The 70,829-nt window shown below is 49.3% G+C and overlaps 1 protein-coding gene and 1 pseudogene across 1 annotated transcript; one reads left to right on the top strand and one right to left on the bottom strand.

Annotated features, from left to right (window-relative positions):
- LOC142093085 (uncharacterized) overlaps nucleotides 1-1,065 on the bottom strand; it is a 2,822-nt pseudogene extending 1,757 nt beyond the window's left edge.
- Nucleotides 1,066-43,560: 42,495 nt separating this feature from the next.
- LOC142093084 (membrane-anchored junction protein-like) lies at nucleotides 43,561-61,531 on the top strand. Its single transcript, XM_075173960.1, has 10 exons — nucleotides 43,561-43,756; nucleotides 47,910-47,955; nucleotides 48,268-48,286; nucleotides 48,634-48,708; nucleotides 50,785-50,910; nucleotides 52,245-52,285; nucleotides 53,111-53,220; nucleotides 57,152-57,206; nucleotides 60,963-61,035; nucleotides 61,419-61,531. The coding sequence occupies exons 1-10, from the start codon at nucleotides 43,656-43,658 to the stop codon at nucleotides 61,529-61,531; spliced, it is 759 nt and encodes a 252-aa protein (XP_075030061.1). The 5' UTR covers nucleotides 43,561-43,655.
- Nucleotides 61,532-70,829: the final 9,298 nt, after the last annotated feature.

Below are 70,829 nucleotides of genomic sequence, written 5' to 3'. Positions count from 1 at the left end.
TAGATCAGAACAAAGATAGAAATCAAGCAAGCTTTCAGGATATAGTTGCAAGAGTAGTTATTGGCCCATTGATGCTTTGGTTCTTGCTGGGTGGTGCTTGCACGGGGCGGGGGGGGGCCACAGCTGGGGTGATGAACCCAGCTGGCCAATGGGGTATTCTATAGCATGTGACATCATGCTCAGTATAAAAACCAGGTGGGGGTTCGTGACACACGGTCGGAGGTCAGTGAGCAGTTGCATTGTGCATCGCCTGCTTTGTATATTCTGTTATTGTTGTTGTTCTCATTATTATTACTGTTATTATTACTGTTCTACTTCATTTTATTTCAATTATTAAACTGTTTTTATCTCAACCCGGGAGTTTTCCTGCTTGTGCCCTCCCAATTCTCTCCCCCATCCCACCGGAGGCAGGGGGTGAGCAAGTGGCTGCGTGAAGTTTATTTGCTGGCTGGGGTTAAACCACAACAGTCCTTTTTGGTGCCCAACGTGGGGCTTGAAAGGGTTGAGATAACAACAGATTAATTAGAGCATATTAAGGAATTTATATCTGTTAATATATTAATTTGTTCTGCACTATGCTCTTGTTTTTACTGTTAAAGATTGGAGTTGGGTTTTGTAGTCTGCTGTGCTCTGCAGTGATTAATGATGTTTTGCCTGGGAGATTTGTTACTAAAACGCTGGCATTGGGGGTTATTTGGTATTTCGGATTTGTAATGAAGCCGTTACTGTATTTCAGGTACCACCTCATGGAGACCATTATACCTTCTCCTCTGAGAGATTTTTTATGGTGGAAATAGAGAATGGCACCCTCACTACTTTCCTCAATAATGTCATCTCCTTCGTTAAAATAACTTGTCAGTACCTTGAACATCCCTGGGTAGTTAAGATACACCTATTGGTGCTCCCTGGGATTATTGTTTTGGTTTTATCCAAGGTTAGTAAGCAATTTAAGAATGTCATCCAGAGATCTGCCCCAAGGCTGGATAGTTATGAGTGACAGGGTGAGTGGGATAGCATGGGCAGATGCCTAGGATGGTGGGTACCACCAGTGATCTGGAACTTCATCCCTGAACAAGTGCAGAATCCTGAAAAATTAGTAGAATATTTGGAAAAAGTCTTCTGTCACCCTGGCCGTTTTAGGGAGACACAAATCACTGCAATGTGCCTACCGAGGCACACTACCAATGTGCCCACGCCTACCGAGCCCTGTTTAACACCACTCAGAACCCCCAAGGGGAAGGGAAACGTCTCTGCAACTGATGACAAAGCAACAGGCCCTGTGGCTACCCCAACCCCCACGGCAAGCACAGCGGCTATCCCACCCCCCAGGGCAGGCACGGCAGCTACTCCGCCCCCTGCGACAGAGAACCAACCCATGCCGGTATCAGTCGCCCCTATACAAAAAAGAAAATGCACAAGAAAATCAGCCCGTCTAGTAAGGGATGAAGATGAACCAGGGCCATCACAAGAACAGGAGGAGGAGGAGGCAGAACCCGTAAATGAGATGGTGACCACCCGATCCCTATCCCTGGGTGAGCTGCGAGATATGCGAAAAGACTTCAGCTGTCGTCCAGGGGAGCACATCGTCACCTGGCTGCTCCGATGCTGGGATAACGGGGCCAGTAGCCTGGAATTAGAGGGTAGGGAAGCCGAGCAGCTGGGATCCCTTGCTAGGGAAGGGGGCATTGACAAAGCGATTGGACAAGGGGCACAAGTCCTCAGCCTCTGGAGGAGAGTCCTGTCGGGTGTGAAGGAAAGGTATCCCTTCAAGGAAGATGTTCTATGCCACCCAGGCAAGTGGACCACCATGGAGAGAGGTATCCAGTACCTGAGGGATTTAGCCGTGCTGGAGGTGATTTATGATGACCTGAACAACGAGCAGTTATCCAAAGACCCAGATGAAGTCAAGTGCACCCGACCCATGTGGCGGAAGTTTGTACGGAGCGCACCAGCGTCACATGCAAACTCATTGGCAATAATGACCTGGAGAGATGGAGAAGAACAAACAGTGGATGAACTGGCTGGCCTACTCCGGCAATATGAAGAAAGTCTCTCTTCCTCCCTACGGGCCTGTGTCTCTGCTGTGGAGAAACTGTCTCAGGAGGTCCAGCAACTCAAAGAGGATATGTCCTGCTCCCCCCCTGCACGGGCCAGCGTCTCAGCCATTAGGAGCAAGCGTCCCTCTGCTCAAGAGAGGAGATATCGTGGGTACGCACCCCGGGGCACCCTGTGGTTTTACCTGCGTGACCACGGAGAGGACATGAGGAAGTGGGATGGAAAACCTACCTCAGCCCTCCAGGCACGGGTACGTGAGTTGCAAGGAAAAACAACCACAAAAGGGAGTTCTTCCAGGAAAACTGGTGCTCCAGTCTCCAGTGAGTTCCCCAGACAGAGCAGAAGGGCTGATTCCACTTCCGACCTTAATAAAGGGACTTCTGATTCATACTTACAAGAAATGGATAGCGAATATGATGACCAGGACTAGAGGGGCCCTGCCTCCAGCCAGGTGGAGGAAAGGGACAACTGGGTTTACTGGACTGTGTGGATTCGATGGCCTGGCACATCAGAGCCACAGGAGTATAAGGCTCTCGTAGACACCGGTGCGCAGTGTACCCTGATGCCATCAGGCTATAAAGGGGCAGAACCCATCTGTATTTCTGGAGTGACAGGGGGATCCCAAGAGTTAACTGTATTGGAGGCCGAAGTGAGCCTGACCGGGAATGAGTGGCAGAAGCACCCCATTGTGACTGGCCCAGAGGCTCCATGCATCCTTGGCATAGACTACCTCAGGAGAGGGTATTTCAAGGACCCAAAAGGGTACCGGTGCGCTTTTGTTATAGCTGCCCTGGAGACGGAGGAAATTAAACAGCTGTCCATCTTGCCTGGTCTCTCGGAGGACCCTTCTGTTGTGGGGGTGCTGAGGGTTGAAGAACAGCAGCTACCAATCACTACCACAACAGTGCACTGGTGGCAATATCGCACCAACCGAGACTCCCTGATCCCCATCCATGAGCTGATTTGTCGACTGGAGAGCCAAGGAGTGATCAGCAAGACTCGCTCACCCTTTAACAGTCCCATATGACCAGTGCAAAAGTCCAATGGAGAGTGGAGACTAACAGTAGACTACCGTGGCCTGAACGAAGTGACGCCACCACTGAGTGCTGCCGTGCCGGACATGCTAGAACTCCAATACGAACTGGAGTCAAAGGCAGCCAAGTGGTACACCACCATTGATATCGCTAATGCGTTCTTCTCCATCCCTTTGGCGGCAGAGTGCAGGCCACAGTTTGCTTTCACTTGGAGGGGCGTCCAGTACAGCTGGAACCGACTGCCCCAGGGGTGGAAACACAGCCCTACCATTTGCCATGGACTGATCCACACCGCACTGGAACAGGGTGAGGCTCCGGAACACCTGCAATACATTGATGACATCATTGTGTGGGGCAACACAGCAGAAGAGGTTTTTGAGAAAGGGGAGAGAATAGTCCAAATCCTTCTGAAGGCCGGCTTTGCAATAAAACGAAGTAAGGTCAAGGGACCTGCACAGGAGATCCAATTTTTAGGAATAAAATGGCAAGATGGACGTCGTCAGACCCCTATGGATGTGATCAACAAAATAACAGCCATGTCCCCACCAACTAGCAAAAAGGAAACACAAGCTTTCTTAGGCGTTGTGGGCTTTTGGAGAATGCATATTCCAGATTACAGCCTGATTGTAAGCCCCCTCTATCAAGTGACCAGGAAGAAGAACGACTTCAAATGGGGCCCTGAGCAACAACAAGCCTTTGAACAAATTAAACGGGAGATAGTTCATGCAGTAGCCCTTGGGCCAGTCCGAGCAGGACAAGATGTGAAGAATGTGCTCTACACCGCAGCCGGGGAGAATGGTCCTACCTGGAGCCTCTGGCAGAAAGCACCAGGGGAGACTCGAGGTCGACCCTGAGGGTTCTGGAGTCGGGGATACAGAGGATCCGAGGCCCGCTACACTCCAACTGAGAAGGAGATGTTGGCAGCATATGAAAGGGTTCGAGCTGCTTCGGAAGTGGTTGGTACTGAAGCACAGCTCCTCCTGGCACCCCGACTGCCGGTGCTGGGCTGGATGTTCAAGGGGAGGGTCCCCTCTACACATCATGCAACCGATGCTACGTGGAGTCAGTGGGTCGCACTGATCACACAACGGGCCCGAATAGGAAACCCCAGTCGCCCAGGAATCTTGGAGGTGATCACGAACTGGCCAGAAGGCAAAGATTTTGGAATATCCCCAGAGGAGGAGGTGACACGTGCTGAAGAGGCCCCACTGTATAACAAACTACCAGAAAACGAGAAGCAATATGCCCTGTTCACGGATGGGTCCTGTTGCCTTGTGGGAAAGCATCGGAGATGGAAGGCTGCTGTATGGAGTCCTATACGCCAAGTTGCAGAAACTGCTGAAGGAGAAGGTGAATCGAGTCAGTTTGCAGAGGTGAAAGCCATCCAGCTGGCTTTGGACATTACTGAACACGAAAAATGGCCAGTACTTTATCTCTATACTGACTCATGGATGGTGGCAAATGCCCTCTGGCGGTGGCTGCAGCAGTGGAAGCAGAACAACTGGCAGCGCAGAGTTAAACCCATCTGGGCCGCCGCGTTGTGGCAAGATATTGCTGCCCGAGTAGAGAACCTGGTTGTAAAAGTACGCCACGTAGATGCTCACGTACCCAAGAGTCGGGCCACTGAAGAACACCAAAACAACCAGCAGGTGGACCAGGCTGCTAAGATCGAAGTAGCTCAGGTGGATCTGGACTGGCAACAGAAGGGTGAATTATTTATAGCTTGGTGGGCCCATGACACCTCAGGCCATCAAGGAAGCGATGCAACATATAGATGGGCTCGTGATCGAGGGGTGGACTTAACCATGGACGCTATTGCACAGGTTATCCATGAATGTGAAACGTGCGCTGCAATCAAACAAGCCAAGTGAGTAAAGCCTCTTTGGTATGGAGGACGATGGTTGAAATATAAATATGGGGAGGTTTGGCAGATTGATTATATCACACTCCCACAAACCCGCCACAGCAAGCGCTATGTGCTCACCATGGTGGAAGCAACCACCGGATGGCTAGAAACATATCTGGTGCCCCATGCCACTGCTCGGAACACCATCCTGGGCCTTGAAAAGCAAGTCCTATGGCGACATGGCACCCCAGAAAGAATTGAGTCAGACAACGGGACTCATTTCCGAAACACCCTCATAGACACCTGGGCCAAAGAGCATGGCATTGAGTGGGTCTATCACATTCCCTGCCATGCACCAGCCTCTGGGAAAATCGAACAATACAACACTGAGGGCAATGGGTGGTGGGACATTCAAGCGTTGGGATACACGTTTGGCAAAGGCCACCTGGATAGTCAACACTAGGGGATCTGTTAATTGAGCTGGCCCTGCCCAATCCAAACCCGTACATACTGTAGAGGGGGATAAAGTCCCTGTCGTGCACATAAGAAATATGCTGGGGAAGGCAGTCTGGGTTACTCCTGCCTCTGGCAAGGGAAAACCCATCCGTGGGATTGCTTTTGCTCAAGGACCTGGGTGCACTTGGTGGGTAATGCGAAAGGATGGGGAAGTCCAGTGTGTACCTCAAGGGAATTTGATTTTGGGTGAAAGTAGCCAATGAACTGAATTTTATTATGTCAGTTGTTATATGATATTGTATATCATCATTATTTCTATGGTTGCTATCAATGCTACAGCAGTAAAAAATCACCCAGATTAATGAAGAATGAACTAACTCCAATGAAACTGAGCAAAGTGCAACGATGATAGAACCGGGCGAGCGCAGCAATACTGAAATGAGAACTGGCTTCAGGATGCAACAGCCCAACACCACACACCATCTCTCCGGCCCTGAAAGACTGTTATGACAGATGGAGCCCAAAGTTGTGGACTAAATGAACTCAATGGACATTTTAGAGGGATGGCCCATAGACTAAGGGAATGATATCTGTTTGTGCATATATATATATGTATATATAAAAAGAAAGATAGTGGTGGTTAATTGAAATGTATCGAAAAATGTGAGACCTAAGCATGACGTAAATGGTATAGAATAAGGGGTGGATACTGTCCTGGTTTCGGCTGGGATAGGGTTGAATTTCTTCCTAGTGCTGTGGTTTGGGTTTAGTGTGAGGAGAATGTTGATAACACACTGATGTTTTCAGTTGTTGCTAAGTGCCCTCCTAGTCCAAGGACACCTCCCATGCCTGCTGCCTGAGCTAGGTGCACAAGATGGGAGGGAACATAATCAGGACAGCCAGCCCAGCTGGCCAATGGGGTATTCCATACCATGTGACGTCATGCTCAGTATATGAATGGTAGGCGTGATCCAGGAAGTGCCGATCGCTACTTGGTTATCGGTCAGCGCGGGTGGTGAGCAATTGCATTGTGCATCACTCATTTTGTATATTCTATCATTATTATTATTATTTTCCCTTTTCTGTTCTATTAAACTGTCTTTACCTCAACCCACGAGTTTTTCTCACTCTTACCCTTCTGATTCTCTCCCTGTGCCACTGTGGGGGGCGAGGGGAGTGAGCGAGCGGCTGGGTGGTATTTGGCTGCCTGCCAGGTTAAACCACGACAATGTGCGGAAAGCTAACACATAGCTGTGAGTATCTGTTTGCAGGACTGCACAGTAGCTGCAGAACCTCCTTTCATTTCTCGATAGCATTCTCCTGAAAATTAGCTGAGCTTTACATGGGACAGCTCTTGAACACAGGAGTGTGAGGAAACAGAAAGGATATGAAATTAATTAAAGATATTATTAAAGAAAAATACAGGGAATTAAACTAGTTTAGCCCTGTCCAGGCAGAGCCAGCCGCTGTCAGTGGCTGTCCTTGTGAGCCCCGCACAGGGCAGGGCAGGACAGCACCTCCTCTGTCTTTTAAAAGAAGAAAACATGCAGAAAAAGCAAGAAGGAGAAGTGGGAGGGCTTTGCAGGAAGGGAGTTGGTTTTCCTGGGGCACCCAAAGCAGAAGGGCCCTGCACCCCCGGAGCCGAAGATGCCTGCAGAGTCTTGGGGTGGGGATGTGGGGCAGCCCGCTGTCAGCCTGCTGGCAGGTTGTCCTTTTTGCGTCAAATATTAATTACGTCAGAACATGCCGCCTGAGCGCAAAGGTGACGTTGCCGTGTTCGCTGGGCTAGAGAATCGCAGCGTGTCCTGCCAGGGGACCACGGCGCTGGCAGTGCCGGCGGCTGCGCCCGACATCCCAGAGGGCTGCAGCCTGATGCGGGGCTCCCGCGGGGTTGGGGGGCTTGCCAGAACAGGGGGAGGGCATGGAAGAGGAGGGGGAGGAGGGAGTAGCTTGGTGGGTGGGAGGGGAAAGCGAAGGGAGGCTCTGCGCTCCTGGGATGCGTGCAGCCATCAAGGTGGCCAAAACTGTACCAAGATCTGCCTTGCCGCCGGACGTGCCTAGTGCCTGTGGCTGAGGCTCCTTGCTGACATGCTGAGCATCCTCCAGCCAAACCCAACGGGATTGGTTAAGGAGCAGGGTCGCAGAGGGCAGCAAGGCTCAGACAGTGCTTCTGCCTGCTCTGCTGAGAGCTAAAAGGAGCATAAAAGCATTCGGGCAAAAACCAGCCTCACAGACGTTACCCCGCGTTCTTTTCGATGTTGTATTACTGCGTTTTGCTGTGTGGTTTTACGTGTTACGTAGGATTGAAGGCACTCTACTTCGGACTCCCTATTAACTGATGTAGTAGAGAAATCTCATTTTTTGAAGGTCGGGGAAAGGCTTTTTTCTGTGATAAATGTGAATATGAAATTGTTATCATTTTCTGAGCTGAGGGTTCTCAGTCGTCATTGGCACTTCAGTTTTCAGTTTTTGTCGCTGCTGCTGCTGCTGCTGATTTTAATTAACCAAAGCTGGCTTTGTTTGCTCTAGGCAAAAGAACAAAATATTATTTGGGATCTGATGGTCCTTTGTCAACCACACGTCTGCAGTTTAATGAAGTAACTACGGTTTTACTCATGTCTCTTCAGAATTAGCATCCTGCTAGTGTGATTATAATTTGCTTTGATTAAACTGCAGCCAAAGCTGAATGGAATTGCTTCCAGTGGAAAGGGGGAAGGTAGCCTGAGGAGCCTGGATACCCACAGTGCGTTAAGCACTCTTACTGCTTATGCCACTACAGCAGAGGGAAGAATCTGATGAATGCTATGCAAAATGTTGAGTGTTTTCTTTCCTCTATGAGCTGCTGGTGACAGCAAGCCCCACAGATATTAAAATGAAGGGCTGTGCACAGCAGCAGCAGGTACTTTGCACTGTTAGCATGGTTTATTTATCCTTAAAAGCAAATGAAACCATGTGTTAAAAATATGCTTTCCTGAATTCATTGAATTGACCTGAAACTCAATTGCATCAACATCTTTTGCTGGGTTTTTTTGCAACCTTGTACTTTAAATCTTAGCACAGTAAGAAAACATTGCTCTCCTCTCCTTTAATGCACATATGTATGCACCACACACATATGCATGGACGCTTATGAATGTATAACTCCAGTTACACGTACCTCTTAACAGACTAATAGGTGTATATTGAAGGCTTCCTTTTTTATGTTTGATTGTTCAGCTTCAAACCGTTAGATACTCTGAGGGGCAGGTATGCCTCTTGACAGGAGATAATCTGGCAACCCTAGAGAGGCAAAGAATAGAGCAGAGAGGCTTCCAGCCCGCAGGCTTCCAGAGCATCTCATCGGTCCGTTTTCACCCCCTCGTTCTGCGGGGTAGGATTTCTGATGGGTGGTCGCTTTTATGGTCATAATTTAAAAAGAATGTAACACTGGTACAGCCTTAATCCTTTCTTTACTACCAGCATGCACAGCTATGAGCTTCTTTCAGAAAGTACAAAAAATGTAGGCCCAGCTACGCTGGCTGAGCACGCGTGCTGGCTTGACTCTGATACATTTTTCAGGACTGAAAAATGTCAGTATTTCCTTGCTTTATACCGGTTCTAGACCTTTTGGGGTTTGGAGGGCAAGGATGATATAATGAACTGAAATGATGATGTGATCATAATATCAGCCGGACAGATAAAGGGTATCACATAAAAACCTGTGCCCAGCCCAGAGAAGCCTGTAGGGATCTCGAGACATCTGTGCGTCCTGACAGTTGCACAGCCTAAAGAAAGGGCACCATTTAGTACTTTTTATAACGGAAATGCACATCATTTTGCAATGCGGACACCCCCACCCTCCGATTCAAACCTATGTATAGTTTATACATGGTCTTGCAGGCCTGACGCCGCACTAGTGGACTAGTACTGTGCGCATCCTGTGACCCGAGCAACTGTTATATTTCTTGGCACAAAGAGCAGGACTCATTCCTTATAGCATAGGCAAGCCAGTGGGGTACATTGATTTAATGCTGAAGTAGCCTCCAAATCCAATTATGAGTCCTGGATTCTAGTCATCGTCTTACTCTGCGTTCTCATTGTACTCCTGCACAGACCACTAACAAATCTAGCAAACGTCATGACTAGGAGAATGGCAGAAGAGACAGCTGTGGAACCTAAGGAAAAGGTGGAGGCAAGTGCTGAGTCATATCATGTCTTGGAAGGGAGGTCGTGTAATTTGGAGAGAAGTGGGTGAAGGAATCTGGACATGCAGATGGACTCACTGAAGTAAGGAGTTGATGTGGATGCAGCATTTTGAGAAGGTAAAAAGGAAGTGAGAAGCTCACAGAGGAGCAGGAGGTTACAGTAATGCAGGTCGAAGTGGGAGATGCTTTAGATGCTTTCAGACTGGACTGAAAGGAATGGATGTGTTTAATGCTAAATTATTTGGTAAGTAGAAAACGGGGGTGGGGGGGAGGATGTGGGGGGGTGGTGTGTGTATAAAAGCACCAATACTGAGAGTTTGGGTGACAGAATAATGGAAATGGTGTTGGAGATGAAGAAGCAGCAGTCAAACTGTATGTGAGGGAAGAATAAAGCGTGTCGTTTCATCCTGTGAAGTGTGAGTGGCCACAGGACATCCAGGACAGGATACCAGGGAGGCAATCAGATACGGTAGACTGAACCGAGAGGGAGAGGTCAAGTGTAGAAAGACACGAGTCACCACCAGGAATAAAAGAGCAATCTGGACTGAGCTCTGAGTGCTGCCGGAGGAGGGTGGAGAGGGAACTCCAGCGTGGGAAAATGACTGATAAGCTTGTAGAGCAGAAGGCGCTAGAACTGCAAAAGTTCCAGATCTGGGACTGTGCGATGCTAAACATCTCCTGGTATGTACAGAGCGCTCCTCAACGTACTGATTTCAGTGGCCTCCGGGAGGGTTGCTGCGGTGCTGGGTCATAGCAGATGGCATGATGAGCAAGGGAACAGCAGTTCGAGGAACAAATACAGGGAGAAGGGATTTGGCTGTGTTTTATTTAAGGTGCTGAAAACGGACTGCAAATCTGTCTCCTGCAGAAGCCGAGCCTGGATCTGGAACCTGCTTTAGGTGCATGTCTACTTTAGTGTGGCTAGCAAGAACTGTAGAGGTTTTGTCGTAGTTTAACCCCAGCCAGCAACTAAACAGCACGCAGCTGCTCGCTCACCGCCCCCCTCTGCTGGGATGGGGGAGAGAATCGGGAGGGCACAAGTAGGAAAACTCACGGGTTGAGATAAAAACAGTTTAATAATTGAAATAAAATGAAATACAACAGTAATAATAACAATGACAACAACAACAATAGCAGAATATACAAAGCAGGCAATGCACAATGCAGCCACCCCTGGTTCTTATACTGAGCATGACATCACATGGTATAGAATACCCCATTGGCCATCTGGGTCAACTGTCCTGGCTATGGTCCCCCTGCCCCCAGCTTCCCCTGCACTTGGCAGGGCATGGGAGGCCGAAAAGAAAAGTCCCTGGTGCAATCACCGCCCAGCAACAGCCAAAGCATCGACGGGCCATCAACGCCCCTCTCACACCAAACCCAAAAGCCAGCACACCCCCAAGCTACTGGGACGAAAGTTAACTCTGTCCCAGCCGGAACCAGGACAGGATTCAAAGGTACCCAGAAATGACCTAAGAGAAAGAGTGAGTGGAGCAATTGAAGTGAGATCCTTTTGATTTTTATGCAGAGGATCTGATGAGCAAACTTAAGTGGAAAGCAGTTACTTCACAGTGCATTGGAAGAGAGGGACTGCAGAGAGAAAATGGTTTTTAGCGCTGTGACAGATGCTCGGGGGTTCTCAGCTCAGTTCCCACCTCTGCAGAGGCTCTCTGGGTGGCTTCGGACATGTCCGTCCATGTGTCGCTCCATATCTAAGTTCCCTGTCTGTAAAACGGAGATAACGGGATTTCCTTCCAGCTGCCTGCTGGTCTGTAAATAGACTATCAGTCTTCTACGGGGGGAAAAGGGCTGTCTCTTGCACTGGGGCCTTGCCGTGCCTCCCACTGCCCATGGGGATCCCCTTGCCACTCCCCCGCCATGGCATGACCACCTCCAGCACCAGCTGGGGCTGGCGCAGGGAGCATCCCAGGGCAGCCCTGACTGTGCCACCACAGCCGGCTTTGGCCCCCGGTGTCCCACCACGCTGGAACCCCCATGGCACTTGCCCGGGGACACAGTGCGGGGGTAGCAGGGGAAAAGGGGGACACTGGGGGGAGCAGGGGGCACTGGGTGGGGGGAACCCGGGGGGGCACAGGAGTTTACAGGGGTGTGGGCGGGGGGCAGAAGGGGGGCACTGGGGGACAAGTGGGGAATGTCGGGGGGGATCTTAAAGGGCCAGCAATGGCACAGGGGCTGAGCAGGGGGATGGAGTGTAGCAGAGGGGTCTGGCTGGCCCATCGGACCCCTGCCCGTTAACGCAGGCCCCTTGGTGCTGCTCCCCTGCCCCGGCGGGCCTGGGTACATCTGCACGGGGCAGGGGCAGCTCCACACAGGGAGCCCACCAGCAGAGATGTGGTTTTGCCCCTCGGGCTGCTGTGCACGCCGGCCCCGCTGCGAGCGCACGTGAGCCTCTGGTCCCCTGCCCCAGGGGCCCCACCATATGTGCGATCCAAACTGAAGACTGCAAAGTTTGCTCAAACACAACCCGTGCTCCCGCCTTGCACAGTCATGTTCCTTGACAGAGGTGAGGATGGAGGTGCAAGAGGGAGTCGAGCCCCTTTCTGGGTTGAACACCACGCTGAGAGGGGCTCCTGCTGTGGAAGGGGCACCAGCAAGGGCTGAGGTGCCGGGGCCAGGGGTTTCCCCGGGCACCTGCAGTGCCGAGGGCTCCAGCAGTCCTGGGAGCTGAGTGTGCCAAGCAGCTGAGCTGGATGTGCTCCACAGCAGGCGTTTGTACGAGGGGGGCTCGGAGGGACCCCGTCCTGCCCCACTGCTGCAGGGGGTCGGTCCCAGGCACGTGTGAGCCCCGGCTCCCTGCACGTCGGGCTTTGCACTGCCCTCAAATGGTCTGAGCCTCCTCCCAACCCCACCGACCTTCTCAGCCCTGCCCGTAACTCCTATTTCTCCCTGACTTGCTGTTTGCACGGACCAGGCGCGTTCGTTCAGCTGCATCTCCTGAAAGAAAGCCAAGGACCACGAAGAGTCCTGAAGGTGGAGTTCCTGGATGTCTTTAGGGGAGGTTTCTCATGTCAGGCCAGGCCAGAACAGATGAAACTGTGGAGTGGGGAGGCTCCAGCAGGCAATAGATCAAAGGGGCTGAGCTCTGCTAGCCTGTTTTATTAGCTCTCCTGACAGCAGCAACCACAACAGCAGCAACAGCAGCTGCTGAAGACAGGCTGTTTACAGAGCATAGTCTCCTCTGAGCAAACACAAGCGTAACTCTGACACCTCGCTTCCCCCGGGCAGCCCCCTCTTGCCCCACTCCAGGAGAGGAGCAAGCTCTGGGCCGGGTGGGGGGCTGGAGGGAAGCCTGTGACACTGGCCGGGAGGTGAGGACCAGCCCACAGGGGCACAGGGCCCCCAGAGGCCCCAGGCCAGCACGGCCCCAATCCTGCGGCCGCGCTTCCCCAGGGCATGGCCAGGCTGCACTGCCCCATTGTGCCACACCACCTCCATGGGAGGCGAGGGGTCCCCAGGCGCTCCCTGTGCATGGAGGGCTGAGCGGGGGCAGGCTCTTGGGGTGCTGGGACCCAGAGATTGGGCTGTGGGATGTTCCCTGCCCTGGGAGCAGAAGAGGCTCCCTGGGCGACTGGCTCACGTGTGGCTGCCCCTGTTGCTGCTCTCAAAACTTCAGGCAGAAGTCCCTCCAGAGGCCAGAACAAACCCCACCTCAGTTGCGGTGTCCCCCCAACAGCCGACAGATTTCCCTGCCTTCCCACCACGGTCTGGCCCTGTCACCCTGAGCCCCAAGGAGCAGAGGGCTTTCCAGCAAGGAAGGAGGGGTGAGAGGGGAAGTTTGCTCATCCAAGGGCTGAAGGAAGGCTCTGGGGCGCACGGGGGCTTCCCCACCTGTGGCACCCCAAGGTGAAAGGCGAGGGGCAGAGCACAGCTGGAGCCAGAGGAGCACAGCTGGAGCTGGGGCTGCCTGACGAGTCAGGGATGGAGGGAGGGAAGAGGAATGTCCATGACTTTTTCTGGGAATGCTATCTCAGACCCCAGCCAGAACTAGGGCCGTGCCTCCCCACGCTCCTTGCCTAAACTTCCCACCCTTCGATAGAGCTCCTTGATGCTACCAGCTGGTTTCCAAGGCTGGGCCTGGCAGAGGAGGGAGGAGAGTTGCGGTCCACCCTTTTTGGCTCCTCAGGCTGGAGAATGACATCCTTAGCTGCATCAAGAGGGCAGATGTGGAGAGAGGGTTGATACTGGAACGACGAGGTTGGAGAGCTGTCTAAGCTCAAGATCTGCACGCAAGACTAAAGCAAGCCCTGCCTCTGGTGACTTAGCTTCCCACATCACCGTGGGATAGAAGGGGACCTTCTGCTGAGGAGCTCTCATGGGCAGATGTCTCCACCACAGACATGTACAGCTCCTCCAAGGGTCACTCTGGGTGCCTCAGTAGAAGGCAGAGGCAGCCCTAGGCAGGAGTTGGACTTGAGGGACAGTTCCTCTCCCCAAGGGGAGGTGCCAGCCAAGGAGCCTTTGCCTAAGGGAGCTGGACAGACCACGGAGGCTCTTACATAAGAAAAAGCGCCGATGTAAAGATGGCTTCCATGACCTGCGCAAGAGAACTTGACCGGCAGTGACCTCTCCTGTACAAGAGGGTCTGCTCTTAGAAGAAACCAGACCAAACCGGCTGAAAGTGGCAAAGTTGCAACAAAATAGTGCAAACTCTGCTAATAAATATGCATTAAGCAGGCTTGCACAGGGGGTTCGTGTGAACAAAGACTCAAAAGTGAATGGTAACAGGTGATGTCATGGCCAAAGCCAATAGATTATGTAAATGGTAAAAATGAAGACGTGAGTAGTCTTAAAATTGTGTATAAAGAATCAAGAGTGTAACACGGATCCTTCTCGGGCTCCCAGCCAAGAGGCACCTTAATGCTGGCAATAAAAGGGGTTTTAGCTAGCGTGTACTTCTGCTGCCTTCTTTCCAGTACCCGCGCACGATCCGGAAGAAAAGAAGAAAATGCAAGCAAGTCCTTCTTGCTAACAATTTGGTGACCCAGTGGGACTCTGTGGGTTTCCAACCTGGTGAGTGTCGCTACCGCACACAACACAGCCGGCGCTGGGTAAGTTCACCCGATCGTCCTTGCGGGGTCTGCGTTCACCGGCAAGGTACTGAAACTGGGGGCAGCGTAAGTCATTGGGGGGTCAGTAGGTAAGAAATTCTGCAAAACTGGAAGAAAATGGATGGTACTTCAGGACTCAGTAAAGCTCGAAAGCTCGAGCTGTAGTTCTCTGTCAGGTTGAGGGGCCAGCTGAAACTCGGGAGGAGATGCCCCCCGAGCAGTGGCCCCTGGAAAGTTCATTTGATATGAGCTGGCCTTCCTGCATCAACGCTTGGAGGATCAGAAACCTTAGCAAATGAACTACTGGTTTGTCTGGGATAACTGGGCTTTTAAACGACCAAGGGGATACGGGGATTTGGCTAAGGTAAGGCAGATGGTAGCGCAACAAAGGCTGGGAGACTCGACTCTGAACTCTTGCTCTGCTTCACCCTGCGCCTGCTCCTGCTGCTCCTCAGACCCCTGTGCTGTACCCGCCGCTTCCTCCTGAAAATCACGCTCCTGCTTTGCAAGCTCCTGTCCTTGGGACAGCGAGGCTAGTCCGGCTGAAGGCATGCCTTGGCAGCAGGACAGCAACCACCCCCTCCAACATTACATGCCTATGTTTATCAGCCATGGCTCCAGGAGATTTGACTCAATGGGCACAACGGATGCCCTGGGTGCAAGAGGACCCAGAAAAGGTCGCGTGGTGGTGCATTTCCCCCCCTCCCCTGCACCACTCTACAACCTCAGGAACCCCCATCAGACCTCAGCCTTTGTGTAATGAGTTGGGCAGTTAAGCATCCCTTGACCGACCAGGCACTCTTGCATGGCTAAGGTGGGGAGCGGCACTGACCGTACCAGGAACTCCTGTTGCCTGACCAAGGTAGGGAACGAGAGCAGGAATAATTCATCATCCCTGACAGCCCTGAAACATTCCCTACCTGGATCGTAGCTCAAGTGGAACGATACCATTCTTACTGTTGAACAATACCATTGTTACTATCCTGGATCGTTCTGGATTGTGGCCAGGATGGAAATTTACGGATGACTGAAGCCAATCATCTTGCAAACCTATAAACAACGGTCCCAAGCAAGACCCTCTGAGCTCTCCTGGACCACAGCGGGCTGCACCCAGAATCTCCCGCTGAGTGGGACGCCTCTCAGAGCTCGCGAACTCTCGAGTTTTTGATTTTCGGAAGACCGTTAGGACCTGGGCTGAAACACTCCTCGGCTGAGACACTCCTCAGGGCTCGACCCTTCGCCCCTTGAGAAATGCCACGACATTTAACATGAGGATTTCACAAGATTTGAGGGGAATTTTTAACAGGTACCTTTATCTTTGGGCCCTTATGTGAGTGTGTGTGTGAATTGATTTAGATAACCAATAGTAAGAATAATCTTAATTAAGTCACTGTAGTGATTGTAGTAAATTCTATTAACTCACTTTGTAAATGTTAAATTAATCACTGATCAAGTGCTGCTAAAATCTTGTGATCCAGCTTAAAACTAGGAATGTATTTTAGATTGCTGCTAGACACATCTAATCCCTTAGACATAAACCATTGACCAAGTCGGAGACTAGGGTAGATCCAGCCGCACCCAGATTCCTCTCTGAGAAGGAGTTTAGAAAGCAAGGGGGTCTACTCTGAACCTCGTGACTCAACGGGAGGGTCTCCCTTACCCTTTTCGTCCTCAGTCTCTGCATAAATCATTCCAACTCAACTCAACATGATTTTCCTTTGTATGCTTAATAAGTGATAGAGTGAACCTTGCCATCGAATTCTGTTAAGTCGCACTTTTATAAATTTCTGTTAAAATCTTTTTCTGCTAATACCTTTGATGGTGATTCGTTAAGCCTCCACTACTCATTCGCAACAGGCTGCCCAACTCTTCTCTACAATAACAGAGGGACATCACCCCTCTTGGGGGGATGTTCAAGTGCTGTTGCAGCAAATGTTTTGGTTGGGAGGTAGAGATCGGATATTGGAAAAAGATAGAGAATTAGCAAGTCGTGATGGAAACAAGCAGCCTTGGCCAAGTGTGGACCCTAACTGGGATTATAACAATGCAAATGACCGAGCTGCCTGTGAAACAGCTTGCCATAATCTGGTCCTGGCAATAAAGGCTGCAGGACAAACTGGTGTTAACTGGGAAAGAGTTCAGGAAGGGAGGCAAAGATCAGATGAACACCCGAGCGACTTTTGGAGTCGCTTGCGGCAAGCATTGCTGCGATATGGAGGAATGACTGAAGATTAATGACAAATTGACGGTGAGTGTATTTGTTCAACAGGCAGCCCCAGACATTCATGAATACTTTGTGAAGCATGCTCCAGGATGGCAGAGGGAAAATCCACAAAAGATATTGTCTCTGGCAGCGTATGTATATGACGGTAGGTCATAAAAAGAAAAGAAAGAAATGGAAAGAAGAAAGCGAGAGGAAGCGAGTATGTTGGCAGTAGCGATGGGAGGAACCCTGGTGACGAGAAAAAGATGGATGAATATGAGAAGGGGTGCGGGAACAGCAGAAGCAATGAGAAGAGGGCAAGTGGACCCAAGTTGTCATGCATGCTGTAAGAAACCAGGCCACTGGAAGAGAGATTATCCATTTCGACCATGAATGACCAGAGTTTGGAAGCTGCCAAGTAGAGAAAACATTGAGGAACTGCCAGAATTCCCTCAGTATGACTCTCGACAATGACAGGAGGTGGGAGAGTCTGTAACCCTTGCGGCATGCGAGCCAGCGGTAGGAGATCATGCTCGAGTCGTGATAAAAATCATTAATCACACTTTAGAATTTCTGATAGACATGGGTGCCACCTACCCTGTGCTAAATCAATGCTCAGGTGAATTAGGTCAAGAGAAAGTACAAGTGCAGAGAACCGAGGGGCACCCAGTGACATTGGGGATAACAATCCCTTTAGTAGAAGTTGGTCCACATTTATTATACCATCAGTTTGTGATAATGGAAGGCAGTCCAATTAATTAATTGGGAAGGGATTTACTGGAAAAATTACAGGCAGGAGTTCAGTTTAAAAACAAGGGCATAGCGTTGGAACTGCCAGAAGCAATTGATCAGGTAATGATGCCTGAGGAGTTCCAAGTCATACCCCAAGAACTGAAAGATGTCCGTGAGTATGGGCTACGTCTGGAAATGGGGCTGGACTATTAAAATCAGCTACACCTGTAAAAATTTCATTAAAACATTATGACTGGCCATCAATAAAACAAGACCCGCTCTCTCGAGAAGCTGAACAAGGAATTAAACCTGTAATTAATGACCCATTAAAAAATGAAATTTTAGTTAGATGACCTTCTGATGCTACTTGCTTTACAGCTGCATTTTTCAGTATACCTGTTCATGAAGAACCACAACTCCTTTTTGCCTTCAACTGGAAAGGACAACAATATACCTGGACAAGATTACTGCAGGAATTTGCTGGTTCTCCCACACTCTTTTCGGGAATATTGACACAGGTCTTAAAGGCAGTAACGCTGTCAAATGATACTGTACTAGTACAATACATAGATGATTTGTTAATTGCAAGCAAAGACTGTAATATCTGCTTACAAGACACTAAGACATTGTCATTTGCTTTAGCAGAAAAGGGTCATACAGTCTCCCTTGCCAAAATGCAGCTGTGCCAGCGACAAGTTAGGGATGATAATTCGGCCTGGGGAAAGGATAATATCATCAGAACGAATACAGGCAATACAAGAGACACCTTTGCCTCAAACAAACAGACCAGAGCATTTCTAAGTGCAGATGAATTTAATAGCTATTGGATACCTGGGTTTGGGGAAAAAGCAAAACCCCTAACAACATTTACAAAAGATGAAGAGCCAGACCGAATTGCATGGACTCTGGAAACCCAAAAAGCATTTAAAGATTTAAAACAAGCAGTCATGGAAGCTCCCTCGTTAGCCCTGCCAGACTACAACAAACCTTTTGTATTATATTTACATGAACAGAAGGGAATAGCCAGTGGTGTGTTGGCCCAGAAAACAGCCAAACGTCTGCAAGCCGTAGCATATTGCTCAGCAGAACGAGACCTCGTAATTCAAGGCATCATTTCATGCACTAGGGCTCTTGCAGCAGCAGCTGTGATGATTGAGAAAGCAAAACCATAGTCCTAGGGCACCCTAAGGGTAACGGTGCCCCACGCACTGAAAGCTGCATTAACGCAGAGGGGTCATTCCTTATTTGCCTGTCAACGCCTGCATCGTTATGAATTGATACTACTGACCGAAACAAATATTACCTTAGAACAGTGGGACCTGTTAAATCCAGCAACCCTACTGCCAGAAATATTACAGCAGGAACGGGGATCGCTTCACAACTGCCTCGAAACTCTGGGATTGAAACCAACAGTGTTGCCAAACGTAAAGGAACAGCCCCTCGACAACCCAGGCTTGGTGTTATTCTGCAATGGATCATCCTGCTACGAAAAGGGATGATGGGTTACAGGATATGTTGTCACCACGCAATTTGGGGTGCTGGAAGCAAGAGCTCTTCCGGGACACCTCGGGGCACAAGCTGCAGAATTAATAACTTTAACTCGAGCATGTGTTTTAGCAGAAAATCAAACCTCTAACATCCACATAGGCTCCAAATATGCTCTGGGAGTAGTGTTTGCAGCAGGATTGATCTGGAAAGTAAGAGAGTTTCTAACATCAGTGCGACACAAAATAGCACATTGAGAACAAATTTTGGATCTTCTACATGCTCTAGAAAAAACAAACCAAGTAGCAGTATTACATCATGAAGCCCACCAGTGAGATACTTCTGATCCGGCTGAAGGAAACAATCTTGCCGGCGGTGCGGCGAAGGTAGCAGCTTTACAATCCTTACCAGGTCCAACCAAAAATACAAGAAGAAATGCTAATGGCCGTAACTGAAGAAGAATTAAAAAGAGAACATGAAACCCTACCCACAGAAGAAACTGAAAAATGGAAACATTTAGGAGCAAAACAGATAAATGGAATCTGGACATTAGAAGGAACACCTCTTCTCCCCAGGATTATGTTGATACCTTTGGTCAGAGAACTCCACCATCGGACACATGGAGGAGCATCTTATCTAGAAAATCAGGTCTCTCAATCATGGGTGGCACCCGGATTGACCCAAGCAATATTACAAGTCACAAAAGGATGTTTGAGATGTGCAGAATGTAACGCAAACTCCAATACAGAGGCAAAACCAAAATGAGGGTGCCCTTGGGCGTGGATGCCATTCCAGAAACTACAGATTGACTTCCAAGATGTGCCTCCCAGAATGGACAAAACCACCTACTGGTTATAATGGATCAATTATCCCGCTGGGTAGAGGCATTCCCTACCCAAAAAGCAACTGCTCAAGTGGTGGTTAAAGCTTTAGTGAAAGGTATCATACCACATTTTGGAGTGCCTGAAGAAACAGACTTTGATAAAGGATCACATTTTACAGCTGAAATGTAATTTAGAAAACCTGTATAAAGCTTTAGGAATTTGACAAAGACTGCCTACACCTTACCATCCCCAATTCTCGGGACAGGTGGAGAGAATGAACCGTACTCTAAAGAGTAAACTGGCAAAGATTTGTAGAGAAAATTAACATGGACAGAACCTTTACCACTAGCACTAAGGGAATTAAGGCGATGCCCAAACTCAGGTCATAAATTAACTCCTTTTGAGACTCTGTTTGGAAGACCAGATAGAATTCCAGGAACCTTTTCTCCAGCACACACAAGCCTTCTGGCAGGGCATGAAGCAGCGACCCAATACGTCTGATAGCTACAAGATAGTTTTAAAAATAAATGGTGTGAAGCTGTAATTATGCAAACTTTACCTTTAGGAAAGCATTTGCATCCATATTGACCTGGAGGTTGTGTCATGACAAAGGTCCGTAAGACTAAAGATGCATTACAACCCAAATGGGAGGGTCCTGTGCAAGTCTTGTTATGTGCTTATTCTGCTCTCGAAGTTGCAGCTAAAGATGCAGGGATCCACCACGCTCAGGTCATGATCCTCCGTTTGCTGCTGTTGAACACAGTCGGAGAAATTCTACTACAGCACGTAGCTCCGAGTTCGAACTGGTGCCTGTTTTTAGCAAAGGGTGCCTTAAATAATTCAGACAAATTCTGCGTATAGAATGGGTTGGGTATCGCAAAAGTTGCAGCTACATGTTTTGTAGGCACGAGCACACCTCGGTCACTCATACCTAACGACTCAAACTGGCCCAGCTTTGAGGTGAACTAACCGACAGTCAGTTTCCCAGTATAGGGAAAATCTCGACACTGGCTGCACGGACAAATTAACATGCTATGCGATTCCAACTTCTCAGTGTTACTCCAGCCAAATCTTGCATGTATATGGTTGATGCTACTGCACCATTAGTGCCCTTGAACAGCAGTGATTTGATCTGTAACACAACAACAAAGGTTTCCTATTATTCCACTGATATCTACCTCCCAAAAGGGTGGTTTCTACTGTGTGGACTTGAGGCCTGTAATTATGTACCCAAAAATGCAGCCGGAGGTCCGTGCACACTTGAACACTCGCAGTCTCCCTGCTAACAAGAAATACCTCAGCCAAACATTACACAGAAAGAAGCAGGGGAGCCTACCTCAGGCTCTGCCACCGGATTGCGACTCAAATGTCTGTTCAGCGCAGTGGAAGCAGTGGCCTTACGCATCCCGTCGGTGGGCGTCCCTGCACTGGCACTAGGTGCCAACCTCCCACTGACAAAGGTGGCCTGTACGCTAGCGAGAACTCTGAATGCCACCTCCACTTTGATTGCATTACTACAAGAGGAACAACAGTTGGACAGGGAAGGAATCCTACAAAATAGAGCAGCTGTAGATTGCTTGTTACTTAGGGCCAACCACGGCTGTGAAGATTTGGAAGGACTTGTTTCAATCTCACAGGTAACAGTAAAGCTACAGAAGTCCAGCTGAAAAACTTTAAAGTTTTAGTAAGCTTTAGTAAAAATGTAAGACAGGTCCTGAAAGGAAGAGAAAGTGGAACTGGTTGTCAAATCTATTTCCTTCTACTGTCCCAATATTGAAACAATTTATCAGTTTGATATTAATGATATTAGGAGTTTGGGAATTACAGTCTGCTGGTTTACTCAAGTATGCCCAGCCTGTCTTGCTCAAATTAGTGGCTACAAATACTATTCTGCTCCAGTTTAACGTGTGCAGGTATGCACAAAACAAAAGGAGGGAATGTTACCTAAGAAAAAGCTCCAATGTAAAGATGTCTTCCAGGACATGCGCAGTTGAACTTGACCGACAGCGACCTCGCCTCTCCAAGTGGATCCGCTTAAAGAAACCAGACCGAACGGGCTGAAAGCAGCGAGGCTGCAACAAAATCTTGCAAGCTCAGCTAAGAAATACGCATTAAGTCTGCTTGCACAGGGCGGTCGCATGTACAGATACTCAAAAGTGAAGGGCAACAGACAATATATCATGGCCAAACCCAACAGCTTGTGTAAATGGTGAAAAGGAACATGTGAGTAGTCTTGAGACTGTGTATAAGGAATGAAGAGTTGCAATATGCGGTCCTTCCCAGACGAGAGGCACCTTTATTGCCAGCAATAAAAAGCGGTTTTAACTAGTGTGCACTTCTGCTGCCTTCTCTCCGGTGCCCAGGCACAAACTAGAAGGGAAGAAAATGCGAGCAAATCCATTTTGGTAGCAGTACCGAGAAACAGGAGACGTCCTGAGGTACCGTTGATAAGCGCAAAACTAGGGACTGTAACAGCAACTTACCGTCTGAAAATGTGAAAAATAGCGCGGAAAAAGAGGAAGACACCCTGCGAAAGTTAGGATCGATAACTGCCATTGGCCATTCTCACTGCAAGAACAGGAAAACAGTCTGGAAAATAAGAATTGATCTGAGAGAACAGAAAACATCATTGCCCGTTGGCTGTCCCGGGTGAAACACAGAAATTACCAGCATCTATTGGCCACTCAAAGCGGTGGTATCCTATGCCCTCTGTCGTGGTTTAACCTGGCAGCAGCCAAATACCACGCAGCCGCTCACTCACTCCCCCCACCCCCAGCGGGACGGGGAGCGAATCGGAAGGGTAAAAGTAAGAAAAACTCGTGGGCTGAGATAAAGACAGTTTAATAGGGAAAGCAAAAGCCGCGCACGCAAGCAAAGCAAAACAAGGAATTCATTCACCACTTCCCATCGGCAGGCAGGTGTTCAGCCATCGCCAGGAAAGCAGGGCTCCATCACGCGTAACGGTTACTTGGGAAGACACACGCCATCACTCCGAACGCCCCCCCTCCTTCTTCTTCACCCAGCCTTATATGCTGAGCATGACGTCATATGGTATGGAATAGCCTATTGGCCAGCTGGGCCAGCCGCCCTGGCCACACTCCCTCCCAGCCCCCTGCACATCTGGCAGGGCATGGGAAGATGAAAAGTCCTTGACTAGCGTAAACAATACCTAGCAACAACCAAAACATCAGCGTGTCATCAACATTATTCTCACACTACATCCAAAACACAGCACTATACCAGTTAATAGGAAGAAAATCAACTCCATCCCAGCCAAAACCAGGACACCCTCTCAGGTCTCTATGGTACAAAAATGACTTAATTTTCACCCACACTGGAGTAAGACGTGAGACTCTGTCTGTTCCTTTCTTGGTCCCCCTCTGAGCCCACTGCTGGGGGGGTTCGCTTTGTCCCCCCACCTCTGGGATGGTTGGGTCCCCTTCTGGGATCTGTCTCATGCACTGGGTACCATATGTGGACGTATAAGTGACCTATCCTAAGAGTATCTGCTGTTCTGTTGTTGATACATTTACTTTCTTAGAGATAAGTTTGTGTTAACCTGTAATACTATATAGATACTGTGATTGATTGTTGCTGTTATCGGTTGATAATTATTTGTACTAGCTTCAGATAAGTAGATAGATAGAGATACACACACACATTTGCTTTTGTAATCCTGGGCGTACTTGCTCGCGGGGACGGTGGGGCAGCGGTGTCCATCTGTAACACAGCAGCGAGGTTCCGAGGAGGAAGCCCCCATGGCCGTGTGTCTCAGGGGATGCGAGGGACCCCCGGCTGCGGTCTCGACCCCCCGCTGGCCGGGAGCCCTTTGGGTCTGGCCCCGGCCGAGGAGGACAGCAGGAGGGCGCTGGGTTTCTTCTGCCTGGGGAAGGGGTGCCCGACGGGGATGCGATGCGGCCCCCCAGCGCCTGGGGGGTGCGACCCCCTCCTCCGGGGCAGCTCCCCAGGGCTCTGTGCGTGACGCCGCTGTCCCCCATTGTGAGGGCAGCGCAGTCCCAGTGCCCCCCCGCCAGGCCGCCCCGCCAGAGGGGGGTCGCCGCCAGGACAGAGCCGGCCCCAGCCCAGCGCTGGGGCTCTCCCGATGCCCTTCCAGGGCGCCAGCGCACCCTGCCAGGACAACGGGGACCCGGGGGACACGGAGCGACTGCCGCAGGACGGCCGGGCACCAGGGCCGGGGTCTCGGGGCACGGCAGGAGGGGAGCGCTCCGCGGCTGCGTCCCCGTTCGGGTCGGACCCCTCTGCCCTCCCCTGCCCTGCCTCCCCCTGCCCCCGCCTCTGCCCTCACCGCCTCGCTTGGGCCGAGCCGCGCCGAGCCGAGCGGAGCCGAGCCGAGCCGAGCCGAGCCGAGTCGAGCGGAGCCGAGCGGAGCGGAGCGGAGCGGAGCCGAGCGGAGCGGAGCCGAGCCGAGTCGAGCGGAGCCGAGCGGAGCGGAGCCGAGCCGAGCCGAGCCGAGCCGAGCCGAGCCGAGCCGAGCCGAGCCTGGGCGTTGCCAGGGCAACGGCGCGAGGTCTAGACGCGGTGTAACGGAACCGAGCGGTCGGTCGCCGAGGGGAGCCGCTCCGGGGTCGGCCCGGCCCGGCCCGCAGCGGAGCGGCGGGTCCCGGCGCACGGGGCCGCGGCCACCCCCGCACCGATAAAAAGCAGCCTGGGCAGCGCTCCCGGCCGGAGCGGGCAAGCGGCGCGGCGCGGCCGCTCTGTGGAAGGGCGTCGTCACCCGCCAGCTGAGGAGGTGGGTTCAGGCGGCGGCCACCGCCCGCGCAGGAGGAGCTTGGCTGCGGTGCCCGCCCGGCAGAGAGCCGCGTCCTCTGTGCTCCCCAGAAGGGACGCGGCAACCCGGGCAGGGCTCCCACGAAGCCGTGCAGCCGCCCAGGCCTCGGGCCGCAGGGCCTGCCGGAGCCTCTCGCCGGTGAGGGCTGCAGCAGTGAGAACAGCCGTGCGAGGGGTGACGGGGGGTGACTGCTCAGCCTGGTGGCAGAGCTACAGGAGCAAGCAGGAAGGCTAAGGCGTGTCAGGGAGCCTGAGAGAGACTGGTGGAACCGTGCTCTGCCCTCCTGAGACAGGAACAGCCACCAGAAAAAAGCCAAGATCAAGGGCATCCTGTATCTTCCAGGCTGGAGGCAGCAGCTTAAAGGAAAGGAGTGAAGGGAGGCAAGTCCGTGCTCGGGGCGGCAGGTGAACCCCCTCCTTGGCCACCTCGCCTTCCCAGGTGCCTCTGTGCAACAGGTCTGAGGCTCTGGATGTGGAGGGCCGGTCAATGGATGGTGTGGATCATGGTCCATCTACACCAGAGGTGTTGCCAAGGTCAGAAAGGCCCACCCCCCGTATCACAACCACCTCCAGGAGGAAGAAAAGACGGGTTACGGTTGTAGGTGACTCCCTTCTGAGGGGAACAGAGGCTCCAATATGCCGGACAGACCCTCCTCTTAGGGAAGTCTGCTGCCTCCCTGGGGCCCGCGTTAAGGACATCACTAGGAAACTTCCTAGCCTGGTCTCATCACTAGGAAACTTCCTTGCCGTCAGACTGCTACCCATTACTGCTCTTCCATGCAGGTGGCGATGAAGCTGCAACGCATAGTCCGAGGGCAATCAAAAGAGACTTCAGGGCCTTGGGACGGTTGGTGAGGGAATCTGGAGCACAGGTTATTTTTTCCTCTCTTTCCTTCCATTTGTGGGCAGCGACATTGGAAAAAACAGACGGACCCAGTCTATTAATACATGGCTCCGTGGCTGGTATCACCACAACAATTTTGGGTTTTTCGATACTGGGGTGGCCTACGCGGCACCAGGCCTGCTGGCATGGGATGGGATTCACCTTTCTTAAAGGGGGAAGAGGGTCTTTGCTCACGAGCTAGCAGGGCTTATTGTCAGAGCTTTAAACTAGACTTGAAGGGGGAGGGTGATAACATCAGGCTTGCCCGTGACAAGCTGTGGAATGACACGCCAAGGTTAGAGGGACGGGGTGCTAGCGAGGGCCCTCAGCCTGTTGCTCTGCGATGTGCTGGGTGCACTGCGGCACACGTGAAGTCTTACGGAGATGAGCCAGGGGCTCCTGGCTGAAGTGCCTCCACACCAGTGCATGCAGCAACAAACTGGAGGAGTTGGAAGCCGCCGTGTTGCTAGAAAGCTATGACCTAGTTGCCATTACTGAATCTTGGTGGGACGAATCCCGTGACTGGTGCGGCTACAGGCTGTTCAGAAGGGACAGGCGAGGAAGGAGGGGCGGAGGGGTTGCCCTCTACCTCAAGAAATGGATAGATTGTGAAGAGCTGTCTCTGAAGAATAGCCACAAGCAGGTTGAAAGCTTATGGGTAAGAATAGGACCGAGGCAACAAAGGGAACCTTGTGGCTGGTCTTTACTACAGGCCACCCGATCAAGGGGAACCTCTTGACGAAGCCTTCTCACTCCAGCTACAGGAGCCATCGCGCTCGCAGGCTCTCGTCCTGCTGGGGGACTTCAACCACCCCGACGTATGCTGGAAAAGTAGCACGGCGAGCTTGTCGCGAATGAGTGGTTTAGAGGCCGCTTAAAGAATCACCGTCAAAGGTATTAGCAGAAAGTGATTTTAATAGAGATTTATAAAGGTGTGACTTAGCAGAGTTTGATGGCAAGGTTCACTCTATTACTTCCTACACAGATGAAGTATAGATCATAGGATTTTAGCAGCATTTAATCATTAACTAATTTAACATTTGCAACGTAAGTTAGTAGAGTCTACTACAATCACGACAGTGACTTAATTACAGATCGTGCTTACTGTTAGTCCACACATACAGACAGACAGAAATATATATAAATGTACAAAAGGTATACTTGTTAAAAATCCCCCTCAAGTTCGGTGGAGAAATATTCACGTAAAATGTCTCAGCATTTCCCAATGGGCGAGCGTTGAACCTCGAGGAGTGAAGAGTTTCAGCCCAGGTCCTGTCGTACGACGGTCCTCCGAATATCGCAGACCCGAGAGGTCGCAAGCTCCGAGAGGCGTCCCACCCAGAGGGAGATGCTGGGTGCAGCCGCTGCGGTCCCGGAGAGCTCAAAGGGTCTCACTTAGGACCACCATTTATAGGTTCGCAAGATGATTGGCTCTAGTCATCCGTAAATTTCCACCCTGGCCACACTCCCAGGTGGTAATTACTAAAAAATTCTCACGGTTTCAGTGGTGTTCCACTTGAGCTACAACCCAGATAAGATGACACCGGGGCCAGGCAGTGGGAGGACGTTCCCAGCCTCAGCCATGCAGAGTTTCTGATACGGTCAAGGAGCGCTCAACCGCCAGACTCAGTGCACCAACACCAAGGTTTCACGGGAATTTCTGAGATCAACAAACGGCCTAGGGTAGGGGGGAAAATGCACCACCACAACCCGCCCCGTGACTAAAGTCAATCAACCTTGATCACAGAGTAGCGGTGTGGTCGCCGCTTGCCTCTGTGCCTATAAACAGATCAATGCCATATTCCAATTGCAATTTGAGGGAAATTTTTTGTTGGTATACTTAATTATTAAGGTTTTGTTAAATGCAATTAAGCGAGGAGCTTTTGTAATAGTGCCTTTTTTTAGTTATCGTCCACACTCTAACACACAGAACAATGTTCAACAACAAGCATAGTACAATAGAAATTAGTAAAATTGCAGTGGCACGTTGCACTCGATTCAAAGTTCCTCTTGCTGTTGGCGACCATCCAAATAAGGCCTCCCAGCAGTGGTGTCCTCCATCCTTCTTCACCTTTTCTAGGACATGGTGTATCTTCTCTGCATCATGATGGACAGTAATCAGAGTTCTCTGTCCGTTGTTTCGAACCTATTTAGCAATTGAGTCAGGTCATCATGTTGTAACAGTAGCTGAATAGTTCAAGTTGCATGCCATGATCTTGGTAAAATTACAAATACATGTATTGGAGTGATTATATGTTTCCACAGTGGTGGTGTCTGTAAATACAGAATCACAGAGTTCTCGTACAAACACATCCATTCCCAACATATATAAGTACAGTTTCAGGGGTTTCATCAGGATGTATTTCAAAAGGACAAACACTTTGTCATTGGGCCTTAATGGTATTACTTTCACAAATAAATCCCTGTTGTTCCCATACAAAACACTGCATCAACATCAATAGTTTGCCATTTGTTCCCATTTTGTTGGGCCCATACTCTATATTCTAAGAGATAAAGGACAGTTCCATTATGATTTAATCCCAGCGCAATGATTGGGTACATGGTGTATACCGAAGCATTGCGTATTGTCAAAACAAAAGCTGTGACTTTGCTGTCAGTAGGGTCATAAGTAAAATTGACTAGATGCCACCAAGATGGGAATTGCCTTTTAAATTTAGTTGCATTATCCCAAATTACCTTTTGGGTTTCAGTGGGCAAAGTGCCCTCATCACCTTCCCTTATAATTGCTGCCACAGTAGATTGTATCCATAATTGAGCTTGGATGCAGCTAAGAACTAGAGAAACGTTATTTTGGGTTACGCCAAATGCATCTATAATTAGTCGGTGGTCTTCTTCACTAATTCTTTCCCATTTAGGCAATATATTAGCTAAAAGCCATTGACTAGTTCCTAGTGCCATCAAAGAAGGTCGTAATGGATGTTCTAATTTATGTAAATCACTTGTTGCTGCACTTATTTTGTGTGCCAAAACTTCAGCGTCTATGCTGTTCAATATTCCTAGTCCCATTCCCAGGATGCCAGTCACATCTCTCCTTGATCGTTTTGGAGAGGTGAGGGTTTGTCCATGCAGCCACGCTAACCATGCTGAATACGATGTGTTCGGGAATGGTGAGCAGGCAGGTTTAATTGCAGAGATATTAATTTGCATTGATAGCTTCACTTGTTTGAGAGACCATGGTGGATTAAATAGCACTTGCTGTTGTCCTGTTTTTCATTACACAGAGACCAATCTTATGAATGTGAGGAGACAGTTTGAGAGGAGGCTGAGGTGGTGAACATGTTTGTTCGGTATCAGTCCTGAACTGAAAACCTAGGCTGGAATGAGAGTTAGGGTTTGTCCAAAGACACGCTACGAGTGCTGAATGCGATGTAGTACAAGTATACCAGCATTCGTGTTTAAAAGGACAGGTATGTATGTTGTCTTTTCCTTCGACATTGTGGGTGAGGTTGCTGTCATACATTTAGTGTGATTTTCAATTTGGCATCCTATCAAAGTGGTGTCTCCTTTGGTTCCCTTTAAAGATGGAATTTGTTGATTTTCATTTTCATCTTTAATAATCCATTCCTGCCTATGAAAAGTGATGTTATTGTGTAGTGCTCTTACAGATAAATTTAGATTAGATGGAGGTACGTTAAGAAGTACGTATGCATCAACCCATGGCCACCCTGTTGTACACAAATTCCACATTTTGCGCTCGATAAGCATAAAATCAAATAATAGTTCTACATCACGATTACCCCAGGAGCAAAATGTGAGTACAGGTTGTGTAAAAGTGAAATTGTACTTTCAATTTCAGGTTGAAATTGGGTTCTGGTATCTTATAGCAAGATTTCTTGTTGGTTTTGGGTTTAGAAAAAATCGGTGTAGTATATTTTAACTTTGGTGGATTTTTTGTGGGTAGATCGGTTGATTACTCGGCATCCTATTTTTATGTTTTCCCCTGGTGTGGTTTGAAGTGATAATATTCGATGAATGTTATTATTACTGTGAGATATCTTAACTCCCTTTTGGTATAGTGTCTCCCATCTCCATTCATCTTTTAGATATGCCTCGTTTCCATGTATAATCAAAATAGCGAGGTTCAGGTTTGTCTTATCTGTTGGTAGGATTCCAACGCTTTGAGTATAATTTAGTAGTGCATGGTCCCAAGGATCTTGTGTCTGAACTAGAAGGATTATACTTGTCCCGATTAAAAGGAAAAACAAAATTGGTTTGGGAGCATACTGCTGCTGTTGTTGCCATCGATACAGAGTCATCTTCTGTTAAAGCAAAAGGAAGAAGACGTTGCGGTGGGGAAGGCCGAAGGGGTTACCCCTTTTCGAAAGAAGGAAAAATCCATCTAGTCCTGATGCTATGTTTTGCACCACTGCTATCAGTAGCTTCCCAAGCAAGTGGGCCACGGGGTTTAGTTAAAGTCATAGGCACAGTTCCAATTTGTGGTAAATTTACCATAACGGATTGTCCTGGCTGTAACGTTAGCGGACATTTTCTTTCATCAGTAGGGGGGAATATTAGACTCAGCTTTTACAAAGAATGCTCGGCTCACAGGGCTTCCAGTGTGTTGCCCCCCTGGAATGCACCACCCACATGGCACAGGAGTCGACATAGATAACTTTTGCTCTATTTTGTGCTGCTAGAATGACTGCCCTTAATTCTCCTACTTGTGCACTACCTTCACCTTCTTCTAGAATTTGTTTGCCAGTATTGATATTTAATGCAGCAGCTTTGTATTGCCATTTGCCATCTATCCTTTTTGCTGAGGCATCAGTAAACCAAATGTCTTCTGTTTCTTTACCGAAAGAGTGGTCAGGCCTTGGAACAGGCTGCCCAGGGAAGTGGTGGAGTCACCAGCCCTGGAAGTATTTAAAAGACGTGTAGATGAGGCGCTTAGGGACATGGTGTAGTGGGCATGGTGGTGTTGGGTTGACGGTTGGACTCGATCTTAGAGGTCTTTTCCAGCCTTAATGATTCTATGATTCTATGTTCCCTCAGTGAGGGGAGGTGCATTTAAAAAAAAAAAGGTTGTTGTAATGCTAATGAGTCTGCATTTATAGGCATCTGTAATTTGGAAACTTTAGTATGTCCTTCAGTTAATTTTGTTTCCTCTGCAATTCCTGTCAAATAGGCATACCATTTTCTAACTGTAAGCTTTTGTGCAACTCCTTCTGGGGGAGCAGTCCCCTTCAGAATTGCTTCTAGTAAATTAAATGGACCTCTGGTTTGTATGGGTTGTTCCTGCTGTATTTTCTCAGCTTGTTTTACTGCTCGGACTAAAGACAAAAGTTCCTTTTCCCACTGGGAATATCTCTGTTGTGTCTCTTTAAATGCAGTCGAGCTGAACATCAAAGGTCTTTTCGCTCCGTCAGGGCCAGTTTGGAACAGGTTACAATAAGTACTGTGTTCAGCAAAACCCCATTCTGCTGTAATAGGGTCGTGGGGCTGTACTGGTCCTAGTGATTTATATGCTTTTAATTCCTGTATTAGAGTTTTGACTGCCTCTTCATGCTCTGAATTCCATTCCCACCGTTTTCCCTTTTGTAAAAGAGAGTATAGTGGATGAGCAATGATAGAAAATCCAGGTACGTGTTTTCTCCAACATCCTGAAGTACCCATAAGCTGTTGTAATTCTTTCCTCGACTGGGGCATCTGCTATTGACTTAGGGTGTCCAGAGGAATTGTTGCACCACCTGCAATCCACCGAGTACCTAAAAATTTTTACTGCTCTCCTTGGTCCCTCAGGACATTTCTCAGGTGGGATTTCAGTTTCTGCTTTATGTAGCACTTGCCACACTGCAGTTGCTGCTTCCCCTACCTCTTCAGGGGAATCTCCTCCGATTAGAATATCGTCTAAATATTGGTACAGTTTCACATTCTGGGGAAGTGAGACTGCTTGTAAAAGCTCAGCAAGCGCAGCATGAGCAATTGTGGGTGAATGCTTATACCCCTGTGGGAGTCTGTTAAAGGTGTATCGTATACCTTCCCAAGTAAAAGCAAGTTTCTCTTTATTCTTTTTTTCCTGCGAGGGGACCATAAAGAACATATCTTTTATATCAAGTGGCTGCTTGTAGTGTGGCTGTTAAAGTTGCAGTATTGGGTACTGCAGCCGTTAGCGGAGCTGTATTGGCATTTAAGTGCCGATAATCAATAGTTAGTCGCCACCTCCCGTCCAGGTTTCAGACTGGCCAAACCGGTGAATTACATGGGGAGTGGGTTCTGGAGAGAATGTGCCGTTTTTCCAAATCTACTATTACTTGTGAGATTCCAGCTCGTGCCGCAGCAGAAGTCAGATACTGTGGGACGTTGGTAATTTTTGAATCAGGGAGTGCAGGGGCTGTGTGGAGGAGACACACTATAGCTTGCCGATTTTTATCAGGGTTAGGGTCGACATTTGAACCAAAGGACCACATGCTGCCGTCCAGCAGACACCAGGTTCGGCTGTTCAAAACATCGAAGCCTAAAATATTTTCGTTAGGATCTTTAATTGCAAATCGAGCAGAAAACATGCGCTTCTCGCCTGGCAGCCGTAAATTAACTTTTGCAGTTTGGCACATAAGACTTGCTCTGTTAACTCCAGTGATTTTAACTCGTTGCCATCCAGGTCGTACACCCAGCTTCTCGGCATCTTGTTGTGTTAGTATTGAGATTTGTGCTCCCGTATCTATTAGAAATTTTACCAATTGTTGTCAAGGACCAACTGGAATTAAAATATATTTTGCTTTAATGATGGGTGTAGCATTACACTCAGAGGAATTTGAGAGGAACAAGGGGTTACCATTTCCCTCATCATACTCACCAGGATCACCCCAAATATCACCACCCCATTCCTCAGGGGATACAATTAATTTCCTAATCTGTACAATGTCAGGGAGATTGGGAGCCTGCATAAGCAACATATCGATCTTTTCTTCCAAATTTTGTGTTTTCTCCTTCTCTTCCTGTAACTGGTTTTGCAGCTGCTTGATTTTCAAGGAAAGTGTTAATTCAGCTGCCTTTCTGCCTTCTATTTCTTCTTTCAGGTCCTACTCCCTTCTGTTGTTATTCTTTCTATACTGCAAAGCAGCTTCTAGGCAGGTGCCTAACATTTTGCAAATAATTCCTTTCTGTCTTTTATATAGCCTTCAGGTCCCTATAAGAGGAGGTCAAAAGAGGCCTGGAGATGCCTGGGAGGAGTCTCGGGTGGAACCCGGAGGAGGGAGCTTCTACCAGCAGAGAAAAATCGTCTCGGGTATTGTCCTTGCAGTAGTCTGCGGCTGCTACCTCAGATGTCAGGTCCCTAAACCACAGGATGAAAGACTCCAGGACATGCCTGGGAGGAGTCTTGGCTAAATCCCAGAGAAGGGAGCTTCTACCAAGAGAGAAAAATCACCTTGGGTAGCTTCCTTGGAGGAGTCTGGGACTGCTACCCGGGATCTCCTGTCCCTAAAGCCGAAGACAAAAGACACTGGGAGATGCCTAGGGGGAGTCTCGGGTGTATCCCAGAGGACAGTCCTTCTACCAAAAAAGAAAAATCATCTCGAGTATCTTCCTTGCAGAAGTCTGGGGCTCCTATCCCAGATGTCAGGTCCCTAAAGCTCAGGTCAAAAGAGACCGGGACATTCCTGGGAGGAGTCTTGGCTAAATCACGAGAACGGAGCTTCTACCAGCAGAGAAAAATCATGTCGGGCAGCTTCCTTGGAGGAGTCTGGGGCTGCAACCGGGGATCTCAGGTCCCTAAAGCACAGGACAAAAAACTCTGGGAGATGCCTCGGAGGAGTCTCAGGTAGATCCCGGAGAAGGGAGAATCTACCAATAGACAGAAACCATGTCGGGTAGCTTCCTTGGAGGAGTCTGGGGCTGCTACCCTGGATATTAGGTCCCTAAAGCACAGGTCAAAAAACTCCGGGAGATGCCTGGGAGGAGTCGCAGGTTGGATCCCGGAGGAGAGAGCTCCTACCAAGAGAGAAAAATCACCTTGGGTAGCTTCCTTTGAGGATTCTGTGGCTGGAAACTGGGATCTCAGGTCCCTAAAGAAGAGGTGAAAAAACTCCGGGAGGTTCCTTGGAGGAGTCTCGGGTGGATCCTGGAGGAGGGAGCTTCTACCAAAAGAGAAATAACATCCCAGGTAGCTTCCTTGGAGGAGTCTGGGGCTGCTACCTGAGATCACAGTTCCCAATTAGAGAGGTTCAAAAGACACCGGGAGATGCCTGGGAGGAGTCTCGAGTGGATCCTGGTGGAGGGACCTTTTCCCAATAGAGAAATAACATCTTGGGTAGCTAACTTGGAGGAGTCTGGGGTGCTACCCAGGATCTCCAGTCCCTGTAAGAGGGGGTCGAAAAACTCTGGGAGATGCCTGGGAGGAGTCTCGGGTGGATCCCGGAGGAGGGAGTTTCTACCAAAAGAAAAAAATCATGTCAGGTAGCTTCCCTGGAGGAGTCTGGGGCTGCTACCCGGGATCTATGGTCCCTAAAGCACAGGTCAAAAACCCTGGGAGAGGCCTGGGAGGAGTCACAGGTGGATCCCGGAGGAGAGAGCTCCTACCAAGAGAGAAAAATCACCTTGGGTAGCTTCCTTCGAGGATTCTGGGGCTGGAAACTGGGATCTCAGGTCCCTAAAGGAGAAGTCAAAAAACTCTGGGAGATGCCTGGGAGGAGTCTCGGATGGATCCTGGAGGAGGGACCTTCTACCAAAAGAGAAAAATCATCTCGGGTATCTTCCTTGCAGAAGTCTGGGGCTCCTACCCCAGATGTCAGGTCCCTAAAGCTCAGGTCAAAAGAGTCCGGGGCATCCCTGGGAGGAGTCTTGGCTAAATTCCGGAGAAGGGAGCTTCTACCAGCAGAGAAAAATCATGTCGGGCAGCTTCCTTGGAGGAGTCTGGGGCTGCAACCGGGGATCTCAAGTCCCTAAAGCACAGGACAAAAAACTCTGGGAGATGCCTCGGGGGAGTCTCAGGTGGGTCCCGGAGGAGGGAGCTTCTATCAATAGAGAAAAATCATCTTGGGTAGCTTCCTTGGAGGAGTCCGGGGCTGCTGCCTGGAATCTAAGATCCCTAAAAAGAGATCAAAATACATCGGGAGATGCCTGGGAGGACTCTCAGACGTATCCTGGAGGAGGAACCTTCTACCTAAAGAGAAAAATCATCTTGGGTATATTGCTTGGAGGAGTCTGGGGCTCCTACCCCAGATGTCAGGTCCCTAAAGCTCAGGTCAAAAGAGCCCGGGACATTCCTGGGAGGAGTCTCAGGTAGATCCCGGAGAAGGGAGCTTCTACCAGCAGAGAAAGATCATCTCGGGCAGCTTCCTTGGAGGAGTCTGGGGCTGCAGCCCGGGATGTCAGGTCCCTAAAGCAGAAGTCAAAAGACTCAGGGAGATGCCTGCGAGGAGTCTCAGGTGGATCCCGGAGGAGGGACCATCTACTAAGAGAGAAAAATCATCTTGGGTAGCTTCCTTAGAGGAGTCTGGGGCTGCTACCCAGGATCACAACTCCCTATAAGAGGGGGTCAAAAGCTTCTAGGGGATGCCTGGGAGGAGTCTCGGGTAGATCCTGGAGGAGGGACCTTCTACCAATAGAGAAAAATCATCTCGGGTATCTTACTTGGAGGAGTCTGGGGCTGCAGCCCGGGATCTCAGGTCCCTAAAGGAGAAATCAAAAGACTCCGGGAGATGCCTGTGAGGAGTCTCAGGTGGATGCCGGAGGGAGAAGCATCTACCGAAAAAGAAAAATCATCTCAGGCAGCTTCCTTGGATGAGTCTGGGGCTGCTACTTCGGATCTAAGGTCCCTAAAGTAGAGGTCAAAAGACTCCGGGAGATGCCTGGGAGGAGTCTCGGGTGGATTCCAGAGGAGAGAGTTTCTTCCAAAAAGAAAAAACATCCCAGGTAGCTTCCGTGGAGGAGTCTGGAGCTGCAACCGGGACCTCAGGTCCCTGAATTAGAAGTCAAAAGACTCCAGGAGATGCCTGGGAGGAGTCTCGTGTGGATCCCGGAGGAGGGAGCATCTACCAATAGAGAAAAATCATCTCAGGTATCTTCCTTGCAGTACTCTGAGGCTCCTACCGCAGATCTCGGGTCCCTAAAGCTTAGGTCAAAAGAGTCCGGGACATTCCTGGGAGGAGTCTCGGGTGGATCCCAGAGAAGGGAGCTTCTATGAAAAGAGAAAAACATCCTTGGTATCTTCCTTGGAGGAGTCTGGGGCTGCTACCCGGGATCTCTGGTCCCTAAATCAGATGTCAAAAGTCTGTGAGAGAGACCTGGGAGGAGTCTTAGGTGGATCCTGGAGGAAACAGTTTCCTCCCAAAGAGAAAAAAAATCTCGGGTATGGGATGACTGGGACCTGACAGAGGAAGAAAACCATCTCATGTGTCCATGCTAGGAAGCCCCTGAGTTGCCTCTGGTGGAGGAAAGGAACGGAATGGGCAGTTCTGGTGTCCCCTGCAGCCATGGCAGCCCCAGGGGGCCAGGCAGCCGGTCCTGCTCACATGCTCAGGGAACAGCCGATCGCCAGTTCTGGGGTCAGGAAGGAATTTTCCCCCGGGGCAGATTGGCGCAGGTCCCCGGGGGTTTTTCGCCTTCCTCTGCAGCATTGAGCATGGCCCCGTGCCAGGACTCCTTGGGGCCATTTCTGGCCAGGGATTCCCTGCTGTTGCAGGAACAGGAACCCAGCTGTGCCCTCTGTCCCTCCTCCTCTCTTCCCTGTGCCAGGTTGGCAGGGGAACCTCAAGGACTTCCATGCATTAGGTCACCTGGGGTCTTCTGCCCTGTGAAAACATGGGCTGCTTGGAACGGCTGCAGGCGTGATGCTCCATCAGGAAGGAGCTGCCACTTGCCGCCCGGCCGTACATGCAATAAAAGCAGAGCATTGGTCTCGTCTGCCAGAGTTGCTGTTTGTGTCTCATTTGTCCTGGTCGCACCCTGAGGGCACCTCCACCGGCCCGGGCCTGATCCTGTTCCTTGGGCCCAGGGCTGCCCAGTCTGGCAGCCTCTGCCCTGCCGGCAGCCTGGGTTTCCCTGGGCCTGTCCCCGCGGGCCGGGATGGCACAGGAGCCTGTTGCCAGAGCCCGGCCCCTCTCCGGATCTTCACTTCCCAGCGAGCAGCCCAGTGTCTGCCGCCCTGCCAGACCTCCGTCCCCAGCAGCAGCGGGTCAGGGCAGGGCCGTGCCCAGGGGCTCCGGAGGGGCTGCGGGGAGGGCGGGGAGCACCCCTGTCCCCCCCAGCCCAGCCAGCATCCAGCCCTTTCCTCCAGGGAGCGGCAGGGTCTGCCATGGCCCTGCTGACATCCAGCCGGAGGGTTGGTCAGTGCTGACAGCAGCAGGACGAGCTGCTCTCCAGAGGAGCGCTCGAGCCTGGCCCCCTGCACCCCGTCCCAGGGGCACCCGCCGGCTCGGCCTGAGCATGCCCGAGGGCTGCGCCGCTGCCTGCTCCCACCGGGACCGGCCCACGGACCTGTTGGCCAGGCGTTTCTGCCCCTGCCGGTGCCTCCGCAGCTGCCCACGGAGCAAGTCCCACACGCTCCCTGCCTCCAGGCACCCCGGAGCTCTCCGCTTCTGCTGTGACCCGCTCTCCTCCCGCTGCCCCGCGGGAGCCCAGTTCTCGCTGCGGGACTTGGCCAACACGAGCTCTGCGCTCAGCTTGTCCTGCACCCCGGCTCCCCCTTCCTCCTCCCCACCAGACGCAGGGGGGGTCCCAGCCGTCCCGCCTCCGCTCCCAGGGCAGCCGCTCCTTCCCCGGGAGCAGATCAGCCCCATCCACCCCTGCCCCGTCTCCAAGGGCAGAGGACCCGATGGCCGTGCCCAGCCAGGCCCCGCGCACAGCCCGGCTGAGGCGGTGGGAGCCCCGGCAGGGGTGCACGGCTGTACCCGTCCTCCTGCCCCGGCTCCGTCCTCTGGGAGACGCCAAGCCGAGCCGAGAGCCGAGCCGAGCCAAGCCGAGCCCAGCCCAGCCCGGCCGAGCCGAGCGGAGCCGAGCCGAGCCGTGCCCAGCTGAGCCAAGCCCAGCCGAGCCGTGCCCAGCCCAGCCGAGCAGAGCCTAGCCGAGCCAAAACCAGCCGAGCCGAGCCGAGAGCCGAGCCGAGCCGAGCCGAGAGCCGAGCGCCGAGCCGAGCCGTGCCCAGCCGAGCCGAGCCGAGCTGTGCCCAGCCGAGCCGAGCCCCCAGCCCAGTCGAGCCGAACCGAACCCAGCCGAGCCGAGCCGTGCCGTGCCCAGCCGAGCCCAGCCGTGCCCAGCCGAGAGCCGAGCCCAGCCGAGCCGAGCTCAGCCGTGCCCAACCGAGCTGAGCCGAGCCGAGCCCAGCCCAGCCGAGCGGAGTCCCGCCGAGCCCAGCCGAGCCGAGCCGGCTGGCGGGCGGGCAGGGCGGGCAGCGCTGCCTGCGGGCGCGGTGCGGCTCCTCCAGCCGCAGGGAGGGTGGGCAGGAACCGGCCCCTCGGCACCGCGCACCGGGCGCTGCAGCTCCTCGTCCCGCTGCGCTCCGGCGGGGGAGCGCGGGCTCGGAGACCTCCTGCCCGCAGCAGGGGTAGGTGGGCAGATGGAGGGGGACGCTGCCAGGGGCCGGGGAGCGGGGGGCTGGGTCCCGGTGTCTCTGGCAGCGATCGCCCTGATGGCAAAGCCACGGACGCAAAGGGACTGAGCCGATTCTCCGATGCCGGCGCTCCCTAGAGGCATACGGAGCCTGCCAGGGCTAAGCCTGCGCCCGCCCTTGGCTGCACCTGCAGCCTTTGCCTTGTGCTCAGCACTGCTGGCCAGCCTGTCCCTGCCGCCGGGCTCGTTAGCCAGCCGCGTCTGGGCTAGCCCCGCTCTCGGGACGGTACATCCCACTCGTGCAGCGTTGCCCTGAGTGTGCAACAACTCTGGAGCGTTTTCCTGCTGCTGCTGCTCCCGTCCGTGCGATGCACGCGGCGGTTTCCCTCGCAGGTCTCCGCTGGTCTCGGCCCGCAGGACGAGACCCCTTGGGCTCCATTCGTGCAGCCCGGCCCCGCACGCTGGGGCTGGAGAGCAGCGCGGTCCTGCTGCGGCTGCCGCGAGGACAAACCCACGGGGGAGAAGGCGTGGGCTGGGGTGAGGGTGGGTGCCGCGGGAGGACAGCGGGGCTGGGTGGGCTCTGGGCAGCACCGCCCGGGGCTGTCCCTGGCGGGGGTCTTCCCGGCCCGGCCCCCGGGATGTTTGAGGATGCCGGTGCCTGCTTTTCCAGGGAGGAGCTGGCAGAAGGGGCTGGACAGGAGCATGAGGAAGGGCAGCTGCCGGGCTTTGTGCTCCCTGGGGACACTCGGGGCTCCCAAGGGGCTGGGCCGGGCTTCCCCCCCACCCCCGTTTTTGTAACGATTTGTGCTCTGACTTCATGTCGCACTTACATGTATATCGGATAAGCTTTGTTTCCTGCCCTGCAAAGGTAACACTGGCTGTCCTGTAACAGGAAAACAGGACGAAGAGGAATCTTTTCTCGAGCTGAACACAGAAACCTCCTGAGTGTCGGCATTCAGATTTTCCTAGCTTGCTCCCGCCAGCATCCAAGGGGGCTATAGATTTCGTGGAGCACGGTCGGGACATTACTCTCAGGGAGGGTATTCATTCCTATTTCTGGACAAATACGTTGGCGTGATTTTCTTGCATAATGCCCACTTGATCTGCAGTTGTTTTCCTGGGCAGGCTATGCTGCTGCTGTACCTGATGCTGTACACGGACTGAGCGAGGAGAGGAGCCATGTGTCCAGGGACACTGGAACTGGAGGGAGAGCTGGGTGCCTGTCCTTGCGTGATGAGTGAGCTCTTGGCAACAGGGGCTGTCCTTTGGGTTTGCATTTCTGTAGTCCCTGTGTGGGAGCCCAGAGCCGGTGTAATCGTAAAGAATAGCCCTCTGTGTGTGTAAGGTAGCGGCATTCATCCACGGTTTCATGTTGAAGCTAAAAGGCCCTGCTTTGAGACAAGGGGGTTGGAGCAGACGACCTCCAGAGGTCCCTTCCAACCTAATTCTCTTCCTTGGGAAGATGAGCTCTTTGGAAACACTGACCCTACCTGGCGGATTGTCAGAATTGCAGAGACTTGGAAATCTGCCCCTACATGCACCAAAATCTCTGTAAGGTGGACACCGTTTTTCTTTCCACACAGGTTTGTCACCTGCTGCCACTGCTTTGAATACTCCAGCAGGACACTTCCCACTTGGCCTTTGTCCTCCACCACCCTCACCAGGTGCCTTGTCCCCCAGCGTGTACTCCCCCAGCTCAGCAGTCAGAAAGGCACTCGCAGGACACGCTGCGGAGGGAGGGAGGTCCACGGTCACCACCAGCAGCCTGGGGAGAGCTGGCAGCCCGTCTGTGCATTGCTAGAACTGCTCAGGGTGAGGTGAAGAGCAAATGTCTGCTCTGTGCATTGAGCAGACCCTCAGAAGTTATCCTCCAGACAGACTCATCCCTTTGGGAGCGTGTCCGGCCTTCTCTTCTCCTACACAAAGATGTGGAGTGCAATGAGGAAGCTGGAGGGTGAAGTAGAAAAGGTGCATGTCCTGGGACTGTGGGCCTGGGTATATCATCGGTTACCTTCTAGTATGCTGACCCTTTGTCTTCTCCTCCTTTTCTAACAGGGTTTTCCTTTCACACGATATTAGCTGTGTGCAGTAGTGTGTGTTCGCCCACTTCGTTTCATTGAAATCTATCTGAAGTTTTCTTGATAACTCTGTTAACCGCTGGTAAGTGTATCACAGAATGATGTAGGTGGGAAGAGACCTTTGGAGGCCTCTAGACCAGCCTCCCGCTCCAAGCAGGTTCAGTTAGAAGAGGTTGCTCAGGTCCTCCTCCAGTTAAGCTTCCAGTATCTCCAGGGATGGAGATCCCACAGCCTCTCTGGGCTCTGTTCCAGTACATGACCCGTCTCATGGTAGTTTTTCTCCCTCATGTACCTAGTTGGTGTGCCCATTGCCTCTTGTCCTATCACCATGCACCTCTAAGAAGAACCCAGCATTGTCCTCTCTGCACCCTCCTATTAGGTAGTTGAAGGCAGCAATTGGGATCCCCACAAGCCTTTGCTACTCCAGGCTGAATAAACCCAGCTCCCCCCACCTCTCCTCATGCATCCTATACTCCCAGCCCCTGGTCACCTTGGTGGCCTCCACTTGGTTTGCTTGTGTGGGTCAGTGGCTTTTTGTTAATGTATTTGTTTGGGAGCCCCAAACTGGACACAGTACTGCAGATGGGGTCTCGCCAGGCCGGAGCAGTTTTTGCAAGGCTCCATGTCAGCTTTGTTTGTCTCCTGACTCTGCTTACACTCTACTGGTTTTTTGGATAATAAAATGCAAATTGTTATTCCAGAAGCTTAAGACCTTCTCATTCCCTGTAGATTGACATGAACACCATCTTTTTGTTTTACAAGAACGATGTTTGGGATCTATAGACATTTCCTGAGAGTCAGGAGGAGTCCAGGCGCACCCTAGAAGCACCAAAGTGGTGCAAGCGCTTGTCTGAGCTGGGTTCCCCAGGCTGGGCTGCCGTCAGAAGCCAGTGAGCACTGACTGCCTCATGGTTCATCAAGGAGGAACCCTTCGTTTTAATGGAAAGGGTGTCCTTTACAGAGCAAAGTGACATTCTGACTGTCGTGCCCCCAGAAGCAGATCAGTGTCTGCTTTTGTGGTTTGTTTAGGTTTTTATTTAGTTAATTAGAAGCCTCTTCTTTTGTACCAAAATCTGTTTCTGTGGTTGGCACAAGAGAACTAATTGGGACATTGTTCTCCCTACAAACGTCACTGTTAGGCTTTCATGGGATAAAAAGTGGCCTTTTTTTGATCATTGCTCACCTAGGTCACTGATCATCGGGGCTTTTCAGTTGTGTCTGTTTTAGAAGTAAAACGTGGCTGCCAGAAAGGCTCAAGACAGCTCTCTAAGAGGGAGTTTCCTCTCAAAAAACCCAGATGAGACTAACGCTGCTGCTGTTGCATTTCTGTGGCCCTCCAGGAATCCCGCTGTGTGTGTGTGGCAGAGGAATGAAAAAATCTCTGGGAATCTTTGCATGAAAGGTGCCTAAACCAAGAAAAGGCAAACATGACATCATTGCAATTTGGGAGAGAAAGGGATGAGCTACCAGGGCCACTGTCAAGGGACTGTCATTAGGCACCAGAGTTAACATTGACTACCCTTTGAAACCAGTAGCAAGACCTGCCACAAGGTAAAGGCCAACTCCTCTGATACTTTGGGCTCACACTGGAACCCAAAGTGCTCCAAGCCCCAAAATGCAGCTGCCTCTGAAGTGCAGCAGCAGCAGCAGCCAGTGCAGAGCAGCACGCGGCCGTGGGGACCTGGAGCAGAGGGAGGTGGCAGCCCCGGTGACCCCGAGCAGAGGTGCAGCAGGGAGCTCTGTGGTGCAGAAAGGGAATAAAAGGAGCTGTTGCAGCAGCTGAGGATCGACCCCCAGCCTCCCTCGCGGCAAGTAAGATGTCTCCTGGATCCCCCCCCACACCTGTGATGTCCCCTCTGCAGCACAGCGCTGGCCACCTCCAGCACCCGCCACCAGCATGTCCTGCCCCTCTGCCCCCTCCTACGCCTGCACCAGGGCTGGAAAGGGGCTGCCGAGCTGCGGCACACAGGGCACTTTGTGCCATGTCACGGCATGTCATGCCATGCCACGTCCACCCTTCCCCTCTGCAGCTGGGGCCAGTCGCCAGCGTCCCCAGGGACCTGCCCAGAGTCCTGCTGTGCGAATGGTGCAGCCATGGGCTGCTGAGCGAGCGTCGCCAGGGTCTCTGAGGTGGGCCCCCCTTGCTCAGAAAGCTCACCAACAAGCTGTCCTGTCCCCACCTGAGGTGTGCGGGCGGGGGTCCCCTCCACAGGCGTCCGCACGGAGCCATCTCTGGCTGGACCAGGAGACCCCCCGGCATCCCCCCGGGCAGCTTTCGTCAGAGACACCGCAGACGCCATCCCCTGTCCCCGGTGGTCAGAGCCTGGCCACGTCCCGGTGCACACAGCCAGGAGCCGGTCGCGCTCGGACCCACCCGATCAGCTCAAGGCACGAACATGCCAGTCGGGGGGGCTTTCCCCCAAACCAGCGGCAGGGCTGTGCCCAGTGGGAGGACGCGGGCACGCAGGGCTGCCAGCCCACCCTGGCAGCGCAGTCCTGCCCGCCAGCCCCTCGTCACCGCCAGCAGCCCGAGGAGAGCCCGGCCTCGCCTGCAGCCGCCCCCGCTCGGGCACCGCCGCTGGGACCCCCCGCCCCGGGCGGGCACCGGCCCCTCGCCCAGCGGCGGGGCGCGGACCTCCGCGCCGCTGGGGGGCGCGGCCCTCTGCCGGCGCCGCTTGTGCTGCTCGGCTCGGCTGGGCTCGGCTCCGCTGCGGCCGCAGCCCCGGCCCGGCCCCGCCTGAGGCAAGGGCGGGCGGCGGGGCCGGGGGCCGTGGCGGGGGCGCCTCCCCTCCAGTGGGGCGGTGGGCTGCCCGGTGGTCGCCAGCGCCGGGGCTGCCCGGAGGCCTCGCAGGCCGGCAGCGGGGCTGAGGAGGCGTCGTCGTCTCCCCTCTCGGCAGGCCGGGGCGCTGGGCCGGCGTCCGCGGCGGGGCGCGGCCTTCCCCCGGCAGGCCCGGCCAGCCCCGGCCCCTCCCGCCCGCCCCCGGGGCTGCGGGGCAGCAGGGGACTGCCTGCCGCTGGTGGCTGTCGGGCGGCGGCGGGGGCACCGGGGAGACGTGCGGGTGTGGAGAGAACCGAGTGCTGTGCCCGCAGGGGCTGCCGGGACCCACAGCACCGGGCTGACCCTCACAGCCTGTGTCGGTCAGGGGCTGCGGCAGGTCCTGCCCGGGCTCTCCTGCCAGCCCCGGGGCGAGAGGCCTGCAGAGCTTCAGGGGCGTGGGTAGTGACATTTCCGGAGCAGGGCAGCTGAAGGCGGGGCCGCCATCAGCCCGGAGCCTGTCCTCTGATCCTGCCCCAAAATACCCTGCTGTCTTGGAATGGGCACTTGAATCAGCGATTCTCTGATGGTAGGAGACGCTGGTAGGAAATCTCTTCTCTCTGCAAATGTCCTCTCGAGCAAAAACTGCACGTAAGCCTTTCTTCTCGTATGACAGAATGAGATGTGGTGAAGGGGTTTAGTAATTTACCTTTGACTCTCCTGCTTCCCTAGGCTGGCATTCAGGGAGAAAGAAAGATGTTGTTGAAACCATTTACCTGTCCGTTGCTTGAAACGAGGTTTCTTCATGCAGGCAGGCTGGTGTACAAATTTAAAAGCCGGTATGGCAACTTCAACAGGTAAGCACGTTAAAGCTGAAAAGTCAACCTGCAGTTTGATGACTGCAGGTAGCAGAGGGTTAATACGAGACCCTAAATTCAGATCTTGGGGGCTCCTCGTTTCTTGCCTTCTTTCACTGGCCGTGAAAGTGAACACTTAAAAGTTGCTGTTGCTATTGCACTTGCACAGGCCGAGCATTGGCGTAAGAGAGTAATTTGAGCTGTAAAAAATGCCCCTATTTCACTGCCACGTGTGGATTTTGTGCTTCAGTGGAAAAAGAAGCTGTTTTTACTGACAGCATTTTCAGATTTTGTAAGTGTTTAACTGAGAAGCTCTAGACCCTTTGTAGTGGTTTAACCTTAATGGTTCTGTGATTCTTCTTCCCCCGGTTTTATTGCTGAGCATGACATCATATGGCATGGAATATCCCTTTGGTCAGTTGGGGTCAGCTGCCCCAGCCGTGTCCCCTCCCAACTCCTTGTGCACCCTCAGCCTGCTCGCTGGTGGGGTGGGGTGAGGAGCAGAAAAGGCCTTGGCTCTGTGTAAGCCCTGCTCAGCAGGAACGAAAACATCCCTGTGTTACCAACACTGTTTCCAGCACAAATCCAAAACATAGCCCCATACTAGCTACTATGGAGAAAATTGACTATCCCAGCCAAAACCAGTACAGCCTTGGAGCTCTGTACTCAACATATGTACTTATTTCTTGGGCTGTCTGCTGTTAGCAATGTGCCTTTCGCTGGCCTTGCAATCTGGCGCTCAAGTGTGGGTGTAGGAAGAGGCTTTGGAAGCTCCCACTGGCTGCTGGCAGTAGATGTTTGTTGTGCTCTCGGGATTTTTTCTCTCAAGGTTCCCTTTCCGCTGCCACTCCTATTTCAGATGTGTTTGTGACAAACCTGTCCTGTTGTTTTGAAACAACACCGTGCCTCTGCTGCAGGCGGAGGGGCTGAGCAGGACTTTCAGGATGACTGCTTCTCTCAGTTTCTAGAAGGCACTGTAGTGTCAAGCCTGAGAAATGAGAATGAAGGGAGAGTATTTTAGTCTGTGGTCCCGCAGGCATGCAAGGAAGAGAAAGGAAAAGAGCCTTTGGGTGTGCAGGGGACAATGAGTAGGAGGGTTGTGGGAGGTAACGGTTGTGTGGTAAGCCTCAAATAGGAAGTTCTAGTTAGTAGCCAGCAAAGTAACTGAAGCACAGGGTCCTGAGTAGTCTGGTCAGGTGGGGAAGATGCCAAACAAGAAAGGAGGATGATCTTCTAGAGGTGAAAAAGAGACTTTCCCTGAGGGTATTGTCCTGGAAGAATCTGCTTGTGTCTGCTGGTCAGACACGCAGAGATGATGGGCAAGTGCTTTTGCGAGTGGGCAGAACCTTGACCAGCTCACTCAAGGAGCTCTGGAGCTTTTAGTTTGAGAGAGGAGTCGAATCCTGGAGGCTGTGGGCTATAGTAATCACAGAAGTTTGTGCTACTCTGGCAAAAGGAGATGGAGCTGCTCAGGTTTAAGGGTAGTAGTCCAGACCAGGTGCTTATAGATTGTGTCCTGCTGAAGGAGTGTTCTGTAGAGCTCAGACTTGGTCTGAGCTGTCTCAGCCTGTGATAAATAATTAATAATGACAGTATTCATAAATATTAATTAAAAAAAACCAAAGCAGTGGCTCTGCATAATCTGGCTCCCTGTGTACATCCTTCAAGGCTGTGATCATCAGCAGACAGCAGTTCAGGGTCGATGCCCTGAAAGGCTTTTGGAAAGCCTTATAAGCTGTTGAGGTTAAATCTCTTTTCAGGTGGTGGTGACCATGCAGAAACCAAGACTGAGATCCTTTTGAGTCAGCAAGTATCCCTGCATCAGAGAAACAGGACAGCATTGTGCCATCCCGAAAACACTGTTTTCATGCCAGTGAGGTTGCAGCAGAGCTAAAATGCCATAGAGAATGACTCAAGCATCTGCCAGTAGAGTGGTTTCATGAGTGTGAGTGGATTTCTTTTTGCAATCAGATGTGCACAGACATTGCCAGAGCCTGGGTTTACTCTGGAAGTGACTGTTGTTAGCTGCAGAAGAATTGAAGGGAGTGTGCTATGAACATCATGCCAATTAGGCAGTCTCCAGATGTGAAGCTACGTTAAATCTCGTGCAACGCTGGTCTCCCTTTTCCTTTGTAGAAGTAGGCTGGCTCTTTGAAATTCTGTTGCATGACTTTATTTTGGGGTGAATTGAAATGCAATTGTTTCTTTAGCTTTGCTTATTAGCATTTTGCTGGAATAGTGTCAGATCCAGGAGGATTAACCCTCCTCCTTGTTTTGTTCTCTGTGTTGATTTTGGAGAGGAAGCTGTGTTGTCTGTCTTGTGGTGTCGTGTGGCGTTCAGAAGATCCTTGAAATGCTGCTCTTGTCTGTGACTAAGCTCTTTCCCTCAGCGTAATCCCTTTGGAAGGCACTGCCAGTAGTGTGCGCACGTTTCTGAACAGCCTGCAGGTGTGTGATCCCCTGATGGTAAAGAGAGCACTACATTTGTTTGAGTTTGGCAGTCTGTCATTGCCCCTGCGTGTCTCACGGTGTGTGTGCATTGCAACATCAGTTCTTGCAATTCATTGTTACACTTGAGGGAGGAGGACGTGAGACTTTTGCAGCACCTTTTGTGTTTCATAATAACTTCTGGAATTGGTAGTGAGCTCATCAAGTCAGTCTTCACATCAACATGGTCAAACATAGCAAAAGCAACTCCTTTTACAGCGCAACTCGTGAAACTCTTCCCCGTTGTGTCATGGTTGTGGTGAATAGGGCATACTTATTCAAAGCATGTGGATTCACTCCCAATTCGTAAGAGAGAGTAAAGGAGTAAGTCCTAAGTGCTTACATAGCCTTATGCCCAAAGCAGTGCTATCAGTCAGCCTGCGGATTTGGGAAGTGAAAATCCTGTTCCCTGCCCCACAATAAGGTGGTGACTGATCTGAGGACAGGTTCCCAAAAGAACATTGAAAGAGTTGCAAGAGCTGATCCCAGCTGATCATAGAGCTGATGATCTACACATGTGTGCAGGCTTTTGCTAGAGTGAGGTCATCTTCACTGAAGGTCTCTGGAATCCCCAGGGAAAACCAGGTAGCAATGAAGGTTTTTCCCTTCTTTAACAACTCAAAGATGACTCTGTTTTTGCATCGCTACACTCCAGGCTTAAAAGAAAATAATCACCCCGTCCTCCCCAAGCCCCCCCCAACCCAACCGGTGAATCCCCCACAGTAAGATAGCAGGTCTGACATCCTTGTCATGAAACCCTGGATGGTGCCTTGCTTTCTTCCATTCTTTCCACCCTTGTTTCCTCGTCACCACGGCAAAGTCCCTTCCTGAATCGTCCTTTAGTTTCCCTGCTGCTTCATGAAGACTTCATGACCACAGCGTAAGTCTTGAGTGGGTGATATCTGTCCTGCTGCTGCGGCGTGCTGTGTAATTCCTTTCATTAACTTGTTCTGTATCAGGCAAGGAGAGCGCCTTTCTAAAGAGGAAGGAGGGTCCTCATCTCTAACCAGGTTCTGGCTGGGGACCTGGAATGTGGAGGATATGAGAATGGCTGCCTACCAGACCATATACCAGACGTCTTTTTCTTTAAGATGTTCTCTCTCCCTGTGCATTTTATTGTTGGCCGATACCTAGCAGCAAACAACTTTTAAGAAGATGGCTTACAAAAGATGTAGTTAATATTTGGGAACAAAGTTTGATGCGGGCAGTACACAACTCCCAGCACCACAGGGCCTGACTCCAGTGCTGCGAAGGCCCGTTCCTCTGCAGGTTTGCACCGTGGAGGGCATTAAGAGACGTGTCCTGCCGGTGCCGCCTTCTAGGCCCTTGAGCAGAATCGCGATAGGTTGGAAGACAAAGGTGCTGGTTTGCGGGCACCTTGTCAAAAAACCAATCCTAGGTGTTACTGAGGATCGACTGAAAACATCTGATCTCTCATCCATTGTATCCTCAGACACACAAAATATAAATGGGCAGAAAATTCACAAGAAACAGTCCTTGTGGAATAATGGATGTTTTTTACGTACAATAAATTCGGAATTCACCTGCCTGCTAAGTATTTTGTCTGTGCAATGGGAATGATGTTCTGTTGCTGTTTAAACTCTTGCAATGAATGTACCTCCATTGCTTTTTGATTGGTGTGGGGCTAGCTCTCTCTGTTTCACAGCACTCCTGATCTCGACCACACTGGAAGTGCTGTCAAGGAGTTAGAGGTAGGAGATGAAGCAGCTCCACGGGACCTTAGCTGAATGTTAGGCTGAGCAAATCTTGTGTTTGTTACGGGACTGAGGACATTTTGTCAAATGCAACATTTCAAGTGTGAGAAATGGGGAACTTCTCTGGAGAGTACGAGGGTGAAAAAAAAGACGTAAATGAAAGATGTCATCAACAGGCAGAATTAGCGTAGACGAGTAACGCCTTTATTTGAAATATTTCCAAGAAGCTATTGACTGTTAAAATTGGACAAATGAAAACCCCTCTTTGTCAAGCTAGTTGCACCCCGTTCCTTTCTGATTCCTGTTCAGATTCATTCTGAATCCCATGGTTTCTCTTTCAGCCCCAGGCCTGACCACTGCTTTTAACTTCTCAGGCTTGACCAGCTGTCAAACCCTCTTATTTTTTCAGGAGCCATGGCAGTACTGGTGAGCTAGCTTGACAGAGGCTAATCTAATGCTAAATTGCACATGCTTTCCTTATAGCTGTGGAGCTAGTGGAACCAGTGGATGTTCTTTTAATGATGCCATTACTTTGTGACCAACCTGCTCTTCCATGATTCAAGCAAACTGTAAAGTAATTTTAATTTTTTCCAAAGCCTTGAAACTGTCCTTGACAGTGGAATTGTGGCTATAGTGTTAATATTCTTCCTTCATTTCTTTTTTTGGCCTCTCCAGGAAGCGTTCAAGTAATCCTTGGAAATTTTGATGATTTACATTCATTTTCTACAGACCGCTTCACTATCTTTCCGTGTATCCTTTCTTTCCTACTCATAAAAGAAAAGATTCAATGACTTGTATCTGTTGGGCATGGCTTAATTCAACATTCATGTCCAGCAGCGTGCAGATCTTTAGCTGGAGTATGACACCTTTAAGCTTTGCAGTTTTACTTTAGCTGAAGATCCTCCTCAGTTGTTGCTTTCACCAGAGAGAGAACTGATGTGAAAAGAGTGTTTTGCAGTGTTTTCAGATGAACACCCCTGCATTCCAAATCAGATTTAGCCAGAGAAAATGAACGTGTATATATAAAATCACAGGAAGCCCACCTAATGCGATTGCAAGCAAAGCTAGTGCACTGCTTAAAAAGGTTAATACAACATAAAACGCTCCTTACAGGCTCAGCAACAGTGGCCCACTAGTAGAGAAGACTGCAGGAGTTTTCTTCTAAGGTACATTAGGATTAAGTCATATCCATGAGCCTCTGGGGATGGATTGTACCTGCAAGGCCGTCTTCAGTCTGTACAGGAAGAAGTTTGAGCTTGAACTTGAGAGAACAGGATAGTGTTCCCATGAAATCTTACGTTGCCTGGAGGGATGTTGAGTATAAGAGTTGTTTCTTGGGTGGGAGCAAATGTGAGTATATGCTTACGCACCAACATAGATGGCTGAGAGGAGCAAAAAGCACCTCACAGAGTGAGTTTTATGGGGAGAAGTAGTTGGGCTGAGATAGTTGGAAGACCAGACAGGCTTTTGGACACACAAAGCCTGCAGGACTGTCACCCAGTTATCCTGGTCCCCTCTTCAATGTAGTCTTTGAAGTCTGGAAATAAAAGTGAAGCAAATGTCCTCCACACAGTATTCGCCTTATTTTGCTCATCCCCCTTACTCCTTTGAGACCAATCACCAGAGTTTTTCCTTCTTCCCTAGAGTTTACAGGGGCGTTTAGCTGCCGTCAGTCTGGCCTGCTGTCAAAAGGCAGCGCTGTAAAAGCTTTGTGCCATTGCACAGCATAGGCATATGGAGCTAATATTCGAATATTGGCATGCACAGGCTTTGTTGAGTGTAGTTTCCTGGGGATTTCACTTTTGGTATGTACGTGCTGAGACGTTTGAGGCTGGATTATTCTGGCCAGCAGCTTTACTACAGGCTCCTCCTCCCTCTAGATGTTTTTTCATCAGAGTGCATCAAGGGCCCGGCTAGCCTTCATCTCTTTCTTCTTGCTTGTGCAACTGGACAGAACTTAGCCGTGTCTGCTGCATATTCTGCAGCTTATTGGTTTGAATTGACAATCATTAAATTAAAGAAATGGTAACCGTTAATTATTGTTCCTATTGTAGTTGCTGTAGTGTAAAGGGTTAAGAAGTAACTCTCCTGAGGCTCTTGTTGAAGAGAAAAGTAAGTTAGTTGAATGAGAAGCCTTTTCTGTCGTAAGGTGTGTCAATTTGTGAATCAGATCAGGCCCTCTGGCATCACCTCCTGTGGTTCTGGGTGCCCAGGAGTAATGAACACCCACGTGTTTCCGCCTCCAAGGCATTCCCTTCCAGTCTTGGAAGGCTGCATTATTGCCACAGCTCGTAATAACAGGCGAGAAGGAGGTCATCCTCTTTCTCTGTCAGAGGCTGGTATGTACGATAGCAACTCTCTCCTGTTCCTGCCAGGAAGAGAAAGTAGCCAAGAGCATCGTCAGACAGGAAGCACCCAAACAAACGAAGCCTCTGCTTGGTTTGCCAGTTTTGCCTGTGTGCTTGAGGAGTGTTTGATTCACGAAGGTCTATTTCTAGGACTTGGAAGTCCATCCACATGCTCAGCCAGCACTGGGCCTTGATGCGAACTGCAAGTTCAGAGGCCTGGCGTGATGAGTTGTCCTGCAATCTGTGTGTCGGGCTGTAGCATAACTCTTAGTTCATCACCCGCTGTGGGAGTCACCTGGCTGAATGTTTCTTGTCATATGTTACTAGTGGTTTTTCACAAAGTTCATATTGACAGATTGCTCCCTTATCCGTATGTTCAGTTGGTATGACTGCTGAAGCCTTACAAGAAGACATTGTCAGGACTGCTGCTCCTTTGAAATGTTAGTGCTGTGTTCTTGAGTCCTATCGCTGTTCTCAGGTTTGAGTAAATGGGAGAGAGTATCAAAGATGAGATTCAAACATGAGAATGTCCATTTTGTGCCTTATCCCTACATTTGCACTGTGTATCTAGAACTCCACTCCTTTCAGCAAAACGTATCTTGTGGTAAGTCGCTATGGTTATGTTTGGATAATTTCTGGAAACATCTATGATCTATGTCTTGCTTTTCCCTTTCCCTTCACCTGCTGTGTCTTTGAATTAGAGGGAGCAAAACTGCGTGCAGTATGGCTGTGGATTTGAAATAGGGCACAACAAGGTGTTCTCTTTTGTCCTGTATTGCTTTTCTAAAATTTCCTGAATCTCTCTTTGCCTTTTCAACCATTGCTGATTCTTCAGCTAGTATTTTTATGAAGCAATGCCCAGTGGCTCCCAACCTTCGTTCTTTAATGTCAGTAGCTAGGCTGGAGCCAGCACATGTATATGGAACGCATGTTTTTCTTCCTCGTGCTTGACTACGTTTGTTGACATTCAACTTCACACTCTTTGTTTCTATTTTCCTAATGAAAGAATGCATTTGCTTTTCTAAATAATGATAGTAATAATGGTAATAATGTCTTTTGTGTAATTAGCAAATGTTGTCACCTCACTAGTGTGTCATTTTCCGGGTTTTCTGTGAATTCCCTGAACAGCCTCAGGCCCCAGCTGAGACCTCTGTGGGACTCTACATTTAACCTCCTCTGTTGTGAAAACCGCGTGTTTATTCTGACTATTTCCTGTTCTGATTATTGGTCCCTGAGAAAAGTTGCTGTTTTTCTTAAGACTGCTTAGTAGGTAATCTGGTCTTCTTTATAAAATAGACAACTAGTCGTTTCTTAATCTCACCCGTTTGTTTGCGTGTAGCATCCCCTATCAAACATACCATGTTTGGATGTAAAAACTTCTAAATGTGGAGAATTCACTCACTGCCCTGTACACCTTGCTCCAGTATTTAATTACCCTCCCCAGATAGTTGTACGGCGTTTCTATTCTAAAATTATGCGCAGCATAACGTGCTGTTGCTTTCAGGCACTGATGTTTCCAGTTTCCGTTGGCAGGGATTTTTCTTCAGGAAAATACGTATGGATCAGAGGTTAGCTGGCCAATGTTCTCTGGAGGCTGTGCTCCAGATGTCCTTGCATCTTCCACCTGGTGCCCAAAACACAGAGTGATGCTAACAGTTCTTCACTTCCTTCTTATCTTCTGAAGACTCCTTCAACTTCCTCAAGAAAAGCAATTGTCCCCATCCCATCGACGTGGTATTCATAGCCAGGAATTCTAGTTCTGAAAGAGCTGTATTTGCTGTTTTTCAGTTCCAACATATCATTTGCAAGTCCAGCATTGTTTCTAAGTAGTTTATCTTGTCCTCAAAAAGTGAGGTGCAATGCAAAAATCTACTTTTAAGTTGGTTAAAGAAAGTCCAGTCTAAATATTCACCAGATTTTATAATACGTCTGTTACAGGTAAAGATGTAAACAAGGCCAGTTATGAGCTTGAAAGGTGTGTGTGTGGTTTTGTTTTGTTGTTGGTTTTGTTTTTTTTTTAATTCTAAATAATCTGGAGAAGCAGGATATATATATGGGCAATGCTACAGTTCTGCTATTTCTAGGTGTCAGTCAGGCAGTGTAAAGTGGCACGGAATTCTCACCTAGAACCATCCAAGTTGAGAGAAATCTTCCTGTCAATTCCAGCAGACTTTGAAGGAAGCCCTGCCTCAGGACCTGCGAGCCCCGCTGGCTTCAGTTAGATCTATTTTCTACAAGTCTGAGCTGAGCTGTCCAATGGTTTCTTCACTGTGAAAGTCTGTATGAGATTGATATTTCTGAATAATTAAGTAGTTTCCTAGGTGCTGTATATGTGATAAACAACAAAGTTAAGCTTCTTAGGAAAGTTTTTGTTTAATGAGAGCTCAGGATAGGTTTGTTTTCAATACGGTAAGTGTCTGAAGATGGAGTGAATTAGTGAAGATGTCCTGTCCAAATTCCCCAAAAGAATTTTTCTATCTCTGCTAGCATTACATTCCTGCTAGTTACATTCAGAGGCTCTCCTCTGAAGATGGAGCAAATAGGATGTGCTGGAAAGCAGTGGTTTTTGTTTAAAACTGTTGAGCATAATTCTCTAGGTGGCCTCTCAGTTTGAATAAGGAAGCTAATCTTTTATTCCCGAATCATTTTTTGGTTTTCATTGTATAAACATGAACAATTTTGCGAATTGTATGAAAAGTATGAGTGTATATTTTTTTATGAATGTATATTAACTCTGAATTTTATTCTAAAATAGCAAAGTTAAAATCAAACTTTATCAATGCCAAGCTTGCAATGTTTTGAAGGTCAAGAGAAGAACTGAAGTGTCAGAAGGTGCTGCAGTGGAAGAGACAGTGAAGAGGAGAAGAGTGGAAGTCGGACCAGGGACCTCATGCCCACAGTCGGGTGTGGACAGGTCAGCTGACGACAAAATAGTCTTCCAGGGCACATACCAATATTTTTAATGTCTCTTGTACCTTCCTCATATTTCATTCCTGAGTGATCCTTTGCCCCATTTTTCTTCTTCCTTCTCTTCCGTAGGTGACAGAATCTAAGCAGCATTGCCCATATTTGGAGAAAAGTCATATACTTTCAGGTTCCCATGCCATTAACTAGAGGTCTTCCTGTTTAACGCCTTCGTGTTAACATTATCTGTCGAATCACAGCAGGGTGAGAACTCGGCAACTAGACAAAGCAGTGCACTGACTTGCAGACGTGAGCCGGGGATGACAAGGGAAGAACTGGGAACAGTTTTCTAGCTGCCTCCCAGCCTGTTCCTCTGAGTCGGCTGATGAATGCTGCCTCTCAGCTTGAGGCTGACAGCAAAACACATTTGAGCTTGCTGTTTTCAAAGTGCTTTTAAGTCTCATGGAATTGCACGTTGTGTGTGCACATGAGGATTATCACGCATCTTTCCCGTCAGTTTGTTTGCTAACTAAACTTCTCGCGGTGATTCCAAAGTAGATCTCTATCTCTGGATTTCACAGAATCATTGAGGTTGGACGGGACCTTTGATATCATCAAGGCCAACCCCTCCTCCTCAAGCAGGCTCACCCAGAGCAGGTTGCCCAGGATGTGTCCCCTCAGGTTTTGAGTGGACTCCAAGGGTGGAGACGCCACAACTTCAGTGGGCAACTGGTTGTAGTGCTTGACCACAGCTGTAGTCAAAAAGTTTCTTCTTATGTTCAGATATAATTTCGTGTCTTGCAATTTGTGCCCTTTGACTCTTGTCCCGCCAGAAGGCACTGCTGAGGAGAACCCGGCTCCCTCTTCTTCATTCCCTCCCATCAGGTGTACATTGATAAGATCCCCCCTGAGCCTTCTCCAGGCTCAGCAGTCCCAGCTCTCAAAGCCTCTCTGCATACGAAAAGTGCTCCAGTCCCTTCATCATCTTTGTGGCCCTTTGCTGGACTCTCCCCAGTCTTGTCCTGGGGAGCCCAGTCTGGACAGAGCTCGCAGTCTGGCCTCAGCAGCCCTGAAGCAGAGGGGAAGGATCACCTCCCTCGAGCTGCTGGCAAAACTCTTCCTAATGCAGCTCAGGATGTTGTTGGCCGCCTTCAGCACGAGGGTGCAACGCTAGCTCGTGATGGCGAACTTCAAGCTTCGTTCTTGACTGCCTTTCAGAGGCAGGCCCAATATTAGTAACAGTCTAGCAGTCGTCTTTCTTTCATAGAGTGTAGCTTTTAAAAAAAGAAAATTTGTGTTGTACTTAATATTCACAAGTCCGTGGCAGCCAGTCCCAGATGCAGCGTTGTGATCGGAAGTGTTTATGCTCACCTTTCCCCTCCTATGGCAATGTGCAGACCATGTCAATTCATCTCCCTTGTTGCCTTATATTCTACCCAATTCCCAAATGTATTTCATGCAGAGATTGTAACGGGAGAAGGCTGAAGCCCGTTCTTTTCCTGCTCATACAAATGTAGTCCTTTCACCCTGCCACCCCGCCTCCCATCAGTTTCCAGTCTAAAACTGCTGGAAATGAGTGAAGAATGAGACCAGGATCTCAAATGCTTTCTAATCTCTTTTAGCCAAGACATGAGTTGTAGATTCATACAATACAAGGCCAGAAAGGGTTATTTCATGATGCAATCTGGCAGTTCTCTCTTAGTCCTGTATCTTGCCCCAGCAGTTACGCTATTCCAGAAAAGATTAAAACAGTTAATCATTTTAAAGTGTGTTCTTGATTTCAAAATTAAATTGGTGAGGCATCAACTTCAAGCCTTCTGTCCTTTTTTTCCCAGTACTCTGTTAGACTGAAGACCTCATTCAGTCTGAGCATTCCCCCCCTCCCGCCCCCAGGAAGGAGTTTGTCTACTGTAATCAGACCACCTCTTGATCTTTTTTTCTTTTTGGACAAGCTCTTTTGCTCATAATTCCTCATGGAGGATTTGGATTTGGGTTTTCTTGGGGTGCTGTTGAGTGTTGAGCTATCAGAATCTCCAGGTGTCACTGCCCAGTGGTACTGGTCAGCTCAAAGAGCACTATTTTGTGTGTGAAGCCAGGATTGTTTTTCCCCACGTGCATCCCCACTCTGTACCTCTCTGTACAGAGTTTCCTCTGCCATTTTATTGCTCCGTGACCGTGGTGGTGCGTTCCTTCCTGCCCCCCCTTTTTTTTTCCCAGTGTCACTCTACGACCTCAGGAACTCCTGATAAACTTTGGCCCCCCTGTAACGAGTTGGGCAGTGAAGTGTCCCTTGACTGCTCCAAGAACTCCTGCACGGCAGGAGTGAGGAACAGCACTGGCCGTCCCAGAACTTTCGTTACCTAACCCAGGTGGGGGACAAGGTTGGGGATAATCCATCACTTCCCTGACACACTTCTCTGAGTTGTAATTTGAGGGGAATGGCACCATTGTTGATGAGATCTTGGGAATTGTCACGGATGACTAAAGCCAGTCATCTGACGAACTCTAAACAGTGGTCCTTAGTGAGACCATCTCAGCTCTCCTGGACCGCAGCGGGCTGCACCCAGAACCTCCCTCTGAGTGGGACGCCTCTCAGAGTTCGCAAACTCTTGAGTTTGTGCGATTCGGAGGATCACTGAGACCTGGGCTGAAACACTCCTCGGCCAAGACACTCCTCGGGGCTCAACCCTTCGCCTGTTGAGAAATGCCAAGGCATTTAACGTGACTATTTCACGAGACTTGAGGCGGATTTTTAACAGGTATACCCTTGTAAACTTATCTAGCTTTGGTACCATATTCATATATATATATATATAAATTGATCTAGATCTTTTGTGTGTTTATGTGTATAATCAATGATAAGTATAATCTGTAGTTAAGTTGTTTTAGTATTTGTAGTAAACTTGACTACCTTACTCTATAGCTGCCAAATTGATTAATGATTAAATATTGTTAGAATCTTATGATTTACCTCAAAACTTTAAATTGCTGCTAAACACACGTAACCCCTAGGTATAAATCCGTTGCCCAGGTCTGAGACTAGGGGTAGATCCAGCCGCACCTAGGCTCCTCTCTGAGGAGGAGTTTAGAAAGCAAAGGCGCCTACTCTGAACCTCGTGACCCAATGGGAGGTCCTTCCTATCCCTTTCTGTATTAGACATAAACCGTTGTCCAAGTCTGAGACTAAGACTGGGTCCAGTTGGATCTCTTCTGAACCTCGTGACTCAACGGGAGGGTCTCCTTACCCTTTTTGTATTAGACACCAGCCATTGTCCAAGTCTGAGATTAAGGTTGGATCCAGCCGGGTCTTCTCTGAACCTCGTGACTCAACAGGAGGGTCTCCCTTAGCCTTTTGTCCTCGGTCTTTCTATAAATCATTCCAATACAATTCTGACACGATTTTCCCTGTGTACACTTAATCCATGTAATGAGTAATAGAGTGAACCTTGCCATCAAATTCTGTTAACTTGCGCTTTTACAAATTCCTATTAAAATCACTTTTGCTGATACCTTTGCCAGTGATTCTTTAAGCGGCCTCAAAACTACTATTTTGCGACAATGACCCACTCTTGTAAGATCTTTCTATGGTTCTTTGCTACCTGCCCGTCTCTTTATGTCAGTAACCATGTAGGATTTGCAAGCTCGCTCAGCTTGCTGCTCATCCCCCTTTCCGTGTTATGTAACGCTTTTTTTTCTCTTTAACTGCTTGTTGATTTTTCTAGAAAAGCAGAAAGCCTAATACTGGAATGAGTGCATATTTTTGTTTTTTAAGTGATACTTTGAAACATGAGTCTGAATATAGATTAAGGGTATAGATCTTGTTGGCTAGAGGTACTAAAATCCTGATTTCTAATGAAATACTTGGAGTAGCCATTTACAAGGTTGCTTCCTTTTTGTGACTTTTTGTAAGCTCAGTTCTTACTTATTTCACTTATTTTTAGAACTGGAGCTGAGTGTGTTCACCATATGAGTAAAGCAAAGCATGGATTTGAAACAGTAAGCTACAGAATATTCAGAAGGAGACGAGAGCATCTGTTTAGTCCTGGATTCTTAAAGTGGCAAGCATAAAACTGCCTTCAGGTATTTTTTTTCCCTTTTCACCTGCATCACCTGCATGGAGACATTTTTGATTCCTGCTCATCAAACTTAGCCAAGGGATGAGCTTTAGAGGGAGACGACACAAGCTTTTCTGACTGTCAAGCTACAAACTCTAGGGGTGAGCGTGGCCTCTCAGAGATGAGCCTGAAGGATGCCCTTGCCTTGTCTTCAAGACTCCAGTCCTCTTTTACCTCAGATGCCCCTTCGTGCAGAACTCCATGGAGGGCCAACAGTGGGTGCTGACACCTTGACACTGGCTTCGGTGTGAGTACCTGCCACCCCCCACCAGTGTCCTTCCTCTGTGCAGATGGCCTTGCAGGCACCTCTCTCTTCTTTGAACAGCGTCATGACTTTTCTCACTATGGCATCGGGAGGCAGATTTACGACAGGATCATTCCAGAGGGATTGGCAGTTGCTTTCTAAACCCACTGTTCTCCAAAGACCTTGCAGGAGTGGAAGATTCTTTCTCTTTTAGCCCACAGACTAAAAGGCTGCTCTGACAGAGCTGCTGTTCGGCAGACCCTTTAGCTCACAGGTTCTTCCCTAACGCCCCTGTTCTCCTCCTCCCGGCTGTTGCCCATCCTCCCAAATGTCCCAGTGCATTTCATCCGTTTTCTGGATACTGATACCCGTTCTAAGTTTAGTTCAAATCCCTGCCACCCTAGCGCCTTCCTGGCCTTTTTCCCTCTCCAACTCTTAGGAGAGAGTATTTTCCAAGGAGGCAAACTCATTCCTCTTGGGATTGTCCACAGAAGAAGTTGCCTGGTAGTATAAAAGGAACAGCTTCTTCTCCCCCTGTTCCTTGGGAGGTGAACAGTTGCATCATACCTGGATTTCTGCCTGTTTCTGCATGATGACATGCTGCCCCCATTTCAGGAACCTTTTGGACCTCTCCGCAACTGGCTGAGCCTTTACGCAAATGTGGTCTGTGGGCTTGCTTGCAATCTCAGATGGCCAGGGCATACTTCTTGCTCCTGTAGAACTGGTTTCAAAGGGCCAATCCCAGCATATTTGCTCTGCAGGGATTCACTGCATATACAATGGCCTGCAATTTCAGGTGCTCCTAGTTGCATGGTTACCTTCAGCCTGCACAGATAAACTGCTGTAGTGAAACAGCCCTCATCTTCTTGTAAGCCCAAAACTTTTCCTTTCAGAATGTCACGTCCCGCCTGTGCGGAGGGAGAGGTGACTCAGATTCGTAAATTCCCTCGGTGTGGATTAAGGTGAAACGACACTCCAGGTCTATACATAAACAAAGACTTTTATTCCATTGAAACGAAGACGTTCCTAACAAACTCTCTAAGACTCAATTTGGAGTTTTAGAAAGCAGGTATTCTTTATTGCAGCGCTGGACGCACAGGGGGTCGCTCCACCTAGCGTGTGTGCCAAATCACGTAACCACAGGGGTTAAATACAATTAGAATATACATATTCATTACATTTCTGAGGAATAATCTAAATATTCATGTCATTTCCCGGAATTCATTAACATATGCAAAAGTCTCTGACGCATGCGCCCTTCGGTGGTCTTTCGGGTCCTCTGGTGGTCGTCGATAGTCTTCATCACAGTGCCCTCTGAGGTTGAACTCAGTCTTTACGCATGCTCCGTCTATGCCTTGGCTTGGTTTACATGTTTTTCACTTGTAACAAGCTGGCTTATTCCAGTCTACCTTCCCTATCTACCCTACAAGGTTAGCTTCTCTGTCTAATTTACGTAGAGTACCAAGTTTCAAGGTTCTTTTATTTACCGAATGCGCGGCCTATCTACTCATAAAGCATTCCTAACCCATCTACATCATTTCAACCACAGAATCTCATGTCTCTTCCCTGTTCCTTTCTTAACAATGCTTCCAAGGTACACAGTTTATCTGCATACCTACAGACACAACACCTGCTAGTTACCTAACTTTTAAGCAACAAATCCTAACAAACTGTATCCACTACATCACCGTATAGCTAGGCTCATTGGTAAATAATTGGGTAGCAGAAAAACTTATTGCTCGCCACAGCTGAAGGGGTTTATGCCTTGCGTTACTTACTAGAAAAGGTAGAAGAATAAAAGAAGGAGAGAAGAGGAGAGCAAGAGGTGGGGGGGGAGAGAGAGAGAGACGGGGAGAGATCGATCACCGGTCCGGGTTCCAGCATTGGTCCCGCCAACGGGAGGTCACTGGTCTGTAGGAGCACTCGTCCAGAAGTTCCCCCACCCCCTGGCACTTTGCCTTCCCCTTTTATGTCCACCGTTCACTACAAACTGCCCCTCTGCTGCGGTGGCAGTTCCGTAGTTTGCTTCCATTGGTTCTTGTGTGCCGCCTCTTCACTTAAAGTTGCAGTGTCCTTTCTTTTTACTGCGCATATTCAGTGAGGAAGGGGCTTTGTTGGGTAGGGGGCTTTTCCTGCTGGTGGGTGGTTAACTCTGACGAAACTGAGCAAAGTGCAACGATGATAGAACTGGACGAGTGCAGCAGTACCGAAATGAGAACTGGCTTCAGGATGCAACAGCCCAACACCACACACCATCTTTCTGGCCCTGAAAGACTGTTATGACAGATGGAGCCCAAAGTTGTGGACTAAAAGAACTCAATGGACATTTATATATATTTATGTATATATATATGTATGTATATGTATTATATGTATATATGTATGTATATGTATTATATATGTATATATATAAAAAAGATAGTGGTGATTAATTGAAAGGTATCGAAAAATGTGAGACCTAAGCATAACGTAAATGGTATGGAATAAGGGGTGGATACTGTCCTAGTTTCGGCAGGGATAGGGTTAAATTTCTTCCTAGTGCTGTGTTTTGGATTTAGTATGAGGAGAATGTTGATAACACACTGATGTTTTCAGTTGTTGCTGAGTGCCCTCCTAGTCCAAGGACAGCTCCCGTGCCTACTGACTGAGCTAGGTGCACAAGATGGGAGGGAACATAATCAGGACAGCCAGCCCAGCTGGCCGATGGGGTATTCCATACCATGTGACGTCATGCTCAGTATATGAACGGTAGGCGTGATCCAGGAAGTGCCGATCGCTACTTGGTTATCGGTCAGCGCGGGTGGTGAGCAATTGCATTGTGCATCACTCATTTTGTATATGCTATCATTATTTATTATCATTATTCTCCCTTTTCTGTTCTATTAAACTGTCTTTATCTCAACCCACGAGTTTTTCTCACTCTTACCCTTCCGATTCTCTCCCGGTCCCACTGGGGGGGCGGGGGGAGTGAGTGAGCGGCTGCGTGGTATTTGGCTGCCTGCCAGGTTAAACCACGACAGTCCACGGGTGGTTAACATGCTAATTAGGATAGTTCACCCATAGTTCAAGTACTTTCTGGCAGTCTTTGTTCTCTTGGTGCTTATCTTACTCAGCATGTTTCTTCCCCCAAGGCCAGGCCCAGTTAACTCTCTACAGAGGGTGAATAATGTCTTTTGTTGCATTCCTTTATCTCACCAGAGCCTTCCTGGGATTCATCCCCCATTCCTGCAAGTGTCTGAGAAGTTCCTCAGACAGGCTCGGGGGATTTCCACCCCCTGCTCCCTTATCAGGTTTTGTCTCCTGTCCTTGTCTGCACCCTCTGAGAAAACAGTTCTTTGTTCCAGGGGTTACAAGTGAGCCTTGGTGTTAGCTTCCAGCTGGTCTCCTACACAGAATTCCTCCAAAGAAAGTAAGTGTGAGTTTAGTCCAGCAGCCCTTACTATGGGCTGTAACCAAGTGAGTTTCTGTAAGGAAGGAATTCCTGGATCGTTTCATTCCAATTGGTCATATTAAATCAAAAGCTGCAAGGATTACATTGGTATTAGTTTTCCTTTAAAAATCGTGTTTGGTATTTCCCAGCACGTGAGGTTAGGTCACCGATGATTTTGGCCGAGACTCTCTTCCTGCATAACGACTTCCCACCCACAGAGCTAGGCTGCGTAGCTCTTTCAGAGCTGGATTATGAGATGGGAACCTCCAAATCAGTCTGCACTGATTCTTTGAAAGCTCCCAGGTGTCCCGTCAGTCAGAGTCTGGACCCATCTCTCCGTTTCAGGGTCTGCCGTTGGGTATGCAGGGAGTGTGGAGAGAGTGAGCTTGTGTTTCTGTTCTTGCTGCTGTTTCTTACAGGGGGACCTGTGGGATATAACCTTGAACAAAGAACAGCAACCAGTCAGGCTGAGGGTGCAATGCAGCTACTGCAGCAAATGGACCAAATGGACAACAAAGGAAACATGGAGTGAGAAGGAAGAGGTCTCTCAAAGTTCTGGAGAAGGTACTAATACTGCAGTTGTGAGCAGATGCAGTTCTGGCTATGGCCCAGCCTGTGTCAGAGACTGTGCCTGATTCTGGCAGTTCAGGTTCTACATTATCTTGAAGAATGGATACCTCTTTTCTGTGGTTAAACCAAAGTCTCCCAAGGCAAAGGAACATTCGCAGATGTCCTTTTGTCTGGTGGTAAGGAGGAGGAGGAGAAGGAGAAGGAGGACTCCTGAAGAGGAGGAAGGGGAGGAGGACTCTTGAGGAGAGGAGGAAGAGGAGGAGGACTCTTGAGAGGAAGAAGAGGAGGATTCCTGAAGAGGACGAGGAGGATTCCTGAGGAAGAGGAGGAGGACTCTTGAAGAGGAGGAAGAGAAGGAGGAATATTCCTAAAGAGGAGGAGGAGGAGACCACGTGAGAAGGTGGAGGACTCCTGAGGAGGAGGAGGAGGAGGACTCCTGAGGAGTAAGAAGATAAGGAGTTCTGAGGAGGAGGTGGAGGAGGAGGAGAAAGATGATGATGATTCCTGAGGAGAAGGAGGAGGGGGAGGAAGAGGAGAACTCCTGAGGAGGAAGAGGAGGATTTCTGAGAAGGAGGATCACTGAAGAGGAGGAGAAGAACACCTGAGGAAAGGGACTCCTATAGAGAAGGAGGAGGAGGATGGGGAAGACTCCTTAAGAGGAGGAGGAGGACTCCATAGGAGGAGAGGGACTCATGAGGAAGAGAAAGAGGACTCTAGAGGAGGGTTGCTGAGGAGGAGGGTTGCTGAGGAGGAGGATGGGAGGACTCCTTAAGGGGAAGAGGAGGAGGAGGACTCATGAGCAAGAGGAATACTCCTGAGGAGGAAAAGGAGGTGGACTCCTGAGGAGGAAGTGAAGGAGGAGGAAAAGGACTTCTGAGGAGGAGGAAGAGAAGGAGGACTCCTAAGGAGGAGCAGGACTCCTGAAGAGGAGAACTCTGTACGAGGAAGAGCAGAAAGACACCCGAAGAGGAGGAGTCCTCCTCTCGAGGAGGAGGTTTCCTTAGCAGGAAGAAGAGGACTCTGAGTAGGAAGAGACGGAGGAGGAGGAGGAGGACTCCTGAGGAGGAGAAGTCTGTAGAAGAAGGAGTCCTGAGTAGAAGGAGGAGGATTCCTGAGGAAGAGAAGGAGGAGGAGGACTCCTGAGGAGGAGGAGGAGGAAGAAGAAGATGACTCTTTAGGAGAAGGAGGAGGAAGAAGAGGACAATCTCGACAAGGAGGAATCCTGAGTAGGAGGAAGAGGAAGACTCCTAAGGAGGAGGATTCCTGTAGAGTAGAAGGAACACTCATGAGGACGAGGAGGAGGACTCCTGAGGAGGAGGAGAATTCCTTAGCAGGAAGAGGTAGACTCCTGAGGAGGAGGTGAAGGAGGAAAAGGACTCCTGAGGAGGAGGAAGAAAAGGAGGATTTCTGAGGAGGAGCAGGAGTCCTGAGGAGGAAAACTCTGTAGGAGACATCCTGAGGAGCAGGAGAAGGAGGATTCCTGAGAAGAAGGAGAAGGAGGAGGAGGAGGAGGAGGAGGACGACTCCTGAGGAGGAAGAGAAGGAGGAGGAGAAAGAGGAGGACTCCTGAGGAGGAAGAGAAGGAGGAGGACTCCTGAGGAGGTGAAGGAGGACTCCTGAGGAGGAAGAGAAGGAAGAGGACTCCTGAGGAGGAGGAGAAGGGGGAGGAGAAGGGGGAGGAGAAGGGGGAGGAGAAGGGGGAGGAGAAGGGGGAGGAGAAGGGGGAGGACTCCTGAGGAGGTGAAGGAGGAATCCTGAGGAGGAAGAGATGGACTCCTGAGGAGGAGAAGGAGGTGGAGAAGGAAGACTCCTGAATAGGAGGAGAAGGAGGAGGAAGAAGAGGACTCCTTAGGAGGAAGAGGAAGAAAAATAGGATGACTCCTGAGGAGGAAGAGGAGGAGGACTCCTGAAGAGGAGCAGGACTCCTGAGGAGGAGAACTCTGTAGAAGGAGTTGTCCGGGGAGGAGGGGAACTCCTGAATAGGAAGAAAACTTCTGAGAAGGACTCCTATAAAGGAGGAGGAGGAGAAGGAGCAGGACTCCTATAAAGGAGGAGAAGGAGGAGGAGGAGGACTCCTGAGGAGGAGTACTACTGAGAAAAAGAGCTCAGGAGGAGAAGAAGGAGGGCGAGGACTCCTTAAGAGGAGGAGGAGGAGGACTCCTAAGGAGGAGAACTCCTAAGGAGGAGGAGAAGGGGGAGGAGGCATCCTAAGGAGGAGAAGGACTCCTGAGGAGGAGGAAGCACATCCACAGCGACAGCCCTACCCCTCCCTCCTTCCCCATATTTTCCTTCAAAACAGAAACATGAGAGTTTGTGTTTCTGTTTTTCGGTTTCTGAGCATCATGGGCTCCCGTGCTGGTGGGCTCTCGGGAAGAGCAGTGACGTGCAGGGTGTGCTGTAGCTTGCTGCCATCCTCCTGTTGTCAGAACGAAGAGTCTTCTGCTGATGGATCATCTGTGCTGGGGTTTAATGGGGGCGCAGAGCTGCTAACTGTGGTGGGAACAGCACATTCCTCATTTTACTGAGGAGTTACAAAATTAAGCCAGATGAACCCTGGAAGGAGAAACATAACGGGTCTAATTGCTACCCAGAGCAGATTCGCATCGCTCAGCTCTCTTCAGCAGGAGGAGGAGGCTTTATCACAGCTGACCTCGTGGATCAGCTCCATCGGTCCCATGTCATGGGGGTGGCCACTGAGCGAGGGGGGGACCCGCGTGCCCAGAGCAGCCCTGGAGGGTCCCGGCTGGCTGGGCCAGGCTCCGACTGCCTGAGCTGCGCTCGCTGCCACAGCCGCTGGAAATAAGCCTGCTGATTTTAATAATTCAACAATTTAAGCATTATTAGTATTTTGCTAAGCATTATTGATAATGTAATTGTTATTTAATAATTACCTAATAACGCGTAATGCTAAGAAACCCGCAGGCAGGGGCAGTTTCTTGGCGTTTAAATCCCGCTGTGGCACTGATACCAATTGCAAAGGAACAGCGAAGAGACATACGATTCCGTGGTTGAAACGATGTACATGGGGTAGGAATGCTTTATGAATAGACAGGCCGGACATTCAGTAGATAAAAAGGCCTTGAAACTTCGTATTCTGCGTAAAATAGATGAGGAAGCCAACCTTGTATCTTGAGTAGAATAGATAAGGGGGTTGTGCCAGCCTAAGCTAGTTTGTGCTAATGAGAATTGTGCTAATTAAGCCAAGGATTAAAACTGAGCATGCGTGAAGACTGAGTTCAACTAAAGGACACTGTGAGGAAGACTATTGATGACCACCAGAGGACCCTGGAAGACCACCTATGGATATAAAGGCGCATACATGGAAGACTTTTGCATATGTTAATGAATTCCGGGAAATAACATGAATATTTGGATTATTAATCGGAAATGTAATGAATATGTATATTCTAATTGTGTGTAACTTCTATGGTTGAGTGATTTGGTGCGCACACTAGGGGAGCGATACCCTGTGCGCCCGGCGCCGCATTAAAGAATGCCTGTTTTCTAAAACTCCAAAATTGAGTCTTGGAGAGTTCTTATTTCACCGACTTACGGTAACAGTTTTGGTGACCCAGATGGGACATCGCTCTTGAGCCTCGATGGATCCTGGGATCGCGGAACCTCAGCCGGCACCGAGGGATTCTTGGAGAGGATTTCTCCCGATCCCCGGACCGAAGAGCCCCTGAGCAAAGACCACTAATTGTGAGTATTACGGCATTCTTTCAGGAATTTGGTTACCTGCCTGTAAGTCACAGCGAAAGCTCTGCAGGGTTGGGTTGGGAACCTGGGAAGGGGTTCGAGTCCCCACTTGGTTCAAAAGGGATTCGAGTCCCCGCTTCGTTTGGAAGGGGTTAGAGTCCCCGCTTAAGGTAAAATCTGAATAAGCCCGCGGTAACTATTATAAATATTTGTCTGTCTGCTGAGAGTGACACAGGGGTTCGAGTCCCCTTGGATTGTTTTGTGTAAAGGTATTGTCTGTTGTCATAGTGATTGAATATTTGCGGTGGTGGTTTGTGCAAAAAGTTTGTTTGTTTGTGTGGTTTCCTGTTTGTAAAATGGGTGGCAGATCGTCTACGGGTGGGGGAATTTTAAGAAAATCACCTTTGGGTTGCATTTTAACACATTGGAAACAAATTGCAGGATCCCCTGGAGAGACCACAAAAAGGCATGATTTGATTAAGTATTGTAATCAATGGTGGCCATTATATAAACTAGAAGACGGAGAGAAGTGACCCATGAATGGAACTTTGAACTATAATACTTTATTGCAATTAATGCTGTTTCTAAGGAGGGAAGGAAAATGAGATGAGGTATTGTATGGTGACACGTTCCTTACTCTGAGGCAACATCCTGAGTGGCAAAAGAAATGTAAACTGATGATGAATGATGCAAGTGGAATGTGTACGTTAGCAGGAAGTGCTAATGGGAAAAGAAGGAAACAGAATTGTTGTGAGAGATGTGAAAAAGGAAAGGAATGTGTTAAGGACTGTGGGGAGGCTGAAGATGTGTAAACATGAAATCAGGCAGGGGTCAGAGGAGAACCCCTCGGCCTTTTATGAAAGATGCTGTAAAACTGCTCATAGATGGATGGATTTAGATCCAGAGGATGAGGCTAGTAGATGTATGAGACAATCGGCCTCTGATATTAGAAAGAAACTGCAGCGAGTAGAAGGAGCTGGGGAAATATCTGCATCACAGAATTGAAATAGAGTACAAAGTATACAATAATAGAGATGATTAAAAAAAAAAAAGAAAAACGATAAAAACTTAAAAAAACCCAGAAAGGAATAAAATTACAAGCCGCATTGCTAGCAGCTGCAATCACTGAAAATTCAGTCAGAGAGAGGAGGAAGCGGATGGAACAGGGTAGGGCGAGGACAGAATCCCTCAAACCGTGCCCCTTCGCGCCCTAACCAGTGTGCCTTTTGTAAAAAGCAGAGACATTGGAAAAATGAATGTCCCGGAGGGAAAAACTGTTTGTTGAATCTACAGAGAAAGGAAGGCAAGAGAAAGTTGCTAACCTGATTGTGTTGGGAACCTCTGACTCTGAATGAAGAGGACCGGGGGAGAGTATTAAGATCTCCCCAGCTGATCCCCTGGTTCCAGTAAAGCTGGGGAATGAAGTTAGAGATTTCTTAGTAGGTAGTGGAGCAACACACTCAGTAGTAACTAGTTGTAAAAGGACCCCTAAAGTAAAACTTACATGCCAATTGTTGGGGTCACGGGAAAACAAGCCCTTAGGCCATTTTTAAAACCTATGGAATGCACAATTGGAAAAACTACATTGACTCATGAATTTCTATTCATGAATGCCAGAATGCCCTCTGCCATTATTGGGATGCAACTTACTGTGTAAATTAAAGGCTCAACTAACGTTCTCTGATAAGTCTGCTCAGCTACATGTGCCTGAGGAGACTGCATGGAAGGCCCAATTGTGTCTGCTGACTCAGGAGGGAAAAAGACCGGGATCCCAGAAGAAACGCTGGACGCTGTGATACCCCTGGTATGGGCTTCTAAGAAACCAGGATGAGCCAAGAACGCCATTCCGGTAAAAATAGAGTTGGATCTGGGAGCTCAGCTGGTAAGGAAAAGACAATATGCTATGATAATACTCCCATCTTACCGGTTAAGAAGCCCTGAACCCAAGAATATCGACTGGTACAAGATTTGGGAGAAATTAATAAGATTACGGTTGACATGCATCCTGTGGTACCTAATCCATATACCTTACTCTCTGCTATTCCTGAGAATAAGGTATATTTTACTGTATTGGATTTAAAAGACGCATTCTTTTGCATTCCCTTAGAAGAAGAAAGTCAGAAAATATTTGCCTTTGAATGGGAGAGCCCTAGCACCAGGAGGAAAATACAGCTTTGCTGGACTGTGTTACCACAAGGATTCAAGAACAGCCCGACACTGTAATGTACTTGCTAAAGAACCGGAAGATGGGCAAGGTAAGAATCCTTCCACCGCTTTGTTGCAATATGTGGATGACATCTTGCTCGGAGCAAGGACTGAACGTACTTGGGGTTTTTAATTCTTAAGGAAAAAGAGAATTGGGAGCAGAATGAAAAGCAGCTGTTTGTCAAATAGCTCCCCCTCGATCAAAAAAAAGAATTGTGAGGGTTTTTAGGAATGGCCAGATGGTGCAGGCTGTGGACACCCAATTTCAGTTTGATTGATATGCTGCTATTAAAGAACCTGGAGAAACTCTGGAGCGGACAGCAGAATGCAGAAAGGCGTTCGACTCTGTTAAAACTGAGTTGATGAGAGCCCCTGCCCTGGGTTTACCGGACTTGACTTTACACTCTACGTCCATGAAAGACAACATGTGGCACTGAGAGTCCTGCCCCAGACTTTGGGAAATCGGAAAAGGCCAGTAGCCTATTTTTCCGAACAGCTGGATGAAGTAAGTAAAGGATAGCCAGCATGCCTGAGAGCAGTAGCTGTGGTGGTGCTATTACTTAAAGCAGCTCGGAAATTAACTTTGAGACAACCTATTACACCTTTTGTACCACCTGCAGTGGTTGCCGTCCTCGAACAAAAGGGGTATCACTGATTTCTCCTGGTCGATTGGTTCAATATCGAGTGGTGCTGATTGAACAGGATGATGTAACTTTGAAAATGTCTTCAACTTTGAATCCCACCATTTTAATACCGATAGATGAAAGAGGAGAACTGGAACAAGTATACTCTAGCTGACCTAATTTAAAGGATGTGCCACTAACGGATCCAGAAATTGAACTCTTTACAAATGGGAGTAGTTTTATGGTTAATGGAGAGCGAAAAGCTGGGTACGCTGTGGTAACCCTGCGGGACGAAATTGAAGCCTGAATATTACCTCCAAATACTTCTGCCCAGAAAGCAGAAATCATTGCTCTAACCCAAGCATTAGAGCTATCTAAAGACAAGAAAGTACATATATATACAGATTCTAAATAGGCATTTGGAGTAGTCCATGTGCATGAAGCCATTTGGAAAGAACATGGACTATTGTCTTCACAAGGGACTCCTATTAAATATGGATCAGAAATTTTGAAATTGTTACAAGCTGTCCAAAAGCCAAAAGAAGTTGCAATTATACATCGCAAAGCCCACCAAAAAGGACAAACAGAAGTAGTCAAAAGAAATCGGAAAGCAGATGAAACAGCTAAAAAGATTGCAATGAGAAGACAACTACTAGGAGCATTAAGCCCTCCAAGAAAAACTCAGTGGGAACCCCCGAAATATTCTGAGGAGGAATATTTCCTCGCTAAATATTTAGAAAGCACAAAGTCAAAGGAAGGTTGGTGGGTAACTAGTGATGGGCAGGTTTTAATTACCGCTCCAATGGTACAAGAGATAATGAAGAAAACGCATAATGAGTCACACACGGGAGCAGATGCTTTAGTAGCAAGTGTTAAAAGAGATGCTATAGGACCAAAAATGCAAAAATTAGCTGATATAACTGTAGGACAATGTCAACGGTGTTGTGTGAACAATCCAAAATTTCAAAAGAAACCTCCAGTTGGAAAAGTGAAGGAAGGTTATTCCCCCGGGGAACACTGGCAAATAGATTTTTCTGAGTTGCCAAAATGTCACCAGTTTAAGTATTTCTTAGTTTTGGTAGATATTTTCTCTGGATGGCCTGAAGCTTTCCCATGTCGCACCAACAAGGCTAGAGAAGTGGTTAAAGTTTTACTCAAAGAAGTAATTCCAAAATTTGCTATACTGGAAGGGATATCTTCAAATAATAAGCCTCATTTTATAGCAGAAATAGTCCAAGGAGTAACTAAATTTTTACAAATACAATAGGATTTACATAGACCTTGGAGACCCCGGTCAAGTGAAAAAGTAGAAAGGATGAATCAGACTCTAAAGAGACAGATTTCAAAGCTGTGTCAAGAAATGCAGATGAGGTGGGTAGATGTGCTGCCCATAGCATTAATGAGAATTTGAATTATTCCTGGAGTTAGGGAAGGGGTAAGCCCTTGTGAAATATTATATGAGAAACCATACCCTACTACTTTAGTTGTAGAAAAAGGAGACCAAATGCATTTAACAGGAGAAGTGGTAAAGACCCTATTTGGTGTTACTTACACTTACACTGCTGAGAAGGTGAAGGGTATGGACTCCTGGATACATTAGACTTGTGTAAAGAAAGCTCCGCAAGGAGAATGGACTTCTGAAGAGACAGGACCATTGAGGCTGAAGCTCTCTCGAATCTAATGAATTGCACTTGGAACTTTGACATTGAATTAGATTATATGCAAGGCTTAGTATTTTTGCATTGTGTTTCAACTACTGCTTTTATCCTTTATTGATATATTTGTGTAAATATACTGATTTTTTTAGAATAAGAAATGAAGGAACTAAGGGGGGTGATATTCCTTTGTTGTTTTCAGATAGGACTACTCCATGAGGGATCATGGAATCCATGGGAAAGAAACTTACATATAGACTTGTTACAAAGAACAGTCCAAATTGCTAATAAATCGGATTGTTGGGCCTGCACTCATTTTCCAGAGCATTCAAAGGGAGTTCCCTTAATTGGCAGCCCTATACCAGCTAGTACTTTATGGATGATAATTGAGCCTCCAGCTCCAAGACAAAAACATTGTACATGTGTACAACGGTGTAGCCCCCCGAAAGGAATGGACAGAATCAGGTGCCTAACAGAAACCGACCTTGTTGGAAATTACTCTGATTGTAATAAGACTATAAATATCGGAAGTCTAAGCCCTTTTGAATGGCCGGTACCCGAAGGAAGACGTTGGTATTGGGTTTGTGGAAACGCGGCCCGTAAGATCTTGCCACCAAATTGGTCAGGAATATGTACCTTGGGAGCAGTAGTACCAAACGTTACTGCGGTTGAGAAATTAGAATCTAAAATGTGGCTAAGAACATACCTTCGAAGAAGCAAGGGAATTAGAAATAATCCATTAATAGATAGACCCACAGGTCTATTTCATTCTTTTGCACGATGGTTTGTCCCATGGTTAGGAGTTGGTGAACTAGAAAAAGCTGTAGTAAACATATCTGCTATAACTGAGAACATCGGGAACAAAACCTATGACGCTATAAAGGCCTTGCAGGAAGAAGTGTCTGAATTGGCAGAACCAACCCCTCAGGACAGAATGGCTTTGGACATGATGTCAACATCTCAAGGAGGAGTATGCACAGTGTTAAACACAAACTGTTGCGTATACGTAGATCACAGTGGTAAAATTTCTACTGATTTAGAAAAAATCTGGAAACAGACAAAATTGCTCCATGAAATA

The sequence above is a fragment of the Calonectris borealis genome, chromosome 26, assembly GCF_964195595.1.
Source record: "Calonectris borealis chromosome 26, bCalBor7.hap1.2, whole genome shotgun sequence".
Classification (NCBI taxonomy): domain Eukaryota; kingdom Metazoa; phylum Chordata; class Aves; order Procellariiformes; family Procellariidae; genus Calonectris; species Calonectris borealis.
Note: the sequence above shows the minus strand (reverse complement) of the source record. Positions and strands in the feature narration are given on the sequence as shown.

Coding starts and splice junctions, on each gene's coding strand:
- LOC142093084 (XM_075173960.1), top strand. CDS start 43,656: ATGTTGTTGAAACCATTTACCTGTCCGTTGCTTGAAACGAGGTTTCTT. Junction 43,757..47,909: donor CGGTATGGCAACTTCAACAG/GTAAGCACGTTA, acceptor TCTGTTTCACAG/CACTCCTGATCTCGACCACA. Junction 61,036..61,418: donor CTGTAACCAAGTGAGTTTCT/GTAAGGAAGGAA, acceptor TGTTTCTTACAG/GGGGACCTGTGGGATATAAC.